The 60,948-nt window shown below is 42.8% G+C and overlaps 2 protein-coding genes across 3 annotated transcripts in view; both read right to left on the bottom strand.

Annotated features, from left to right (window-relative positions):
* Positions 1–6,965: 6,965 nt before the first annotated feature.
* Positions 6,966–30,352, bottom strand: EPYC (epiphycan). Its single transcript, XM_033952850.1, has 6 exons — positions 30,081–30,352; positions 24,239–24,419; positions 21,374–21,532; positions 17,659–17,861; positions 11,465–11,560; positions 6,966–7,481 (listed from the first exon to the last, which is right to left on the bottom strand). The coding sequence occupies exons 1-6, from the start codon at positions 30,240–30,242 to the stop codon at positions 7,311–7,313; spliced, it is 972 nt and encodes a 323-aa protein (XP_033808741.1). The 5' UTR covers positions 30,243–30,352; the 3' UTR covers positions 6,966–7,310.
* Positions 30,353–55,023: 24,671 nt separating this feature from the next.
* LUM (lumican) overlaps positions 55,024–60,948 on the bottom strand; it is an 18,507-nt gene continuing 12,582 nt past the window's right edge. For both annotated transcript variants that reach the window (XM_033951778.1, XM_033951779.1), the window contains 2 exons: positions 59,426–60,330; positions 55,024–55,238 (listed from right to left, as the gene is read on the bottom strand). In XM_033951778.1, coding sequence (XP_033807669.1) covers positions 55,084–55,238; positions 59,426–60,311 — 1,041 coding nt within the window. In that variant the 5' untranslated portion in view covers positions 60,312–60,330 and the 3' untranslated portion in view covers positions 55,024–55,083. The remainder of the gene's footprint in view (positions 55,239–59,425; positions 60,331–60,948) is intronic.

Raw genomic sequence — 60,948 nt, 5'->3', positions numbered from 1 at the left:
ATTACAACAGACATATACAGATTTAAAACCTAAGCAAATATGCATCTCAAATTTGGAACAAGCTGCCCGAATCCCTACGGTGGGCTCCGTCTCTGGCAGTGTTCAAGGCCCAGTTAAAAGCCCACCTCTTTGAGAGTGCTTTCGACTCCTAACTCCTCTCACCTTGGGTTCTGCATCCCCAACCCTATATGTCACGTCTGTCTGTCCAAGTTAGATTGTAAGCTCTTCCGAACAGGGACCGTCTAGAAACGTCAAAATGTACAGCACTGTGTACACCTTTCACCGCTATATAAGTGATAAGTAGTAACCCTTCTTCTACAGATCAGAAATAAGTAAATGTTGACTACTGCCAGCATATGTAAGTGAAATGTTAAAGCATTTCAATGATAGTCCACTGGAGGACGGAGGGATGGGTAAAGTGAAAGAAAAAAAATGGGGCTGGGTGGGTGAGAGACAGAAAAACCTGGGCAGGTGACAAGAAGGAGACAAAGTTGTAAAAATTCATGACCTATAATGTGATAGGAAGCCGCAGTCCTTGTTGGCAGTGGCAGACCTAGGGTATGTGACATCCAGGGGCCAATCATTTCCCCCCACCCAAATAAAAAAGAGGTGATATCCTGGTTGGCATTGCAGTTTTTAATATGATATCTGTGTAAATTAATCCTAGTTTTTATTATCTGACTTGTTTCTCAAATGTAGCACCCTTCTTTACACTTTCTGCATTTAAACAACTAGTACTACAGGATGCTGTGAAACTTAGATACAAGAAAGTGACGACCTTCAATTTATCCAAAGATGAGCGTCAAACTCTTCTGGATTTGCAGCAGGATCCTTCTATTATCATCTGTAGAGCCGACAATGGCGGTGCGACTGTTATTTGGAACGATAGTGGCTATAAATCCAAACTTGCCTTGCAATTATCTGACACCACCACATATTGCCTTTTGGACTATGATCCCACTTCTCAGATCAAATCACAGATCTTGTCTATGTCCCAGGTTGGTTTCGATGAAGGATTTTTGACCAAGAATGAATTTCTGTTTCTTAATAGAGAACATTACACCACTCCATGGATTTATTTGTTACCTAAAATCCATAAGAGACTAAACAACCCTCCGGGTCGTCCTATAATCTCCTCAAGAAATTCAATTCTGGAACCACTTTCCATTTATGTGGATTTTTACCTTAAACCTTTAGTGGAAACTAGTGCTTCATACATTAAAGACACCAGCCAGTTTCTTGTGTGGCTTCAGACAATAGAGAATTTAGATCAATCTTGTATTATGGTGACACTAGATATTGTCTCTTTATACACCTCACTCCTACAAGCTAAATGTTTAGAGGTGGTTGCCCAAGCTTTAAACTCTCAGATGGGCCCTCATCAGTGTCCTATTGAATTTATTCTATCATTATTGCAGTTGGTTCTAACTAAGAACTTTTTTACTGACGGGGCTAATCTGTACCTCCAAAAAAAAGGGATCGCTATGGGTGCTACTTGTGCTCCATCTGTAGCATGCCTATATATGAAGGACTTTGAGGACACATTTTTACAGAATCATCGGTAGTCTCAAAACGTAAAGGGGTGGAAGCGTTATGTTGACGACATATTTGTAATTTGGCGAGAGTCTAACCAAGATCTTTTTCAGATTGTTGATTGGCTGAACACGAGGGATAGTAATATCCACTTTACTATGAATCAGTCCTCGGTGGGCATTAATTTCTTGGACACCTGGATTACTATCTCCGACGGCCATTTTGAGTCCAAACTGTATGTTAAGCCCACTGATACTACTAGCCTATTACAATATGATAGCTGTCATTCTCCAGCTTTAAAGGATAGCCTCCCCCTTGCACAGTTTCTTAGGTTTAGGCGTATTTGTACACATTCGGCTGACTTTAAAATGTCAGCAAATAATTTTGCCAAAGCCTTGAAAAATCGTGGGTACCCCGGGGTGTCCTTAGGAAGTCAAACCGTAGGGCCAAACATAACCATCAGGAATGGCTTTTACAGCCTAGATCACAGCAGTCCAGTTTGGTTGATACTGTACAAGACCCCAAATATCTGACCTGTGTTCTCCGATATAATATGGAGTCCCAGGAAGTTTCAGATATTATTAGAAGTCATTGGAGGATTTTTCAAAGTCACCCTTGTTTTGAAAATGTTAAATTACATTTAGCCTACTCGAGAGCACGCAATTTGAAAGAATTGTTAAGCATTAAGCCTGACGGGTTTGTTGAGGGGTGTGGATATAATGGGGCTCACTCGATTTGTGGTAAATGTCAGGTATACTCCCTCACTATTCAGGGTCCCTCTTTTGTTAATCCCTTTAATAATAAAACGTATTTTTTACGTCATCGCACAACTTGTAAGTCTGACCATGTGGTGTATCTCATCCTGTGTCCTTGCTTGAAAATTTATGTAGGCAAGACGATAAGGCTTTTCCATATAGTTATGACCGAACAAAAGTCCTGTCTTCACTTGAAGAGGCAAGAGACCCCGTTGGTCTCACATTGCATTTCCTACGGTCATACCTTTGAGCAGCTACGCTGCATGGTCATTGATACAGTTGTTTCATCGGTACGAGGGGGAGACAGGGGTAAGAAACTACTTCAGTTAGAATTAAGATAGATAGATCGCTTACACTGTATTCATCCTAAGGGTCTTAGTCTTATTATGAACTGGCAGCCTTTTTTCAACTAGACTAATTTTTTAATTTAATAATTTTTCTATGATTCATGCAGTTTGTTCTTAATTTCTGACGTAACATCGTGGACACGACGTATTGCGTTCTACTAGATGTTATCATTTCCGGTCCCTCTGGGCCGGATGTGACCTAGAACGCCATTATATTTAGCGATTATGCCTGCGTTAGTTTGTTCCAGCACTTTAGTTTGGTGCTTTTGCGGCAATACGTTGCCGGTGCTGAGTTCCTTGTGCTAGCCATTGCTGTATGATTAGGTAATTTATGCGGTTTTCTGTAGCAACCTTTTGGCGGTTTTGTTCTGGAGACCGTTGTAATTAGTGATATCTGTGTGGTCTATGTTGCAGTGCCTTAAGGGTGGGTAGTATTCCATTCTAAATTTAAAATTAAATTCAAGTTTAAATCTAAATTTAACTTTTAACTGTAAATTTAAATTTGTTTTTAAATTTGATTTGATAGTTATAACCTAAAGTCTTGAGGATTTAACATTTTCGAACTGTTTATCAGTTAAGCTCGGTTAGACTTCTAAAATCTTCTAAAAATTTTCTGAAATCTTTTAAAATTCTGTAAAATTCTTTAATTCTTTAATATTTTTCTACATTTTATTCTGAATAATCAATAAATTCATGATTAACGACTAATTTTAGTGACTTATAATTAGTATGTCATGTGACATGTTTAATGTAGCTGTAGGTGTATCTTTTACTTAGGGTTTCCAGGGAAGTCTGTTTGGAACTGCCGTGGTTTGTTTAATGAGTCTAAGTGAGACATTAGCCTCTTATATAGATATTATAATGATAGTATATAGAATGAGTGCTTTTTAATGTTGGGGTCACTGAATGGTTTTATTCTATTTTTATAGTGATTAACTTCGTGAAGAAGCCTGATGCAATTTTTTGACTCGGGCGAAACAGAAATCTTCCGTCAAGTTAAGTACCACTATACTTCAATGATTAATATCAATATTTAGTACTGACAAAACTACTAAAAAGAGATATACACGATCAATGATAGTCTGCATTGAAGTTATGCTGAATGTTTTTCCCATGCAAGAGACTGTGAAATGTATTGGCAAAGTTTACAGGGATGTTCCATTCTCTTGTGAGTGTATTTTTCACCAGTTTTTGTTTTAGATTAGGAAGCTGTATGAAGGCCAGAATGGGTGGAGCTGAGAATATTTTTTTCATTAATTCTTCTTCCTGTAGTAATGGTTGTAGGTCTTTTATCATTTTTTCCAGCTCTGGGTTGTATGCCACCACCAGGGAGATTCTTTCTGGCTTTATTATTTTTTTATTATTTTATTTTTGTCTTTGTTCTGCAATAGGTTTCCTCTGGGTATTTCAAGAGAAGAGGCAATATTCTTGGAGATGATTTTGGAGTTGTATCCTATTTGTTTAAAAAAAATTATGTCAGGGTTTTGAGGTGTTTATCTCTGTCTCTTGGGTCAGAGCAGACACGGTGGTATCATGTGGCTTTCTTGACACCAGAGTTATATATATATATATACAGGAAACCTAAAGGCAGATCCACAACTCCAGCTTCCACCCCTCCCATACAAAAAGTCCATTTGGATGTAACATTTTTGTACAAATGTATTGTGTATTTATTTGTAGACTCCTGAAGAAGGTACTTTTTAGTACCGAAACGCTGACAATGTTGATTCATTTTCTACTATGTTGCAATAAAGATCCCTTATGAAAAAAAAGTCATGTTCTACTAAGTCACAATAAAGATCCCATACGGAAGCACTCTTTTTGTTTTTGCTCTGAGAATGCTAAAAGGAAATTTTAAAACAATCCTGGAGCATAAAACCTTTTAAATCAAAATGATAAAATATTTTGACACCACTAAAACAGGACTCAACAAGGACTGTGGCTTCCTATCACAGCCCGTAATTTTTTTATGAATTTGTCTCCTTGTCACCTGCCCATGTCTCTTTGGCCTAGGTTCACTAAACTTACCGATCTATAAACTATAAAGAGTTTTACCTCATGCAAAATTGTCATTTCTTTAATAAAACGTTAACTATTTTTTTCTGCGGCCCTCCAAGTGCCTACAAATCCAAAACATGGCCCTGCAAAGGGTTTGAGTTTGAGATCACTGATCTATAAGTACCATTTAAAACCAACCGTGTGAGGGAAAAACGTAGAAAAGCAACCCCTAAGGACATCTGTCTGACAGCATTCCTAGTTAACTGGTCACAGAGTGGCAGCCTAATGGTCAGTGGTTTAGACTTCACATAAAAGGACCCAGGTGCAAATCCCACCTAAACCCCTTCATATTGTATGGTGAGCCTTAAAGGTACAGAAGAAGGCAATGGCAAACCACTCTTGCATTACATTACATTACTGGCTTATATTCCGCCTGTACCTTTCAGTTCTAAGCGGATTACATCAGAACAATAACTGGACTTTTCCAGGAAGAGAAATACAAATTACAATTAAGGCGTAAGGTCTAAAGCAATTTTGATGAATAGATTCTAAGAGGGGGAGAGAGGGCAAAAGGAAGGGATTAGGACGTTTGGGTGAATTTCTTGAATAGTAGGGTCTTGATTTCTTTGCGGAAAGCCTTGAGGTCAGTTGATGCTGTCAGTAGGTTGGTGATGGAGGGGTCCAATTTAGCTGCATGTGTTGCAAGTAAGTTGTCATACATCTTTTTGCGTTTAGTTCCTTTAAAAGGGGGGAAGGAGAAAGGGGATTGGGTTCTCCTCTGTCTGGTTGAGAGGTTCCTGTTTAGACGGTTGTTTAGGTGGGTGGGTGCCGTTCCGTTTAAGGTTTTGAATAAAATACAGTATAGTTTGAATTGGATGCGGACTTGTATTGGAAGCCAGTGTGAGTCTAGGAAGGCGTTGGTGATGTGGTCAAATTTTCCAAGGGAATAGATCATTCTGAGGGCAGTGTTCTGCACAGTCTGTAGTTGTTTTATTAGGTAGGTAGGACAAGAAAGGTAGAGGATATTGCAGTAATCTTGCAGTGGTGTAGTGAGGGTGGGAGGCGCCCGGGCTGGTGGCACCCCTCCCTCACCCTCATCTCCGCCCCCGCTCCTTTCCCGATCCCCCCCCTCTGCACACCTGCCCCCTCCCTTCCCCACACCTCTAGTTGCTCACCGCCTTCAGCAACAAGAATTTCAACATGCTCCTCGCGACCGCGTCATCTCTCTCGACGTCATGCCCTATGCACGGCACCTAGAAGTGACGTCAGCGGGAGAGACGACGCAGTCGCGAGGAGCACGTTAAAGTTGTTGCTCGCGGCGGTGAACAACCACAGGTGCAGGAGAAGAGAAGGGGGAAGTGAGAGGAGGCAGAAGTGATGGCCCTCCTGCCCCCCCCCCCACCTCCTGTACTCTGCTATGAAACATCACGGGGTGGATTCTTCACTATGTATGTTGCCATGAGTCAGTAGCATAATTGATCCATGTTCATTTGCACTAACATTGCAAGTTTCTTTAACAATCTTAACAGCAGGTGTGAGGTACCATTTCATTTGCAATGTGAAATTTCCACCTTTTCTAAATGAGTCATAGTCTTACTTTTCATAAACTATATTTAATACTATACAAAGTTCTGTTTTTCCCCCAAAGATGGCATTGGACACGGTAAATCCTATAAAACACTGAAAATCATGTTTTTCATTTTATTTCCGTGAGTCTTGTGATTTCATCATAAGAACATAAGAATAGCCTCACTGGTTCAGACCAATGGTCCATCAAGCCCAGTAGCCCCTTCCCAAGGTGGCCAATCCAGGTCGCTAGTACCTGGCCAAAACCCAAGGTGTAGCAATATTCCATGCTACCGATATAGGGCAAGCAGTGGCTTCCCCCGTGTCTTTCTCATCGTTTATTGAGAGAAACTATTTATCATATTAGTGAGATTGGAAATAATACACACTGATCCTCCCCTTTTTCAGAGCCGATAGCATGGGCTAGCGCGGTAAAAACTCCGATGCCCATAAGAATCAAATGGGCGTCGGAGCATTTCCCGCGTGTCACTCAGCTGTGTGGCTTTGTAAAAAGGGGTTATTATGCTTTATCTAGATCAGGGGTAGGCAATTCAGGTCCTCGAGAGCCACAGGCAGGTCAGGTTTTCAGGATATCTACAATAAGTTTAAGTTTAACTAATTTTAATATACCGACCATCGACGTGCACCTGGCCGGTTTACAATGCTAAAAATGAAAGGTTAAAATAAATTTTTGTAGGGGGGGGAAATGTGAACATTAAATAGACAAATTACAAATACGAACATGAGCTTGAGGGTAAAGGGGGAGGGGAAAGTTAATAATTACATCATTAAAAACAAATTAATTAAAGGGAAGGGGGGGGAGGATAAAACACCAGGAATGGGGATCGCTTCTTTTTTTAATTATTATTTATTTCTATTATTCAACAAAATTTACAAGAGTACATCTTGTTACAATAAATATGTGTGAGCTAGATTTGCATCTCAAGGAGGCAGTGCATGCAGATCCATCTCATACGTATTCACTGTGGATATCCTGAAAACCTGACCTGCCTATGGCTCCCAAGGACCGGAATTGCCTACCCCTGATCTAGATGCAATAAGTATTCTTTTGTTATAAACATTATTTTGGCTCGGGAACTGTTTCCAAACTTTAGACGAGTCTGCCAATTGGCAAACGGGGTAGGCATGTGAAAGCTTGGGGGGTTTTGCTCAAATTAACAGGATTCCCATCCAGCCTGATGTCTTCCAGAGCACGGCGGGTGTAGGTAACATCTTTAGTATTGCAGAATGTGTCCTCATGAAGTTCTTGAATGTTGTTGTTCTGAAAGAGAGAGAACATGCATGGACTACTGCAACACACTACTAGTTGGACTATCTGAAACGAACATACAAAGATTTCAACATGTACAAAATGCAGCAGTTCGCCTTTTGAAGAACCTGCCCATTCGCGACTCAGTCTAGCTGCTGAACACTGGCTACCCATTCAGAAACATTACTTTGATCTAGCGTCGTTTAGGTTATTAGTTCAATCTTCAGTCTTGTATATCCTAGACTATTGTAATATAATTTACTTGGGATCTCATTAAAAAAAATTCTTACTAGATTAAGAATAATACAAAACTCAGCAGTTCGCTTGATCTTTGGTCTAAAAAAATACGACCATGTTAGCAAGAGTTCTGTTTAAATTTGGTTGTATCTGCTTTAAAGTATTATTTGAATTATCCCCAGCTTATCTTGTATCTCATTTTGAATTTCATAGAATGAACATGAATCCATGCAAATCTTACTGGTTTGCGTTTCCATCAGCAAGCTATGTTATCCTATTGCAGTTTTCGGAAATTAATTAAGGCCACTTTGTTCGATGTTTTTATTATTGAAATTCTATTTTACAAATATTTGTATTTTTTTTACTGTATTTTTGTATTTCGCTGATTGTCCAGCTTTTTTTTTTAGTGTAAACCGCCTAGAACCTTTGGTTATGGTGGTATAAAAGAATAAAGTTATTATTATTATCACCTAAATCTTGTCGTTATAGATTTTTTGATCAAACGTTTGCATTCCAGGCTAGTAAAATGAATACTTGGTGGAGTACTCTAATTTCTCAAGCTCAATCATATCATTCTTTTAGAAAAGTATTAAAAACCTATTTGTTTGATAAATTCATATCTTTCTTTTTTTTTTTATCATTTTTTAATAACATATCAAGTATCCACTTGTACAGAAAGGTAAAGTTAAACAGAAAATCTTAACTTTAACTCAAGCCTCAATATAGGTCCAAGATGTAAAATCAGCGAGAATTTAATAAAGAAATAGAAACTAACAATTATGTTGGCTGAGACAGGAGATCAAACATTCTAAGAGTACTTCATATTCCTCCTCCTATTTTCAGTCGTGCAGCTGACAAGAATGTTGTTAGTTGGCTAGGATCAAAGAAAACATATTTTTGCATTTGGTAGACTATCACGCATTTACATGGGTGAAGAAGAAAATAGGTTGCCCCAAGAGCTATAACACCTGGCTTTAACAACAAAAATTCACGATGACGATTTTGTGCATCTCGTGACAGATCCGGATACATTTGTATTTTATACCATAGAAATTCTTTGTCTATTTTTAAAGAAAAGTCTTAATAACCAATTCTTTAAGATAAATTCATATCTTATATGCTATGGGGCTTATAATCGAAAGAGAAAAACATCCAAAAACCGGCCTAAGTCGGCACTTGGATGATCATCAGTTAAAAACGTCCAAGTGCCGATAATAAAACCGGATTTTGGATGTATTTAAAAATGACCTAGGCCTTCACAGTGCCGCTGAACGACCATAGCTAAATGGGGTATTTCAGGAGGAGTGTCGAGGGCGGGATTTGGGCGGGACATGGGCAGGCTTAGACTTAGTTATACTGCATGTATAACCGAAAGTTATACAGCATAGGATCAACGGAACTCGGACGTTGTGACTTAGACCATTTAAAACATGGTCTAAGTCACAAAAACCCACCTAAAGTGACCAGATAAGCATTGCAAACACATAATACAGACCCCCCCTAAAAATATTAATCACAACTTGAAAATTGTGCCTCTAGAACATCATCACCTGGCAGCCTGGTATAGGAAAGCCTAGTTGTGCTGCACAGAGGTGTCTTAAGGCCATGGGACCCATGGAGAGGAGGACCCTTGGCCATAAGCCCCTGTAATCACTGCATTGACATAGAAACATGTGCACTCCCCTATACACCCCCAAAACCCATTTGTACTGGCATATAAGTGGCTCCTGCAGCCATAAGAGCTATTTGGGTGGTAGATAAGTGGGTCTAAGGGATTCTGGAGATGCTTTGGGGGGCTCACCATGACGTATAAGGGAGCTGTAGTGAGATGATGACACGGCACCCTTTTTGTGAAGTTCACAGCAGTGCCCTGTAAGGTACCCCACTATTTAGGTGGCATGTCTGGGTGTTCAGTCCATCAGTTTGCAGACCCCTCCCATGCCCAACAGGGCTTGTTCTAGGTGTTTTTGATTTGAACGAAAAGTTGGACAAAAATGTAGTATAAAGATGGACGATTTAGTGACTTGGACGATCAGATCGGCAGGATGTATACTTAGATGATTTTCAAAATGAAAAAAATTTTGGACGTATTTTTCGAAAATGTGTCCTAAGGTGTTTTTTACTTTGGACGACTTGCGACTTGGACGAAAATGGACTTAGACGTTCCTTTCGATTATGCCCCTCCACGTATTTATATGATTCGCTGACTGTTCAGCTTTTCTTGATGTGAACCGCCTAGAACTCAAGGGTATGGCGGTATACAAAAATAAAGTATTATTATCTTTAAAGATCTTACATTAGCTTTCAGATTCTTCAACAGAATGGTCCCATCCTACATGGTAATGAAACTAACAATATACATCCCCAACCGATCCCTGGGATCACAAGCTGAGAGAAGATTGTCCACCCCACCGGCACGAACCCTCCTACTAGAAAGTGCCCGCAAACACTCCTACCCAAATTATGGAACGCAATCCCACTAACCATTAGATCACTGGCAGGCTTACTAAACTTCGGGAAAGCAGTAAAAACCCACCTTTTTACCTGACTCTTGCAAACACGCCCCTAACCTCTATTTCTGCCTCTGCGACATTATTCTGCCACACTGCCCAACCCACAGAATCCTAGGACCTGATTGGTCCAAGCGCCTTACTGGGTCAGACCAATGCTCCATCTAGTCCAGTAGCCCGTCCTCACGGTGGCCAATCCAAGTCACTAGTACTTGGCAAAAACCCAAATAGTAGCAACATTCCATACAAAATCCCAAAGAATAGCAAGATTCCGGAATCCCAGAGACTAACAAGATTCTAGAATCCCAAAGAGTAGCAACATTCTATGCTACCGATCCAGGGCAAGCAGTGGCTTCCCCCATGTCTGTCTCAATAAGAGAGTATGGACTTTTCCTCCAGGAAATTGTCCAAACCTCTCTGTCAGATCACAAGATGGACTCTGGATCTTCAGGAAGGCCGTGAAAACCTTCCTCTTTACTAACCCAGCGCCTTAAAGTCATTCACCCTGAATTGCCACCCAGTCAACACACCTATGCCACTTAATCTCACCAGATGCTATTTAGTGCATATGTTTTAGAGTCACGTCTATATTGTAAATTATTGTCATGTCTATATTGTAATTTATGTAAACTATGTCATCTCTGCTCTGTCTGGATTATTATGGATGTACTTTGTAACCCGTTCTGCGCTCCTTTGGGAGGACGGGCTAAAAATTGAATAAATAAAATTAAAACCAGCTACATTAACAGCTCTTACCACAAACTCTGGCAAAGCGTTCTAGAGCTTAACTATACTCTCTGTGAAAAAATAATTCCTCCTATTGGTTTTAAAAGTATTTCCCTATAACTCCATTGAGTGTCCCCTAATCTTTGTAATTTTTGATGGGATAAAAAAAAAAAAAATCAATTCACTTGTACCCGTTCTACACCACTCAGGATTTTGTACACTCTCTCTTCCAAGCTGAAAAGCTCTAGCCTTTTTAGTCTTTCTTCATATGAGAGGAGTTCCACTCCCTGAATCATCTTGGTTGCAGAGTTGTCATCTCTGAGAGAATACCTCAGCACTTTCGTTTATGGCTGGTAGGCATGATACTGGCAGCTATCTTCCTTCCCTTCCTAGGATTCAGCATTTCAGCTCTGCCCCATGTTCGCATCAAATCAGCCTGAAAACACAGCCGACTAAAGCCCAAATCTGCTAATCAGTACAGGCCTAATGATCTTTGTTTTCTTTCCCTATCATTTTGATTACCTGGAGATGAAGAGCTTGAAGGTTCTGAGGAAGTGGAATTGGGATGTGGTCCAGGTTATTATCAGTTAGATAGAGATGGTGAAGATTTTTCATATCCTAGAAAAAATAGCAGTTTTAATATGAATTCATTGTTAGTATGTATCTCTGGATGTCCAGCAGCTTCATAACATGTGACCATCTCTGGGAAAAGATGACTAATATAATCTGATACAAAAAATGAGGTTTTAAGGAATTCTGCTAGAGCAAACAATTTATAATACAACAAAGGAGGTATTGATGCCCTGTATAAGACTTTGGTGAGACCTCATTTAGAATATTGTGTACAATTCTGGAGGCCGCACCTTCAAAAAGATATAAAAAGAATGGAGTTGGTTCAGAAGAAGGCTACTAAAATGGTATGTGGTCTTCATCATAAGGCATATGGGAACAGACTTAAAGATCTCAATCTGTATACTTTGGAGGAAAAGCAGGAGAGGGAAGATATGATAGAGACGTTTAAATACCTATGTGATGTATAAGTTGAATCTGTTTCATTTGAAAGGAAACTCTGCAATGAGAGGGCATAGAATGAAATTAAGAGGTGACAGGCTCCGGAGTAATCTAAGGAAATACTTTTTTACAGAAAGGGTGGTAGATGCATGGAACAGTCTCCCGGAAGAGGTGGTGGAGACAGAGACTGTGTCTGAATTCAAAAAGGCCTGGGATAGGCACGTGGGATCTCTCAGAGAGAGAAAGAGATAATGGTTACTGCAGATGGGCAGACTAGATAGGCCATATGGCTTTTATTTGCTATCATATTACAATGTTTCTATAACCTTAAAGTTCTATGATATCACAATGCAGGTGTAAAGAGCCTTAGCCTATAGAAAGAGGAGATGCAAATGTTAAGAGTCTTAGACAATAGGGAGAGGAGGAGATAATGGTTACTGTGGATGGGAAGACTAGAAGGGCCATTTGGCTTTTAACTGCCGTGTAATATAACCCCCATCATTTTATGTTAAAAAAAAAAAAAAGCTACAGAAATTAAAATATGAAAATTTTGATGATTGTTTATGAACCCATAAAATTAAAAATTGACCATTTTCGACATTTTGATTCCTCTACTATAGTCACTATTCCCCAGAGATGGTCACATATTATTTGTTCAGGGGAAGGATGAATGAAATATGATTTATGAACAGAAATGAGGTTTTTCAAAAACTGGCAGTTGCATATGCAGGTACATTTATATTGTATACTAGTCTTTAAGCCCGTTACATTAACGGGTACTAGAATAGATGTGTCTGTCTGTCTTTCTTTGTTTCAAGTTTCAAGTTTATTTCACTTTTGATGAATCGCCTATTTCAAATTTCTAGGCGATGTACATAATATAATAAAGAAACTATAACATAATAACAATAAATTTCAATAATAACTAACATGAAGGATAGGAAAGAGGGTAAAGTTACATTAAAGGGTATAGAAAAGGGCCGCTGTCTTTCTGTCTCTCTCTCTCTCTTTGGCTGCTGTCTGTCTGTCTTTCTTTCTTTCTGTGTCTCTCCTTGACCACTGTCTGTGTGTCTTTCTGTCTCTCTCTCCTTGGCCGCTGCTTGCCTGTCTTTCTGTCTCTCCCTCTCTCCTTGACCGCTGTCTTTCTGTGTGTCTCCCTCTGTCGCTCTGTGTGTGTGTCTGTCTTTCTGTCTCTCTCTCTCTCCTTGGCCACTGTCTGCCTGTCTTTCTGTCTCTCCCTCTCTCCTTGGCCGCTGTCTGTCTTTCTGTGTGTCTGTCTGTCTTTCTGTCTCTCTCTCTCTCTCTCTCCTTGGTCGCTGTCTGTCTCTCTCCTTGGCCGCTGTCTGTGTGTCTGTCTGTCTTTCTGTCTCTCTCTTTCTCGTTGGCAGCTGTGTATCTGTCTGTCTTTCTGTCTCTTTCTTTCTCTCTTTCTCTCTCCTTGGCCACTCTCTGTGTATGTTTCTGTCTCTTTCTCTCTCTTTCTCCTTGGCCGCTGTTTATGTGCCTTTCTGTCTCTTTCTCTCTCTCATTGACCGCTGAGTGTCTGTCTTTCTGTCTCTTTCTCTCTCTCTCTCTCCTTGGCCGCTGTCTGTGTATGTTTCTGCCTTTCTTGCTCTTTCTCCTTGGCCACTGTTTATGTGCCTTTCTATCTCTTTCTCTCTCTCTCATTGGCTGCTGTCTGTCTCTCTATCTCCTTGGCCACTGTTTAGGTATCTGTCTGTCTTTATGTCTCTCTTTCTCTCTCCTTGGCCGCTCTCTGTGTATGTTTCTGTCTCTTTCTCTCTCTTTCTCCTTGGCCGCTGTTTATGTGCCTTTCTGTCTCTTTCTCTCTCTCATTGGCCGCTGCGTGTCTGTCTTTCTGTCTCTTTCTTTCTCTCTCTCTCTCCTTGACAGCTGTCTGTGTATGTTTCTGTCTCTTTCTCCTTGGCCACTGTTTATGTGCCTTTCTGTCTCTTTCTCTCTCTCTCATTGGCCGCTGTGTGTCTGTCTGTCTTTCTGTCTCTTTCTCTCTCGTTGGCTGCTGCCTCTCTCTCTATCTCCTTGGCCGCTGTCTGTGTGTTTGTCTGTCTTTCTATCTCTTTCTCTCCTTGGCTGCTGTCTGTGTATGTTTCTGTCTTTTCCTCTCTCTCTTTCCTTGGCCGCTTTTTATGTGCCTTTCTGTCTCTTTCTCTCTCTCTCTTTCCTTGGCCGCTGCCTGTGTGTCTTTCTGTCTCTCTCATTCTTTGGCCGCTGTCTGTCTTTCTATCTCTTTCTCTCTCTCTCTCATTGGCCGCTGTCTTGTCTGTCTCTTTCCTTCCCTCTCTCCCGTTCCCTGCCTGCACCCCGCTCCCCTTCCTTTGACCGCCCCCCCAGCCCATCCCACCCCCTCTGCGGCAGCGCCACCAGTCTCCAACAAATCCTCATCCTCGACCCAGAAATTCACCCAGAGGGGAGAGTGGAGGCAGAGGAGAAGGCTGTTTGACCACGGAGCGGCAGTAATTGTAGCCTTCCCTCCCCTAGCTCCGTAGCTCGGTTGCCGCCACCGCCTCCTTCTCTCCCCAATGTCGGCTCCCAATGTGCGCATGCGCCGCACACGTGCCACACTCTGCAACATTTCTCTGCCGACCACAGAGCGACGGACGCATGGAGCCACAAAAATTGAAGTGCGCATGTGCGCTAAGGGTATTATTATCTTAGATAGTCAATATGCACCTAATTATATCTCCATATAAGGGAGGTGCTCCTAAGGATAAGAATAGGACAGAGAGTATACTTACACAGTTTCATCTGAATTCTATAAAAAATACTAAAAATTGCAAGTGAAAATTTAATTCCTTAATGAGCAGTAATAAGTGGGATCTTAATGAGCAATTATTGGTGCTAATTAGTTTTAATTAAACATTATGGCCCTGATTCTATAAATGGTGCCCAATTCCTAGGCACCACTGAGCGCGATTGTCAATCATCCTCTAGGCACCATTTGTAGGATCACACCTAGCAGTTCTTAAGCTGTCTTAGGCACCAGTAGGCATTGAATCCTTAGGAACACTGCCATTTAGACAATTAAGACTCATCAGACCATACTTTCACCACCACCATTTCGCCCTCATCGTACAGATGATGATTCTACTCCAGCTGGATTACTGCAACTCTATCTATATGGGAATCAATGCCAACCTAGTCCACAAAATGTAGCTTATCACACGGCTATAAGACTCATATTCAAACTGAAAAATACGACTCAATTTCCGCCTACCTTAAGCAACTTCACTGGCTGCCCATCTCATCTCGGATAAAATGCAAAATATCTTGTATTATACACCACATACTCTTATCCAACTCCTCTCTGAGACATGGTCAGCCTCTCACAGAACTCTCAATAAGATACAACTAAACCTACCCTCAACAAAAAAACCCTCAAGTATTGTCGTATATTCCATTCCATACAGGAGTCAAAACATGGAATAACCTCACAGAGTCAATCAGAATGGAACCCAACCACACCTCATTTTGGAAGAAATTGAGGACCCTTCTATTTGATCACTGAATTCTCATCAAATTAACTCTACATGAACACTCAGTATTCTCTTGATATTGACCAGGCTTCTCTCTCTATATTTCCTATCTTTTCTCACCTTCTTCCCCCATTTCCCCATCATATCATATGCATCCTTTTCTCTCGCCTTGAGCCTGTACAGGTATGCATGACGCACAAATATTAGATTAGATTGGATTTAGGCCAGGATTTTTCTTGGCCTAAATGAATATGCTTAAGTTAGGTGCCTACTGGTGTCTAAGTCAAACCGTGCCCAAAATTTGCCTCTAACCATGACAACTTGCTGATGAAAAATTCAAAGAGACTGTACTTAACCTCCGTTTTCCTTTTACTATTTTATTTTATTGTAACTTTATTTCCCTTCCCCAGCTTCCCTATGTTTCTGTTCATCAAGTCTGTTTTCTCCCCCTCTAAAATTTTAGATCATATCTTTCTTCTTTTAACTTTTATTATATTTACCTATTGTAAACCATCTAGATACTTGGGATAGACGGTATAAGAAGAAATGATTAAACTTGGAAACCTACCCCCAGGAATACCTCCCCAATATGAAAGGATACTTATACACGCAGACACTGTAGACAAGATTCTATAAATGGCACCTAAAAAATCAGCACTGACAAAATAGCTAAAAGTCAGGCACAGTTTATAAAATAGTTCTTATGCCATGACCCACGACTAATTTTAAGTGCAAGCATTTATACCAGCTGAAATGTGGTGTGAATCCTCACTCCTAAATTACACAAAGAGCCCCCTTATTCTATAGCTCTGTAGATAAATTGCAGGAACGCCTCTGATCCACCCAAGACTCTCCCTTGGTCATGCCCCCTTTATGGAGCCAAAAACAAACAAAACTGTGGAAAACAATGTTCTTGACACACTTTTTATTCCTTCAGATAATCCTAAAAAACATAGTCCACATTTGTATAATAGAAATAAGCATGGCAAACATTGTCTGACAGAGACAGCACAACAGTTAACAAAGCATGGTAAAACATAATATGACAAAATGTGGTATGGCGAGCCAAGTATTTCAAAGCATGGCTAACATAGTATAGCACAACCTGGCAAAAAGGGTAAGGCCAATGTGCATGCCAAATCAGCATGAGAGACATGGAGTGGCAAATATTGTGTGGTAAATGTGGCATGAGAGATCGTAGCGTGGCAGACAATAAGGAAGCCATAGTATGGTAAATGCGTATCGTCTAGTACAGGGGTGGGCAACTCCGGTCCTCGAGGGCCGGAATCCAGTCGGGTTTTCAGGATTTCCCTAATGAGTATGCATGAGATCTATTTGCATGCGCTGCTTTCAATGCATACTCATCGGGGAAATCCTGAAAACCCGACTGGATTCCGGCCCTCGAGGACCGGAGTTGCCCACCCCTGGTCTAGTAGGACAAAGATGGCGAACAGTATGACGGAGTGGGGAAGAACACTGTGTGAGAAAACATGTCCTGGTCAGACATAGGACAAAGCACACGAGTGTTTGGGACTCCAGACGGTGGAGGATCAGGGCATGTTGTCAGAAGGTTCCGGGAATTTGGATTGGCACACTCTCAAAGAGGGTCGGGGGAAGAGGAGAGTTTTTATTGCCTTCCGAAGCTCTTAGTTCCTTCTAATTCTTCTACCCCCTGTTTTACTAAGGTGCGCTAACTAATTAGCACTCGCTAATTGAATTAGCGCACACTAAACGCTAACGCGTCCATAGATTAACATGCACGTGTTAGCGTTTAGCGCATGCTAAATCAGTTAGCGCAGTGGTTCCCAACCCTGTCCTGGAGGACCACCAGGCCAATCGGGTTTTCAGGCTAGTCCTAATGAATATGCATGAGAGAGATTTACACATAATGGAAGTGGCAGGCATGCAAATCTGTTCCATGCATATTCATTAGGGCTATCTCGAAAACTCAATTGGCCTGATGGTCCTCCAGGACAGGGTTGAGAACCACTGGGTTTGCGCACCTTAGTAAAACAGGGCCCTAGTTTTTAATTCCTTCTAACTCAAAAAAACAAACAAACCCTGAAGGCTGCCAAGTACTTGTGACCTGGATTATACATTGTAAGAGACAGGATGCTGGGCCTAGTGGACCTTACGTCTAACCTAGTCTGGAACATCGTATGCTTATAACCATCGAGTTATCTTAATTTTGTTATATGGATTCAACCTTACTTTAAATGCCTCTTGCTTTATTCCTTTTCTGCCCAGCCTGTTGTGACTGACATCAATGAATGTCATGGTGTCAGGTAATTCCGGGAGCTGCCTTATCCGGTTGTCCCGAAGCACCAGTTCTTCAAGTCGGGGTAACTCCCGAAAAGCATCTTCATCTATTTCAGAGATTAAATTTGATGTCAAATCAATCTTCTTTAAGTGGCCTGGCAAGATAAAATGAACAGAAAATTTCAAGTTCCAGAACTTATTCATTACATTTTCTTTAAAACAACTCAGGTCAAAAATGCGTAGGATCTGCTTTAGTCTGTCAATCATGGAGGGATGAAAACTGAAAGTTCACCAATTCATGGTGAAATAGAATAAGGGCCTGTCACCTACCCTCCTTTAAATAAATTTGATTTGATAAGGGTCGGGGGCGTAGCTGCCATTAAGAAAACCCGGCAAAATGCCTAGGGCTTCCCAATGGTAGGGGCTGCCTGCAGCTGAACCCTCCCTTCCGTGCACTGGGGTTTGGCACCTCCCCACCCCCACAATCATTAAAGCTGAGTGACCCCGAGGGCAGTTCTGTCAGTGCCTAGTTGTGGGAGCTGTATTGGAATGAACATAAGAACATAAAAATTGCTGCTGCTGGGTCAGACCTCTGGTCCATCGTACCCAGCAGTCCGCTCCTGCGGCGGCCCTTAGGTCAAAGACCAGTGCCCTAACTGAGACTAGCCGTACCTGCGTACGTTCTTGTTCAGCAGGAACTTGTCTAACTTTGTCTTGAATCCCTGGAGGGTGTTTTCCCCTATAACAGCCTCCGGAAGAGCGATCTAGTTTTCCACCACTCTCTGGGTGAAGAAGAGCTTCCTTACGTTTGTACGGAATCTATCCCCTTTTAACTTTAGAGAGTGCCTTCTTGTTCTTCCTACCTTGGAGAGAGTGAACAACCTGTCTTTATCTACTAGTCTATTCCCTTCAGTATCTTGAATGTTTCAATCATGTCCCCTCTTAGTCTCCTCTTTTCAAGGTAGAAGAGGCCCAGTTTCTCTAATCTCTCACTGTACGGCAACTCCTCCAGCCCCTTAATCATTTTAGTCGCTCTTCTCTGGATCCTTTTGAGTAGTACATTGTCCTTCTTCATGTGCGGTGACCAGTGCTGGATGCCGTATTCCAGGTGAGGGCGTACCATGTTCCAGTACAGCTCTGGTGTGAGGGTGCTGCTATTTGTTCCCAAATGGCCAGTTACCCCTGACACAGGCATTGTGCCAAAGACTAAAGCGCGGCTGTTTCGGGTCAGCTAATAATGATCTTGCATTTTTGACTTGTTATCATGTTCTTTGCCATCTCTGCTTTGTGTTTTTGTGGATTTCTGTGGAAATTACAATTAATTCAGAATACTGCTGCGAAGCTGATCTTTGAAAAATGTAAATTTGACCATTTGACCTCTTTGCTTCAGAATCTTCATTGGCTCCCGGTTTATTTTAGAATTCAATTTAAATGCGCTTGTATTTCTTTTAAAATTCTCCATGGTATCTTTAATCCTCTTATTCCTTTATTTTGGAATGTTTACCGATTCTCCTTTGCAAGAGGTATCCAACAATTTAAACTCTCCCTTCCTTCTAAAAATGGGATTAAAGGAGTCAAGATCTTCAGTCAATCTTTGGTCTTTAAATTCTCTCAACTCTGGAATGATCTCCCCTTTTTTAAGGAGTTCCAGTTCATTTCAATTTTTCCGTAAATCTTTAAAAACTACTCTATTTGCCAAACATTTTGAAAACTAATTCTTTTGAAATTTTGCTATTATCTTCTATTTATCATTTGTAAATCATTCCCTGTTTATTTAATTGCTGTAAACCGAGTCGAGCCTTCTCAGAATGATGACTCGGTATACAAAGTTAAGCTTTAGTTTAATTTAGGTCATTTTTTTCTCCATTTTTCTGCTGGTGTTATGGGAAACTTTGGGCTGACCAAAGGTCCCTAGTTTGATTCTTCCTTTTTTGCACTTCTCATCTCTTCCCTCCTTGCTGATTCCTATCTTCCCTCCTTGCTGATTCCTATCTTTTCTCCTTGCTGATTCCTCTCTCTTATTCATTGCCCTCTTCTCTCCTTTTCTTCCAACCTGCTCCTAGGAGTGATGACTCTTGAGTGCTGGTCACGGAGGTGTTCGATGGTCTGGCTTGTTTTATTTGGTCTATTGATGTCTGTTATTGAGGCATCTTGTATGCCTTATGGAATTTTATATTTTCATGTATGTGTGGGTCTTTGTCGTTGATGCAACGTGTATGTTATATGTAATTTGATTTGATGTGTAAGTATGTAATTTGTTATAGTGTGTCTCTGAAGTGTTTTGTACAATAAATGTAAATCTTGGCTTTTTAAGTCCCTGTCCTGCACACGGATCAGTTTATTTCCGACTGGCATTTTTATTCACATATCTTTACCATAGGACTTCATAGGGACCCCTGAAGAAGCCATTCTGTTGAAACACAGACCGTGTTGGGTCCAGGGTCCAAAGCTTTTCAGTGGACTGCGTCCTAGAGGTTTTTATGTGGTTTGCCAAGTTTTAATATTAATAAAGTCCATCTCAGGAACATCATTCTCCACATTGTTTTTTGTTTCTTCTTGGATTTGTCTGTGGAGATCATTGGGTCAATTCTCTTGTTTTCGTGTGTTAATATGTAACTCGCTCTGGATAAGGGCAGGTGAGACATAATCAAACAAACAAACTAGGTCAGGCACCTCCTCACCCTTTAATTGGCATATAATCGTAATGATAGAAGTTTTCTCCACACGAGGACTATTTTTCAACATGGCATCGCATGGTGTTTTGCTGCATCATAAATAGCAATGTTTTGAGCTCTTTGGAGGAGCAACGCTGATCACTATCCCCTGAGGAAGATCTGTTTGTTGCAGATTGAAATGTCCGTTCTTTTTTCGGGAGGGCATCTAACCAGTACGAGTTCGTGGATCACACCATCTAAGATAAGTGTTGCTTTCTCTTTTTTGAGTATTTTTTTGGCGTTTTGATTATCATTTTTTTCTTTGGTTATTTTTGGAATTGCGTATTTTGAAAGGTACACATTTGTATATGTATTTTTATAAAAGTTCACCTAAATTAGGTGAGGTAGGTGAGGTGGGACAGGCGTATGGGATTAAAATCTGGAGTCAGGATGCGGACCTGAAATAATATAAAGATTATAGGAGGTCCTATGATCTGATTACCCTCAGTTATGATATGCCTGTCCTGTACTTAAATTGGTGGTTTAGGAAAGACAGATACATATAAAAATCCCAAATAAACACACATAATTTAGGATAGAAATGTTTTGAGCTAACCTGTGCCAGGTACTTTAAGGTTTTTTCAAAATTTTTTGGAACATCCATGTTACACCCTTTTAGTTCTATATAACATTTTTGTCTGGGTAGGATGGCTATACATTGAAGAAGCCATTTTCCTTCCTTATATCTTTATACAGGCTCTGAAGCCAAGACATTTATTCTGTTTCCTTTTCCCTAGGCTGTGTTATATCTCCAAAACTCCACTTGCTCTAGGCAAGTTGATAACTGCAATTTTGAAATCCTGCTCATCTATGCAAAAGGAAATCAACAAAAACTGACTTAGATAAGGTACAGGTAGGAATAACTGGGCAGACTGAATGGTTTTCTTCTGGCTTCATCTACTGTGCTATTATGGTTAAAATGCAAGCTACATTGTCAGCACTGGAATGCATACTTTGATTAGCAAAGTCACTTTTGTTGATCTTTTCGATTTTGTTATAACGGGAGTAGAAGTATGTGGTCTGCTTTGGAAGTGGAGGGATGCCATCCAGCTCATGGTCATCACAGTAGATTGTGCTTCCCAAACAGGTACAAAGAAGGCAAGTTGGAAGCCCTAGAAAAATAAAACAACACAGAATTATCATACTGTTATTGTAAATTTAAAATACAGGCCGTCCCCGAGTTGCAGATGCCCGACGTACGTACAACATACTTAAGAACGTGGTTGCGACTTCATTTGATTTCACTGAGCAGTCTTTCCAGAGGCATAGACTCCTGCTCTTCTCCTACAGCAGATTCAAGAACGATGCATGGCCACATTAAGAACAGTATGTGGTTGTACATGATAAATCTTAGAGGGAACACTGGTAGGAATAGTTGCTCCTTTTGTCAGCTGGGAGCAGAGGTAAGCAGTAAGAATCTTAAAATTTATAAGTTCTGAGTTACATACAAATCCGACTTAACAACAGCTTTAAAAGCGCAACTCGTACTTAACCCGGGGACAGCCTGCAATGTTTTATTGAAGAAAATATTTGAAGCTCAGTGTATATTGATAGATGCAGACCGGTCAGCCCATTGAACACCTAAGGCTAATTCATTAGGTGCTAGCCTCCAGGACTTATACGGATTGCTGACAAGATCCAGCCCATATCTGCATAAATGTCTTATTTGGGACACATCTGAATGTTGTTCTAGATCCACATAAAATTATCAGCCCTGATCTCGACCCCACTCCCACAGAGCAGTATTCCCATCCCAAACCCTAGACCTTATTAATCCATTCTCATCCCAATCTTCTCTCCCTCCTGAAGAATATCTAAACTGTCCCAAGCTCCCTACCTCACCCTATAGTCCCCTTCCCCTCCATGGGCCTATCATGCTGGTTCATGGTGGTCTAAGGGAAACAAGCAGAAACAATGGCCACTTGTTTCTGCCTGGCACAGTTAACTATTCAAAATGGCTCCCACAACCTCTAGCAGCATCAAGTTTTATTTAAAATTTGTTAAACTACCTATACAGGGTTTCTAGCAGGAATACAATTAAAAAATAATAATAGGTATTTACAAAAAAATACATTCTAGACCACAATTTAGTCTGGCAAGCTCACAGATACAAGAGGCAAAGGTAAGAACTGCAATATCAATAAAGAAAGAGACATGACAGGTAAAAACATGGGGAAAGGAATTTTCATGTGGTTATATATTATAGGCATCCCTAAATAAAAAAAAGCCTTTAGTTTTGATTTAAAATGTAACAATGATGTTTCTTCTCATAAGTGAACAGGGGTAGCATTCCAAAGCGATGGAGCGGTGACAGAAAAATGTAATTGCAGTAATTGAAGCACTGTAGGGCAGCTACTAGAGGTTGTGGCAGCCATTTTGAATAGCCAGGTCACCAAGCAGAGGTAAGTGGGCATTGCTCCTGCTCTTTTCCCCCCTAGACCATCATGGGTCATCAAAGTAGACTCAAGGGGCCTAAGGAGGTAGGGTGGGGTAAGCTCGGGTCAGCTTAGATATTCTTTGGGAGGGAAGGTCAGAATGGGGAAGGGTGAGCAGCAGGAACATGCCTGCTGCTAAACAGATGTTAACTGAGCATTAGCCAGTATTCAGACAAGTGCCCGGTTAACCTTATAGCATAAAGTTAGGACAATATCTTTGCCTTCCTAACTTTATGTGGTTACCTAGCAAGTTAGCAGACTGAATATCTCTGGTTACTGGATAGGTCACCACTCTGCCTCTGGTCTGTCTCTAACCTAATCAGTTAGGGAAATACTAGTTAGCAGAGATATTCAGCAGCATGATCCAGTTAAGTGCCACTGATTATCCCCTGAGTAACAGTGGAATCTTAAAGAGGAAAATATGGCATTGTTGTACTGAAGTTATTATGGTGAAGATACTTAGGATTAGCAGCTAAAACTTGTCCAGCTACAGTCTATTATTATTCACGCGTTCACAATGCACAATTTTGCCTATCCATGGTTGCATCAATTGCAACCAATATTCGACATCTGCAGTCATTCTTTACTTCCAGGTATGACCCCCAAGCATCTGAAGAGTGAATTACAGGTACTTCAAGTGATGTCGCAATCAGGAACACAACCCTATTTTCCCAATAGGATCCACTGTTCACTTTCCATGGTTTTGAGGAGCAATGTGTACTTCTGGAACCTAACCTCTATTTTCCCATAGACTCAAAGTTTCGTTGTTCATGACTTCACAGTTTCTGAACATTTTCAGGAACCGTACTGCCGCGAATAACGAGAGCGGACTGTATATCACATGATTGCCGCGGATTTTAAGCAATGACCTAACAAGTTTACCGGCCATATCGGACCACGCAAATAGCAGGTCTATTTTTGACTGCTAGAACTTAGCCAGCCAATACTGAAAATTGACTTTACCAGCTAAGGTTAAGCCAGCCAAAAATAAACTAGACATTCTATATTGGTCACTAGAAACAGCTCGGCATGGGAGTTAGCCACTCTGCTTCCCACCATCTGAATATCAGCCCCAGTATTGTTTTCTATTAATTGACTAGAAGCTACAAATGATTGTGTGTGGAGTGTGTGGCGCAGTGGTTGGATCTACAGCCTCAGCACCCTGGGGTTGTGGGTTCAAACCCCGCGCTGCTCCTTGTGACCCTGGGCAAGTCACTTAATCCTCCATAGCCTCAGGTACGTTAGATAGATTGTGAGCCCACCTGGACAGAGAGGGAAAAATGCTTGAGTACCTGATTGTAAAAACTGCTTAGATAACCTTGATAGGTGGTATATAAAATCCTAATAAAACTTGAAACTTGAAACTTGATTGAGCATATTTACCTGCATTTGTTTGAGGTCCAAGTACCCCAGGCAATGCAGACCCTTGTGTTGTAGAAGCATCAATGAATTTTGGCATCAATTCTTCTTCAACTGGGTCTTCTGGCAGCTGTTGTGAAGAATGAATCTGTCTATGTGTAGTAGGTAACACAGTACCAATCTTAACCTGAGGACCAACCTTAACCTGAGGAAATGCAATTAGATAACATTTGATTATTTGTATTAGCACTACTTTATAAATGTGAACGTATACTCTGCCTTTCTTTGACTATGCTAAATTTGTATTACATTTTACAAAATATTATTTGCATCTCAATCGCAAACTATATTTCATAAAGTGTTTGCATATTTTCTCCTGGATTCTGTAAAGGTTGTCCAAATTTGCGTGCTGAAATGTGGGCGTGTGCTTGAGATGCACATGCAACGTCATTGGTTAATGGGCCAATTAATGACAATAACTGGGCACAAACAATTATTGATGTTAATTGCCACCAGCTAGAATTAATGTGTGCATCTGGCTGTGCGCTATTCTATAGCACTGGGCGCCCAAATTACATAGCGTGCAACCCCAAAGGGGACATGGCCAAGGTAGGGGGCATGGGCAGGTCAGGGGTGTTCCAAAAATTTGCACGCAGTACTATAGAATACTGGAGATGCGCATCAAAATTGGGCACCAGGCACTGACACTAAATATTTGGATTTATGTGGTTTTCTGTCTCATATATGGTTAAGTGCATTATTCAAATAACCGCACCTTTTGCTTAAATATTCTTGAGGTATAATATATTCAACATGTACCATGAATGACCTATCCATAGAGCATTCATCATATACCCCTTATAAACAGATCCTCAGCGACACCACTTTTGGCTCAGGAAGTGACATCGGAGGGAGAGCCGAGGCTGGTGTGGCAGCAGGTTGGAGATGCTGCCCCTACCGGCAAATTTAAAGAGGTACAGGGGAAAGAGTCGGGGTGGGGGGAGGAGCAGGGGATGGAAACGTGGACAGGGGGGGGTCACCACCGCCCCAGGTGTCTCTCACCCTCGCTCCACCACTACGCCCGACCACCTACAAAATAGCTAGCTTTCACTTTAGCAGTTAGTACTGTCGTTCAGTAGCATTAACCAGTTAACTGCAGATGTATATCAGTGGATAGCCTTGCACAAGTGATTTACGTGGCCAGGAGCCTCTCCTTTCCAGCTAAATTGCTTTGAATATTGATTCAACAGTGCTTTCTAAAATGCATATAAGGACATGTGGAAAAATATTTGCTTAGCAGGAACAACCATTTCAGTAAGACATACTCCTTGTGAACCTGGTCAAGTCACTTAACCCTTCATTGATCCAGGTATGAAAACATAAATTGTGAGACCGAGAAAGTAGCTGTGTGTAATATGTAAACTACTTTGGTTGTACCACAAAAAGGTATATATCAAATGCATGACCCATTATCCCCCTCGTTCTATAAAAAGTGCTGAAAATTGTACATGCAAAATTGGGTACGCACCCAATTAATAATAATAATAATAATAATAACTTTATTTTTCTATACTGCCATAATCTTGCGACTTCTAGGCGGTTCAGAGTGAAGAGAGCTGTACAATCAGCGAATTACAGCGTACAAATAGAGAAGGTGTCACTGAGCAGTCAGTGATTATAGAGTACAAATTAGTAAGAAAAAGATATTAATGGGTTACAGTATAATCTTAACATGTTACATTAAAGGGGCTGGATAGCCAGCGAATTACAGAATACAATTGGTGAAGAAGACACCAATTGGCATTTTAACACGCAATCATTGGCACTAATTAGAATTAATTACAAGTTACACGTGTAATTTTAGGCACAGGATTTGCCCCTAAATTTTACATGTTAGTCAAAAAAGGGGGCACAGAATTAGGCAGGACATAGGCTGAATGGGGGCATTCCTTTAAGTTGCATGCGTGGTTATAGAACAGGGATGGGCAACTCCAGTCCTCGAAGGCCAGAATCCAGTCGGGTTTTCAGGATTTCCCCAATGAATATGCATAGAAAGCAGTGCATGCAAACAGATCTCATGCATATTCATTGGGGAAATCCTGAAAACCCGACTGGATTCTGGCCCTTGAGGACCGGAGTTGCCCACCCCTGTTATAGAATAAGGGCATCCACACCTAAATTTAGGCAAAGGCATTTGCATCTCATTCTTGTTGGTGAAAATGGCCATGCCTAAAGTTAGCTGTGGTTCCCAGGTGTAAGTGCTTTTCTGTTAACCCTATCTAACATTATGTGTGGTTTATAGAATAGTGCTTTACTCGGCATCGATTTTTTTTTTTAGGCATCATATATAAAACTAGTGTTTAAGCCCGTTACATTAACGGGTGCTAGAATATATGTCTGTCTGTGTTTCTTTCTTTCTGTGTCTCTCCCTGCCTCTGTCTCTCTCTTCCTTTCTTTCTGTCTTTCTCCCTCCCGCTGTCTGTCCTTCTTTCTGGTTCTCTCTCTGGCACCCTGTCTGTCTGTCTTTCTTTCTTTCTGTCTCTCTCCCTGCCCGCTGTCTTTCTGTGTGTCTGTCTTTCATTCTAATGCGCTGCCTGCCTGCCTGTCTTTCTGTTTCTCCATGGCCCCCTTCTCCACATGGCATCTCCTCCTTCCTTTCCTCCTTCCTTTTCCCTTGGTCTGGCATACCTTCCTCCTTCCCTCCATGCCCTGCCATGTCTTTTTCCCTCCAAGCCTTCTCCCCCTCTGCTCCCTTTCCTCCTTGAACTTCATCGGGCAGCAGCAGCATTCACAATTCATTGCTTTTGCCGGCTTCAGGTCTTCCTCTCTGGCGGGTCCTTAGGCAGGACCCGCCAGAGAGGAAGGCCTGAAGCCGGCAACAGCAGCGAATTGTAAACGCTGCTGCTGCCTGAAGCACCCGAGACAGACGCTTCTCTACCCTCCCAGCCCAACCCCCGGTGACTCTCTTATGTCTCCCTCCCATGCGACATGACCTTAACAAACCTCCCTCCAGCGTTGGCAGCCGCAGCACGCAAAACAGGCTGCTTCGCAGCTTTCTCCTGCAGTTGAGTCCCTCTGTCGCGTCACTGATGATGTCACCAGCAGGAGACTCACCAGCAGGAGAAAGCCGCGAAGCAGCCTGTTTAGCATGCTGCGGCTGCCAACGCTGGAGGGAGGTTTGTGCCGGTATGTGGCTGTGAGTTCGGGCAATTTCGGGCCTCCTACGACCCCCATCTTTGTAGAGCAGGGAATCCAGCGCTGGCGGTGAGTCCTGCTGGCGAGTGTAGGTAGGTGTAAGGCTGGGAACTCGCGCATGCGCACTCCTGCGGCCACAGACCTACGGATCTTGGAAGCACGCAGATAGGAGTGCGCATGTGCGGCTAGGGTTTTATTATATAGGGTGTGATATTGAGGGTCATTTTCAACATGCATTAATCTGAGTTTAGATGTTACGTGGAATGCGCAGAAAAATCAGTGCCAAACATTTCCATTTTCAAAACTGCATAACAACTATCTTGTGTGTTTGTTTTTAAATGGGTGTGTTTGTGTTCAGTGCGTCTAACCTTTTGAACCATTTTTGAAAAAACATGTTCAAAAGAAAAACACACAGAACAAGCCATTGGAGGGGCCAGCATTCTTAGCAGACTGTTTATATAAACATCCCAGCAGAGCAGTGGGGCACCTTAAAGCAGTGGTCCCCAACCCTGTCCTAGAGGGCCACTTGCCAGTCAGGTTTTCGGGATAGCCCTAATGAACACGCATGGGGCAGACCTGCATTTCTATCATCTTCATTACATGCAAATTTCTTTCATGCATATTCATTAGGGTTATCCCGAAAACCTGACTGGCTGGTGGTCCTCCAGGACAGAGCTGGGAACCACTGCCCTAGAGGGCACTGCAGAGTACCTCACATAAAAAGATCTATGTACACATCTCACCATAGCCCTCTTTTATTGTATGGTGAGCCCTCAAAAACCCACCCAAATCCTGCTGTATCTAACTGTACCCCACAACAATAGCCCTTATTAGGGTTACAAGATGTCTTGGAAAACCCAAACATGTCCTCTTTTTAGAAGATTGACTAGGTGCCCGGCTGGACTTTTCAAATCCCGGCAGTTGTTCCAGATTTTGAAAAGCCCCGATGAGCTCCGGCCACATTTGGAGGGCCTCTGACCATGCGCAGATGATGTCACATGCTCCGGGCCCTCCAGACACGACCAGAGCTCATTGAGGAAATGAGAGGAGGCTTTGTGGGGGGCAGGGCTGTGGGCAGAATAGGGAGGGACTGAGGCAGAATGGGGCGGAACTTGAGGCAGAGCGGAGCAAGGCCAGGTGTCCGAGCTTTTACCACTGAAACTATGGTAACCCTAGTCCTTATGTCTGCAGATGTCACCTATACGTGGGTACAGTGGGATTAGGGATGGAGTTTGTAAGGCTCACAAATTCCACTATAAGTGTAGTGGCTAGAGTGGAATATGGGCCTGAGTCTCCATCTCTATGGTTCATTACACTGCCCACTAGGCTGCTCCACGATCCTGCTTGCTGCTCTGCTAGTACTCCCCATAATGATCTGAAGTTGTCATATAGTCAGGTATATACTGTTTCATTCACATCTTTAGGGGGGGGTGGAAGGGAGTCAGTTACCACTAGAGAAGTATAAGGGGGTCATGCCTACATCCCTCCAGTATAGGGTTGCCAGATTTTACGATTGTAAAATCCAGGCACCCTAGACTTGCTCCCCCCCCCCCCCCAGCCCGCTCATCTCTGCCCCAGTCCCGCCCTAGCTCCACCCCCGCTACCTGCTTTGGTCGGGCAGGAGGCAATCTGCGCATGCGCAGATAGCTGGTTCATAGACATAATCGCGGAAGACAAAGGCACGCGCCGACAACTGAGCGCAAGACGGAGGCGCGCGCCGAAAAAAATTACTGTTTTTAGGGGCTCCGACGGGGGTTTTGTTGGGGAGCCCCCCCACTTTACTTAATACAGATTGCGGCGGCGTTGTGGGGGGTTTGGAGGGATGTAACCCCCCACATTTTACTGGAAACTTAACTTTTTCCCAAAAAACAGGGAAAAAGTGAAGTTTTCAGTAAAATATGGGGGTTTACAACCCCCAAACCCCCCACAACGCCCCCACAACGCGGCGCGATCTGTTTTAAGTAAAGTGGGGGGTTCCCCCCCCACGCCCCCCGTTGGAGCCCCTAAAAACAGTAATTTTCTTCGGTGCGCACCTTCGCGCTGCGCTCAATTGTCTGCTCACGCCTTTGTCCCAGCGCGCTTTTGACCTGACACCCAGATAGCCTCCTGCCCAACGCAATTGAGAGGAGATTTTTCAAAACCCGGACAAAGTGTTGGGTTTTGAAAAGCTATCTTGACCTCCGGACATGTCCTCAAAAGGAGGACATGTCCGGAGAAATCCGGCGTCTGGTTACCCTACTCCAGTGGTCATGTGCTCACTTTGAGCACCTATTTGGCACATATAGTATTTGCTGCTAAAACAGATCTAGTCCCAGACATCCAAACTGTGTCCTGGACATATTCATAAATGTTCGATTATGACAGAAAAATGTCTAAGTCATAAGCCTACCCTAGCCCCTCCCACACCATGCATTTAACACACCCCTTTGAGATTTAGATGAACTGCAGATGATCAGCATAGAAATTCATCCAGAAAATAGATTTTGAAAATAGCAAAATGTCCATATGCCCCTGAATGCCACTTTTTAGATGGTTTTCATTTTGGAAAATGAGCTTCATTATAGCATAATCCTTTATGAAACATATCTGTCAGACATATAAGCCTGTTAGCACAATTCTTGAAATAATCTAATATAGTTAGTGAATTGAAAATGTGAGAAAATCTGATTACCTCTTCTTGGTCAATTGTGAGATTCTCATCGTAGTCATAAAGGTTAAAGTCTTCTAAACTGACATCATATGTTCGAGAGTCATAGTTTATGGAGTTTGATGGAGGAGCAGCCAGAATTGCCCTAAAGCTAAGTCCCAGAAGAAAAGCTGCAAAATTCCTCATTCTTCAATCCTTTTGCTAACAAATGAAATATAAACAGTATAAAGAATTTGGCCCAATCTCATTCAGTTCCTAATACAATAAGATTTCAAATTTCAGGCAGAAAGAATGCTTGGACAGTTCTGAAACACTGCATTTGGTTCCCAAGGTTGGAACTCACTGCAGCTTCAGGAAATGAAAACATCCTTGGGGGGTGAGGAGGGGGGGGAACCCATTCTGCAAGGTCCTTCTGCCTTGCAAGCTCGTGATCTAATATCAGGCCTAACTCTTACATCCTTGCATGCAAATATCCTGTGTTCTTATTCTGCATTTTCTGTTGCTTTTCTGGCCTCTCAGCAACAGAGAAGATGAAGAAACATATAACTAGGCATTCCGGCAAATGGATTTCTTAATGCAAAATGTCGACTCAACACTTGGGTTGCCAGATGTCTTTCCTCTTTAAAAAAAAAAAAAAAGTGGACACCTGATCCCACCCTGTTCTGCTTCCAGCTCTGTCCTTTTCCACCTTCCAACTCCATAAGAACATAAGAATAGCTTTACTGGGTCAGACCAATGGTCCATTTAGCCCAGTATCCCGTCTTTGCAGAGTCCAATTCAAGTCACAAGTACCTTACAAAAACCCAAATAGTAGTAGCGTTCTGGGAACCCCAGAGTATCAAGATTCCATGCAGAATCTCAAAGAGTGCCAAGATTCTGGAACCCCAAATAGGAGCAGCATTTCATTGGACCGTCCCATGTCTGTCTCATCAGCAGACTATAGACTTTTCCTCCAGGAACTTGTCCAAACCTTTTTTAAAACCAGCTACATTAACTGTTCTTATCACATCCTCTGGCAACGCATTCCGGAGCTTAACTATTCTCTGAGCTTGGGGCCACGCCTGGAGGATCTCTGCGCAGGCGTGGATATTAACGCGATGACATCATGTGCATGCATGCGTGCATGTGATGTCATGGCATTAATGTCAGCGCTTGCGCAAAGGCTCTCTAGCTGCGGCCCCGAGCTCAGGGACTTCCAAAATCCGGACAAATGCCAGGTTTTGGAACTCCCTCTGGGCATCCGGACAGTCGTTTAAAAATAGGACATGTTCAGGTTTTCTTGGACGGCTGGTAACCCTACTCAACACGATTCATGTTTTGGCCATGAGGCCTGCCTCAGGAGTCTGAACAGTTGATGGAAACCTCTATCAAAGAGATATGAGGAGAGTGTGGCATAGTGGTTAGAGCTACAACCTCAGCACCCTGAGGTTGTGGGTTCAAACCCCGCCTTGCTCCTTGTGACCCTGGGCAAGTCACGTAATCCTCCACTGCCCCAGGTACATTAAATAGACTACATTAGGAAAAATGCTTGAAGTACCTACACTTCCCCCTCCCCATTTGCAGTTTCTGCACTCGCAATTTCACATAATCGTGATTTTTTTCTGGGGAGGGGGAAAATTAAAAAAAACACATATTTTTTACCTCCCTGCCACCTTCTCGGCCTTACCTGGTGGTCTAGCGGGCTTTCGGGGCAGGAGCGATCTTCCTACGCTCCTGCCCCATGCAGATCGCCATGAGGAAATGGCTGTAGGGAGTTCCCGTCGTAGTCTCGAGAGACTACGGGAACTCACAGCAGCCATTTCCTCATGGCGATCTGCACAAGGCAGGAGCGTAGGAAGATCGCTCCTGCCCCGAAAGCCCTCTAGACCACCAGGTGAGGCCGGGAAGGTGGCAGGGAGGTGGGGGTGGGTCAGAGCCGGATAATCATGGTTTTTCGCCATTCGCGGTCCGGCTCTGCCCGTATCCCCAGCGAATAACGAGGGAGAAGTGTATATGCAAACCGCTTTCAGTGTGGTTGTAAAACTACAAAAATGTGGTACACAAGTCCCAAGCCCTATATGAGAAGTTTTATTTTGCTTCAGTTTGCTGGCACACAGGTCCAAATTCTATAAACCGCGCCTAATGTTAGGCATCAATTTTGGAGGCGCCCAACTAGATAGGCGCCTATCTAAATTGAATAACAAGCTCAATTAAGCACTAATTGAAACTTAGGCGCCTATCAAGAAAGAACGATTCTGTAACAAGGCGCCTCTAAAAATTTAGGCGGCCTTCAAAAAAGCAAGTGCTATGCACGTTTGGCATGGGTGTTGCTTCATGTTGGGCGCCTTGTTACAGAATCGCTGCTTTTAAGTGTGCTTAAGTGCTCATATGGGCGCCTAAGTTTTAGTTGTGCCTAGAGCTGGCCTATTTATTGGGCGCCTCCAAATTAGGTGGCGCTTATAATTCACTAAACAGCACCCAATTGTGCTTGAATCGCGCTGAACAGTGCCTATACCGGCGCCCAACTTTTGGGCGCTTCTTATAGAATTTGCCCCACAATGTACTAGATTGATGCACAGTTTCTTTTCACATTTTTTGACACAGGATTGACTCATATGTCTTTGTTAGAGGTTTCCATCAATATTTCAAACTCCTGAGGCACACCTCACAGCCGAAACAAAAATCATGTTGAGTCAACATTATGCATTAATAAATTAATTTGTTGGAATGCCGTAAGTATACGTTTCTTCGTCTTCACTGTTGTTTTGTTTGTCCTTGGAAAAATTAAGAGGGGATAGATTCAGAACCAATGCTAGGAAGTTCTTCTTCACCCAAAGGGTGGTGGATGCCTGGAATGCGCTTCCAGAGGGTGTGATAGGACAGAGTACGGTTTTGGGGTTCAAGAAGGGATTGGATGAATTCCTGAAGAAAAAAGGGATCGAAGGGTATAGATAGAGATTACTATACAGGTCCTGGACCTGATGGGCCACTGCGTGAGCGGACTGCTGGGCAAGATGGACCCTTGGTCTGACCCAGCAGAGGCACTGCTTATGTTCTGGCCTCCACCACCTACACCGAGAAGCTGTTTCTTTTATGAATTCCTCTTCTGTGAAGAACTTTTGTTACATGCTGAAATGTTATCAGAAATTAGGGAGGCTAATAATTTGGGGGAATACAGTAATAATGGGTGATTTCAACTACCTCGATATTGACTGGGTAAATGTATCATCAGGGTATGCTAGGGAAATAAAATTATTTGATGAAATCAAGGACTGCTTTATGGAGCAGCTGGTTCAGGAAGAGGTGAAGCAATTCTAGATCCAGTTCTTAGTGGAGTGGGAGGTAATTATGCTGGGGCCGCTTGAGAACAGTGATCATAACTTGATCAGATTTGATATAATCCCTGGAATAAGTTTACACAGGAAATCCAATATAACAGCACTTAACTTTAAAAAAGGAGACTATAATAGCATGAGGAGAATGGTAAAAAAAGAAACTCAAAAATGCAGCTGCAAACCAGAGAAAATATTTCTTCACACAACATTTAATTAAACTTTGGAATTCATTGCCGGAGAATGTGTAAAATCAGTTAGCTTAGCGGGGTTTAAAAAAGGTTTGGATAATTTCCTAAAAGAGAAGTCCATAAGCCATTATTGGGATGGGTTGGGGATATCCACTGCTTATTCCTAGGATAAGCGGCATAAAATCTGTTTTACTACTTGGGATCTAATTAGGTACTTGGGACCTGGGCTGGCCACTGTTGGAAACAGGATACTGGACTTGATCGACCTTCGGTCTGTCCCAGAAGGGCAATTCTTATGTTCTTAAAGGGCAGCATGGAGAAGGTGAAGAACCACATTCTTGATGGACAAGGCATTTCTCAGTAGACGAAAGAAAATGCGCTTGGAAATGCTCACAACCTTGAGGATGCTCCCCCCCCCCCCATTAATTTTGAAGATGGGCTAATGGGGATGTCATTGAAACACAGTGGTCAGCAGTGTCTTGGCCCCACATGAGAAGATATTTAATAGCTGAGCTTCAGGTCATTGGAATCCAAAGTGACCCCAGCCTAAAAATTAATGAAAGCCCCTCCCCCTCAGCTACTCAGTTTAATTATGAGCCTCCTGCGTGGAATTATATCCTTTCTAGTAAATGGGAACAAAAAGACAAGTGCGCATTTTGAAAATTGAATTGATACTACTGATTTAAGCTCTCTCTATTTCAGAGGCGATGCCTTTGGAATATTTGCAGAACAGTCGTGTAGGATAGCCCAGTGACTCTGCTGCATTTTTCTTATCCAAGCATTAATTTGTACTTCCTACAGCCAGTTTCATGGATTCAAGAGAAACTTTTCTTTTGGAGCAGGACTTCACCGGTAGGCGATCACATTTTCAAGCGTCTGAAAGAAGCTCTTTATGGAGATTTAAGCAGGGGGATATGAAATTCCTTCGGGGCCGTGGGAACAGAAAAGAGCCCCCGTTTGCTTCTCTACTTCCTTCGAACAAAGATGCAGTATTAGCTGCTGCAGCAGCTAAGGTTCACCTCTGCTTATTTTCCATCTTTGTTGCTAAATTCCAGTCTAGCTCTTGAATTTCTTCACAGAAATTAATTCAGCGCATTCTAGTTACTTTGTTGAATTCCTTGCAACACCTTATTGGCTTTAAAAGGGAAAGACGGGAGTAACATTAGGGGTCCTTTTATAAAGGCGTGCTGATTTAGCAGGCGCTCAATTCCAAGGCATCCATTATATTCTACGGGCGCCTTAGCATTTAGTGCGTGCTAAATCGGTTAGTGAACTTTAATAAAAGGACCCCTAAGGGCTCCTTTCGCTAAGCTGCGATAGCGGTTTTAGTGCGTGCTTAGCGCATGCTAAATTGCCACGTGCATTAGACGCTAACGCCAGCATTCAGCTGGCATCAGTTCTAGCCGCGTCGCGCGAGCTTAGTGCGCGGCAATTCTGCGCCCGCCAGAACCACTATCGCATCTCAGTAAAAGGAGCCCGAAATTTTGTACCAAGTACATATTCCTTTTGTCAGTTATTAATGGATGGTTAGCAGTTTTTCAGAATAAATACAGCAAGAATTTTCTTTCTGTTTCTACTTTTCTGTTTCTGCTGTACCTTCTTTTCAGATTGTTCTAATGCTGTCATTCTTCACACAGTATTGTATGCATGAACTTATTTTTAAAGGCCCCGTCTAAATTTAGAATTATGATATCAGCATCATCATGCAAGCAGGGCAGGATTAACCAAGGCCTAGGGCCTGAAATGATCAGAGGGGCCCGATGAAGGAGGACATCAACATTGTTTTTTCCAAACGGCGATGGGCCATCGATTGGCAACACGGTCCCCCCCCCCCCCCAATCAGCAACGTGGGCCCCACCCCGATCGGCAATGCACCCCCACCTCCCATCAACGGAAAGTAAGACAAGCAAGCAACGCGGGTAAGAAAGGCAATGGGAACTGTAATTGTGCAAGCGGTGCTGCTTGCCCAAAGCTTCCCTCTGATGCAGCTTCCTGTTTCCGCCTGGGCGCATGGTGGGGTGGGGTGGGGCAGTGTACTTGTGTGCCTAGGGGCCCTCGATGAATTAATCCTGCCCTGCATGCAAGTAGAATAATTTTCCAGTAATAGCATATAATATATACAATTATTCTTGCTATTACAGTTTATTCCTATTCACTTTTACCTTTATTTATGTTTCCTTTCATCTTTTTTTTTTTTTTTCATAGTATTTACATTGAAATTAAGGGCTGCTTTTACTAACGGCCTCTTTTACAAGCCCATAGAGAATTAAAGGGCTTTGGGGCTGTTTCCACGCGGCTTTATAAAAGAGGCAGTATGCGCGCTAAATTGCCGCGCACGGTAGACGCTAATGCCTCCGTTGAGCTAGCGTTAGTTTCTCTGCATAGCATGGGGGATTAGCGCGTGCCAATCTCCAGCGTGCACTAAAAACGCTAGCGCAGCTTAGTAAAATGAGCCCAAAGACAATCTATGAGGGGGGTGCTGAAAAATTCTCAGCCCAACCAACCGACTTCCTAAATTCTGAGGTTATTTGTAGATGACGAGTGCTATCTTATTTCATTCAGTGCCAATTTGCAGAAACAAAATTCTATGTTTTATGACATCGTGTCAGATCACTGACTGAGCCATAGCCGCGTCACTCTCTTCATGCTCGGACTGAGAATTTTTCAGCACCCCCTCGTACACGGTCATTTTTCTATAATATAAAGGTCTTCTCTAATATGTGAGCAATTATTAAGCTGTCTTACCTAATGATGCATGTATATATGCTAATATTCTTCTTGAATTCTTAATCTCACTGTATTATCAAAACAGAATTAATGCATTTCAGTGTATCTGCAGTAACTATGTAAACAAATATTTTATTTTCCTGTGTGCTTTCAGCTAATTTTTTAGTAACAAAAAACTTCGCCAAAAAAGTAGCCTCTCTTAGATTGAAATATTTCTTCCCTCTTGACACAATAACTAGAACCCCTGTTGGAAGATGACAACATCTTTAAAATCGATTACAAGCCAAAGTAGGATCTACAGGGAAACTTACCTCTGGCTTCTCCGTTCTCAAATGGCATTCCGTTGGAAGGCAGAACCAGAGGTATTTCACCCTGCACCAATGGCAGTAAGGGTGGGGGGATGGTACACTTTTAGCACAATGTCTACTTGTAGAGTTCCAAAACCTTAGAAAACACTGGTTTGTGAACACTTTAGGTTTATATATTTTACTAGGAAAATCAATTAGGGCTCCTTTTACGAAGGCGCGCTATTGTTTTTAGTGCACGCACCGGATTAGTGTGCACTATAGCGCACGCTAGCCGAAAAACTACCGCCTGCTCAAGAGGAGGCGGTAGCGGCTAGCGCGCACTATTCCGTGCGTTAAGGCCCTAACGCGCCTTCGTAAAAGGAGCCCTTAGATTATCAGAATATGTATCATAGCATTGATATGGTACTCTATAAAATTTATTTTTACAGTTCATGTAGGATTTATCATATATACAAAGACATATAGATAGAGAGAGATGATTAAGAACTCTTTACTAAACTACAGTAGGTACTAGCATGTTTATTTATTAATTCAATTTTCTATACCATTCTCCCAGGGGAGTTCAGAATGGTTTACATGAATTTATTCAGGCACTCAAGCATTTTTCCCTATCTGTCCCGGTGGGCTCACAATCCATCTAATGTACCTGAGGCAAGGGGGGATTAAGTGACTTGCCCAGGGTCACAAGGAGCAGCATGGGTTTGAACCCACAACCGCAGGGTGCTGAGGCTGTAGCTTTAACCACCGCACCACTCTAGAATGTAGCAAAAGTGATCAAAGTGTAGGACAGTCCAGCCATTGTGACATCACTGATGAGGTTGGCTCTTAGACATTGGTGGAATAAAGCATTATGATGTCACAGTACCAGCTCTGGTTATTACAGGCTGAAGCTTTTCACGCTATTTATTTATTCAATTTTCTATACTGTTCTCCCAAGGGAGCTTAGAACAGTTTTACATGAATTTATTCCGGTACTCAAGCATTTTTCCCTATCTGTCCCAGTGGGCTCACAATCCATCTAATGTACTTGAGGCAAGGGGGGATTAAGTGACTTGGCCAGGGTCACAAGGAGCAGTATGGGTTTGAACCCACAGCCTCAGAGTGATGAACCTGTAGCTTTAACCACTGCGCCACACTCTCCCACCTGAGGGCTTGCTGCAGGATGTGCTCAGGTGTCCTGTGGCAAATTCCTAATCCGCGTCGTGTCGGCTCTCCCTCTGATGTCACTTCCTAGGTATGGGACCCAGAAGTGATGTCAGAGAGAGAGAGCTGACAGCAACGCAGGCAGTATGTTCGTGATACTGCTCATGCCGGGAAAATTAAAGAGGTACGAGGGAAGGGACGGGGCACACATGTGCAGCAGGGGGGGTCAGGAAGGAGTGGGGGCAGAGAGGAGGACGGGTGCCAGCACCCCTATCAAGACAGTGCCTGGGGTGGACTTCCCCCCCCCTCCCTCCCCTTACTACGCCACTGATTATATATTTTTGTATGGAGGGGATGTGTCTGGGGCAGAGAGTGGTCATTTCTGCACTAATCAGTTAGCAAAGTACATTACCACATGTTAACAGTGCAGGATTACCGCATGTGCCCTTACCGCCTTCAAAACAGGTTTCAGTAAGTGCTATCACGGTAATATTTTTTAATGTCTCAGAGGTGCCTACTATATCTATCTTTTCATTTGGTGCAAAATATTCTAACTCGCCCATCTTGTTTCTTAAGCTTCTGACATTTCCATGTAGATTTTTCAATGTTTGTGGTTCCTATTTACAACTTGCTGAGGAGTTGGCATAGATAATTTGCAATCTTTAAAATGTATTTATTTATTTATTTATTCAATTTTCTATACCGTTCTCCCAAGGGAGCTTAGAATGGTTTACATGAATTTATTCAGGTACTCAAGCATTTTTCCCTGTCTGTCCCAGTGGGCTCACAATCTATCTAGTGTACCTGGGGCAATGGGGGGATTAAGTGACTTGCCCAGGGTCACAAGGTGAACCCACAACCCCAGGGTGCTGAGGCTGTAGCTTTAACCACTGCGCCACACTCTCATAGACATTCCTCACATAATACTAGATTGACTCTTCATATGTTGACCTTAACAAAATCCATGGAGGATCCAGCCTTCTCTGTATTTTTGGATGCGGAGAAGGCATTTGATCGTGTAGAATGGACTTTTATGTACCAAGCTATGGACTGGTTTGGGGTGGGTTCTGGATTTATACAAATGATCAAAGCTTTGTATAACTCCCCTTTGGCTAGATTGTATATAAATAATTCTTTTTCAGACGATTTTCATCTGGAGAGGGGAGTTAGGCAGGGATGTCCCTTATCTCCTCTGTTTGATATTGTATTGGAACCCTTATTATTAGCTATTCAACAAACAGAGGAGATTCAAGGTAGATAATTTGCAATCTTTAAAATGTATTTATTTATTTATTCAATTTTCTATACCGTTCTCCCAAGGGAGCTTAGAATGGTTTATATGAATTTATTCAGGTACTCAAGCATTTTTCCCTGTCTGTCCCGGTGGGCTCACAATCTATCTAATGGACCTGGGGCAACGGGGGGATTAAGTGGCTTGCCCAGGGTCACAAGGAGCAGCGTATTTAAGGACCACCCGGTCTACTGTGGTCTCTATTGCAACCTCGCTATCGGTATCCCTATTGTGATGATAACTCTTAAAGATACCTTGTTCTGAACCATGCTCTTTTGAGCAACTGTCGGCCTTCCCCCAGTTTCTAGTTTAAAATCTGCTCTTTCTCCTTTTTAAATGTTGATGCCCGAAGCCTGGTTCCTCCCTAGTTAAGGTGGAGCTCATCCTTGTGGAATAGACTCCCCCTTCCTCAAAATGTCACCCAGTTCCTAAAAAATCTAAAATCCTCTTCTCTACACCATTGCCTCAGCTCTGCCTGTCTCTTGGGTCCTGCATGTGAAACTGGGAGCACTTCTGAAACTACTACCCTGGAGGTTCTGGGCTTTAGCTTCCTACCCAAGAGGCTAAGTTTTGCTTCCCAAACCTCCCTACCACACTTCCCTATGTCATTAGTACCCATGGGAGGCTGTTACCTAGCACTGTCTAAAATCTTATCTAGGTGGCACATGAGGTCCGTCATCTTTGCACTAGTCAGGCGAGTGACCAAGTTATCTTCACATCCATCAGCCACCCAGCTATCTACGTTCCTAATGATTGAATCTCCCACCCACTACAATGGCCATCCTAACCCTTCCTTCCTGGGCAGAAGCCCATGTAGACACATCCTTAATGTGAGAGGATATTGCATCCCCTGGAGGGCAAGTCCAGGCTACAGGATTACTTCTTACTTCACCAGGGTGATGCTCTTCTTTATGAAGACCTCCCTCCTCCAAGGCAGAACTGAGGTTGCCAAACTGGAGGTGGGCCTGTCCCTATAGGTCTCCTTTATGTATCTCTCTGTCTCCCTTAGCTCCTCTGCATTTGCTGCTCTAGCCTCAAGAGATTGGACCAATTCTAGGAGTGCTAGGAGCTTCTTGCACCAAGTACACACATACAATCTCTCACCAACTGGGAAATAAACATGTGACACTCAGTGTTAAAGACTGGCTAGCCTCCATCTTGCTGCTGAACTGCTGCCTGAATCTTAATATTGGTGATGACTTTGTTAAGTTGCTAAGAGAGTGAGAATATAAGGTTTCCTAATATTGCTAGGTATATGTTAGGTTATGGTAATATTCAATTTATTATTATTATTATTTTATAATGTTATTGGTAGGTTCCACTCTAAGGATCTGGTAGACTCTATTTTTAAGAACGAATTACTTTCTAATAGAAATGCCTTGTAAGGATATCTCTACATCTCCTTTTGGAGGCTTGAGACCTTGCTAGGCCATAAACCATCTTTTCTGAACAAAGACATCATGGATCCTGCCCTATTACTTGGAAACAAAATGTTTTTGCTTGCAGCCAAGGTCAGCCACTTCAGACTAGCCTGAGAGAGTGTGAAGGAGCAAGCTTCTCATGCATTGCCATGATGTCTGTCTTACTTTCTTATCATCTTGGCAGGACATTCTGTATCAACCTTGATAAAGAGGGTCCATCTAGAAGCCTATTCCCTCTCCTAATGTGTGACCGACCATAACCTGCTGGATGAATCCTGACTGGCCCATGTTGGTCATCTGGTTCAAGAATGAAGAGAATTGGCATCAGGCAGAACAAGAACTTTGGGGGATTTAGGGAGAAGGAAGGAAGAAAAGAAAGGCAGAGAAGACATCCTGGTTGCCGTGAACACCTCTGTGAAGAAAAGAACTAAAATGTCTGTGAATCTTATGTGCTAAGATCTGCACCAGGAAGAATTCTGAAGCTGATTATTCTAGACTAGTCTTTAAGCCTGTTACATTAACGGGTGCTAGAATAGATGTGTGTGTCTATCTTTCTTTCTGTCTCTCTCTTTCATTGGCTGTCCACCACCACCCCTTGCCTGCTACCCCTGTCCAGCAGTAGCCCTTCTCCCTTCCTTTTACCTCCCCCGTGTCCAGCAGCACCCATTCCTTGCTCCCCCCCTGTCCATCAGCAGCCCTTCTCCCTTCCTTTTACCTCCCTCCTATCCAGCAGCACCTCTTCCCTGCCCCCCCTATCCAGCAGTAAGCCTTCTCCCTCTCCCCCCCCATCCAGCAGCACCTCTTCCCTGCACCTGTCTCTCTCTCTGGCCCCCTGCCTGCCTGTATTTTTCTGTTGTGCCATGCCTGACTGTCTCTCCGTGGCCCCCTGCTGTCTCCCCCCAGAGCAAAGCATGATTGCTGTCTGCCCCCCAGCACACCCCTCCCCCCAAAGCAGCCCCCTTTCCCTCTCCCCCTCCACTTCCCTGAGCATTTGAGAATGTTTACCAGCATGGGACATCTCACAGCTCCCGCATGACACCCTCTAGCCATTCCTCTTGAAACCACCTACGCTGCTCCAATGCCTGGTGCAACCAGTGCACATGTCGCTGCGCGAGCCTCAAGCCACCATGCGCTGTAAATAGAATATGGCCACGGAAGGACAAAGCACGCTGTCAGGGATCACAAAACCCTAAGTGCGCATGCGCACTAAAGGTTTTATTATAGAGGATGTTATTAGACTGAGAACCTTACTATTGTGGCAGTGGGTTCGCTAGAAAGCTTGTAGCCTAGAAAGGAATTGTTTCAGCACCATCATACGTTAATTCAGCTGAAGAAGGGTGAGAATGTGATAGCTCGTACAGTTCCAGGGGGTTAGATAGTCGCACTTTGCTGGCTAAGGGTTGGTTACCTCTAGGATTTTTGGTAATTAACCTGAAGTTAGGGCCCAAAGTGGTGAACTGGATTAAAACTGGTTGACAGACATACAGATGCCAGAAGGTAGTGGTTAAAGGAATTTGCTCAGGGAAGGGACAGGTGAGTACCTCAAGGATTGGTGCTGGGACTGATTCTGTTCAATATGTTTGTGAGCGAGGGAGTGGAAAACATGAAAAAGGATCTGCAAAAGTTAGAATGATCTAGCATCTGTTAACTAAAATTCATTGTGAAGAAGTGCAGAGTGAACTGTGTGTGCTGGGAGGTGAGAGGCTGATAAGTACAGATGGAGAGAGGGACCTTGGGGTGATGGTGGCTTAGGATCTAAAGCCAGAAGGATACTAGGCTGCATAGAAAGAGGAGTAACCAGCAGAGCATGGGAGGTGTTGATGCCCCAAAATAGGTCATTGGTGAGACTGCACTTGGTGTATTGTGTGAAGGATGGTGAAGGATAGAAAGAGATTTGAAGTGGTCCAGAGGAAGGCAACAAAAATGGTAAGGGGTTTGAACAAAAAAGAAGTATTAGAAGAGACTGGAAGACCTAAATATGTATACTCTGGAGGAGAGGAGGGTCAGGGGAGATATGATATAGACATTTAAATACTTGAAAGGTATTAATATAGAACCAAATCTTTTCCAGAGAAGAAAAAATGGTAAAACTAGAGGGCATAATTTGAGGTTGCAGGGAGGAAGACTTAGGAGCAATGTTAGGAAATTCTTCTTCACAGAGAGGGTGGCAGATGCCTGGAATGCCCTCCCGAGGGAAGTGGTGGAGAGGAAAACGGTAATAGAATTCAAAAAAGCGTCAGATAAACATAGAAGATCTCTAATTAGAAAACAAAGGATGTAAATTAAAGAACCAAGGCATTGGACAGACTTGCATGGTCTGTGTCCCATATATGGTAATTTGGTGTAGGATGGCCTGGGGGGCCATCAATGGGAACTCCACTAACTTGGAACATAAGGATGTTACTGGCCAGACTTTACGGTAGATATCCTGCAAACAACGGGATAGTTGGATAGGCTGGAGTGAGCTTGGACGGCAAATTCAGCATTTGGAACCTAGAACAATACCAGGTGGACTTTACAGTCTATGATCCAGAAATACCAAAGAAGAGACAAGTCAATTTAATCATGTATTTCTAATGAGTATAACTAATGGGCAGACTGGATGGACCATTCAGGTCTTTTACCATGTTACGTTACTATGTCAATATACATTGCTGCTTTGTGATATCTTCTCAGGAAATTTCTGCAATACACCAAACATATTTTCTAGTGTTATTTTGTAAATATTTGCAGTGTTACCAGATATATCTACATATACATTTTTGTGTAATCATTAGTATATTTTTATAACCTGCTTGCCATATTGTAAAGAAATTATATCCCCTTTTATGAAGCCACGTTAGGGTTTCTATTTTATCGCCGGCCAATGCTTATAGAATAAAAAACCCTAATGCTGCTTCATAAAAGAGGGGTAATATTATCTAATAAATAATATATAATCGCACATTGGCATTATTCTTCTAATAAGGCAGCCATCACAGGGTTATAAGAGATGCACTCATATCCCTAGCCACAAGTCCTGAAGTCATAATGCCACTCTACAGAACCATGGTGAGACCTTATCTGGAATACTGTGTGCAATTCTGGAGGCCACATTACCGGAAAGATGTGCTTCGAGCTGAGTCGGTCCAGCGGATGGCCATTAGGATGGTCGCCGGACTCAAGGGTCTCTCATACGAAGAAAGACTGGGCAAACTGCAGCTCTATACCCTAGAGGAGCGCAGGGAAAGGGGTGACATGATTGAGACGTTTAAGTACGTCACAGGTCGTGTCGAGGTGGAAAACGATATATTCTTTCCCAAGGGACCCTCGGTCACAAGGGGGCACCCGCTCAAACTCAGAGGAGGGAAATTTAGTGGTGACACCAGGAAGTATTTCTTCACAGAAAGGGTGGTAGATCACTGGAACAAACTACCAGTGCAGGTGATCAAGGCCACCAGCGTGCTCGACTTTAAGAAAAAATGGGACACCCACGTGGGATCCCTTCGAGGGTCGAGTTAAGGAACCAGGTCACTAGCACTCAGACTTAATGGGGTGGGTCAATACAGTGGGCAGACTTGATGGGCTGTGGCCCTTTTCTGCCGTCATCTTTCTATGTTTCTAGAATAATTACATTCTGAGTGATTTTCTGTTTTTGTGATTTGCACTTACAGTCTTAATTATTTTTTAGCCTTCTAATTGGTTCAGGAGACTATAAATCAGAGATCAGGCCAGGGTAGGCAGGAGTTGGGATGGAAAGGACTTAAAATCTAAACTGAGGCTTCCTGTGCCTAGGGTTACCAGATTTTAATTTGAGAAAATCCAGACCCGTGGCCACGCCCCTAGGACCGCTCAGTTCTGTCTCTTTCCTGTCCTGTTCTGCCCCCCCAGCCCCGCCCCCAGGCGGCATATGCGCATGTGCAGACATGACGCAATGATGTCACACACACACCCGTGTGCGCGTGATGTCACTGCGTTGCGGTCTGCGCATGTGCCAATGCCCCTTCCCAACGCGATTATGTTGGGAAGCTTTTCAAAACCCGGACAAAGTGCCGGGTTTTGAAAAGCCGTCTGGACCCCCGGACATGTCCTCAAAAGGAGGACATGTCCGGGGAAATCCGGACATCTGGTAACCCTACCTGTGCCTATTAGCGGTGCTTTATGCTGATACTATAGCAATTTTAAAAAGCCCCTTAAAATGCTAGCCTATGAACTATAACAAAGATTTTCTATGCTAAACTCATTTGCTAAGTGAGCAGAGTACTTAAAATAAAATAAAATCCCTGAGGTTTACATATTAAATACATGTACTTATTTTGAACTTATCTAGAGAATGACATGGTGACAAAATTCATCACCGTTCCCGTCCCCGCGGATAACCGCGGGAAACTATCTTCATGTCATTCTTTAAGGAGAGAGGGAAGAATCAGAGTATGAATGGCCACAACCACTGACCCGTAAGCTTTGCTTTGAAGAATGCTGGTGTAGAAGGACTGAGGTTGAAACAGACACTACAGAATGACAGTCTCTGGTATCCAGAGCAGATATTGTGATGTCATAATGCCTCATTCCACCAGTGCCTAAGAGCCAATCACATCAGTGATGTCACAATGGCTTCATTATCCTTGGCTCACATAAGCACAGCCACTGACCCGCAAGCTTTGCTTTGAAGAATGCTGGTGTAGAAGGACTGAGGCTGAAATAGACACTAGAAAATGACATGGGATTATTTCCCGCGGTTATCCGCGGGGACGGGAACGGTGATGAATTTTGTCACCATGTCATTCTCTACTTGGGGCAATGGGGGGGGGGGGTGTTAAATGACTTGCTCAGTGTCACAAGGAGCTACAGTGAGAATCAACCCCAGTTCCCCAGGTTTTCAGGCCACTGTACCTACTAGGCTCCTCCTCCACTCCCTAATTAGCCCTGAAAAAGTGATTTACCTGGTAAGGCGCTGTTTCTGGCTGATTAAATCACGCTGAATAAGAACATAAGAACTGCCATCTCCGGATCAGACCCATGGTCCATCGAGTCCGGCGATCCGCACACAGGAGGCCCAGTCAGGTATACACGTGATGTAGTTTTAGTCACCCATATCCCTCTATGCCTCTCGTAAGGAGTTGTGCATCTAATTTGCCTTTGAATCCTAGCACAGTGGATTCCTTAATAACCTCCTATGGGAGAGCATTCCAGGCGTCTACCACTCGCTGCGTGAAGCAGAACTTCCTGACATTTGTCCTGGACTTGTCCCCCCTTAGCTTCAAACCATGTCCTCTTGTCCGTGTCACGTTGGACAATGTAAATAATTTATTTTCCTGCTCTATTTTATCGATGCCTTTCAGTATTTTGAACGTCTCGATCATGTCCCCTTGCAGCCTCCTCTTCTCAAGGGAAAACATTCCCAGTTTCTTGAGTCGTTCCTCATATTCCAAGTTCTCCATACCTCTTATTAGCTTTGTTGCTCGTCTCTGCACCCTCTCTAGCAGTTTTATATCCTTCTTTAGGTTGGGAGACCAATGTTGGACACAGTATTCCAAGTGTGGTCTGACCATTGCTCTATAAAGCGGCATTATGACTTTCTTCGATCTACTCGTGATTCCTTTCTTTATCATGCCTAACATTCTGTTTGCTTTCTTTGCCGCTGCCGCGCATTGTGCCGATGGCTTCAGGGTCCTATCTATCAGTACACCCAGGTCCTTTTCTTGTTCGCTCTTACCCAGAGTTGCGCCTGACATTCTATACTCGTGTTCCTTATTCTTACTATCTAAATGCATTACTTTGCATTTCTCCATGTTGAACTTCATCTGCCATTGCTCTGCCCATTTCTCTAACTGATACAAGTCGCTCTGGAGTTCCTCGCTATCCTCCTGCGATCTGATTGCCCGGCATAGCTTTGTGTCGTCTGCAAACTTAATGATCTCACTGGATATTCTGTCTTCCAGGTCATTGATATAAATATTAAATAGGATCGGCCCAAGTACCGAGCCCTGGGGCACACCACTAGTCACTTTCTCCCAGTCTGAGAACTTCCCATTTATGCCCACTCTCTGCTTTCTGTTTTCCAGCCATTTGCCTATCCACCTTTGTATATCTCCCTCTATTCCATGGCTTTGTAGTTTTCTGAGAAGTCTTTCATGTGGAACTTTGTCAAACGCTTTCTGGAAGTCCAAATATATTATGTCCACCGGCATTCCACTATCAATTTGACCTGGTGAATTTTACTGCAGCTTAATATTTGCTTTAAAGTGTACACTTTAAGAAATTTTCAAAACAGAACCTACCTGCGTTATTTCTCTTTGAAAATTAGAACGTGCAAAGTGCTTTGAATAAGAATGTTTGTATATTCTACCGCTATTTGTGTGGATGGAGCGAAATGGCATATATAGATTTGAAAATTGAATTTACGTGAACTGTTTTCTTCCCTTAACATGAACATGCTCACAGGAGCAACTTTTTTTCCCCACACTAAGGGGCTGATTCAATAAACGGGCCTGCTTTTCTTAATTATGACAGGAATAGCCATGCAGATGATAACACGCAATTGGAAGAACTATGATCGACTTAACTTTCATTTCTGGTGGGCGAACTTATGCTCCAGCTACAAATATGAAAAAATGAATGCTGAGAAATTGGGGCTTAGTAATGTATTTAACTTGGTGTGGGGCCCATTGGCATCTTTTATTGTTTCTATATAGTTGTCATTTCTCTTTTTAATTTTTGTCTGATTTCCTTACACATCCAGGGTGGGAATGTATTACTACTTTAAATAAGAGTGGGTTATTGGAAGGTTAATTGCATTTATATTATTGATTAGGTAAAGGGGGTGGGGGAAAAGATTACTTTCGAATATTTGTAAGTTCAAAGTGCTTTTCTTGATTTGTTATACGTTCAGATTCATATGTATTGCACTGTTACTACTTGAAAATCAATAAAGATTTATTTAAAAAACTGACCTAAACTAGGCACCTGAGGACACACGTACACTATAAAATCACCTTCATAAAGTTAAGTGCCTGGACCAGAGCTCAGGTTGACGCTGTGGGCAGAGCATGATTGCTGCCAGTTTGGAAGATGACAGACTATGACGAAGAACGGAAGAGGGCACATGAGTATGTTAATTAACAAGGAAGAGGGACTGTATTCAAATACTGTTTGGGTGTTCATGTTGCTTTTACAAACACCATTTGTTAGTATAATGATTATAGCATTTTGCTGTAATGTTTAATGTTATAGCAATAATTGCTAGTGGGACACGAGGAAGCTAGTCATTTCTTTTCAAAATAAATTACTAGTGGCAGAAGAGACAGCTAGTTATTTCTCTTCAGAATAATTGATTGGACTGGGCTTTTACAGGCCAGATTGCACTATTATATAATTTGGCATTTTCAATGTCAAACTTTGCACAATTAGAGGCAGATTCAGGAAAGTGCACCAAAAATTAGGTGCAGAAAATACGGGTATTAAGGGCCAGATTCTAGAAAGGATGCCTATATTAGAGGCCGCTAGGAGCCCTAAATGCAGATGCCTGGTGACGCCCAACTAAACTCTGCATGCAACCCAAATTGTTTTAATTAGCTTAATTGGTGTGGTAATTGACCACGCCCTAAGGGCCAGATTTTAGAAAGGATGCCTAGATTAGGCACTAGGAGCCCTAATCACAGATGCTTAGTGATGCCTAACTAAAATCCGTGAGAAGCCCAAATTGTTTTAATTAGCTTAATTGGTGTGGTAATTGGCTGCATCATTGAAGTTAATTGATAATGGACTCTCCGATGCCTAATGATACCTAAAGTAAGCATGGTTAGGGGCGGAGACTAGGTGTGGTTGACTTAGGCATCCGAGTTAGGCACCGGTAAATTAGACCAACTAAAACCTGCTGTAATGTAAAAATATCTTCTGAGCTCTCTCTCCCAGCCCAAAGCAGCTCCCTCCTTTCCTTTCCCCTCCCCTTCCACCTGGAAATCACAACACTCCCCCCCATCCCCACAATTCTCCTCCCAATCTAGATAGTCCCTCTCCCCCTGGGCCTACCTTATCCTTGGGGGTCCAAGTAGGGGTGATGGGGGCAGGAGCATAGCCCACTCAAATCTTTCCCCTTGTGGTTGCTTTAAGAAAACGGCATTGTTTAGAGAAATTTTTTTAATAAATGGGAAATATGATCATATCAGCCAATCTGATGACGATGTTTTAGAGGGTTTGAAGTTTTTTTTAATATGAAAAATTGAGGGAGATCAGTATATACAATATTGCAATAATCTAACCTTGTGATAACCAAAGAAAGAATGAGGGCATAAAAATGATCAAAGCTGTGTTATTCATAGTGCCTGGGAACCACAGACCAATTATCTGTGGCTTAATGCTCCTGGATGCATATTTAAGGAGCTGTGGATAGCAAATTATTATTGAGATGGCTTGGGGAAATCCACTACTTATTCATAGTATAAGAAGCATAAAATCTGTTTTACTACTTGGGATCTAGCTAGGTACTTGGGGGCTGGGTTGGTCACTGTTTGAAATAGGATGCTGCGATTGATGGACCTTTGGTCTGTCCCAGTATGGCAGCCGTTAAGTTCTTATGCTCTAATGTAAGACAAGTATAGGACAATCAAGCCATTGTGACATCACTGATGAGGTTGGCTCTTAGGCATTGGTGGAATGAGGCATTATGACAATCCCAGCTCTGGAATGTTGCTACTCTTTGGGTTTCTGCCTGGTACTTGGGACCTGGGTTGGTCACTATTGGAAACAGGATACTGGGATTGATGGACCTTCGGTCTGTCCCAGAATGGTAATTCTTATATCCTTATATTTTTATGTACTTAATCCCTCCAGTGGTCCTCTACTTAGTTTGGGTACCTTTTTGGCTCTTAGATGCTTTTAACATCCAATTTCTGTCCAGGACTTCTTGGAAAATGCTTGATTATTATCGCCACAAGATGTCCAAACGCTAAACCTGCCCAAATCCCACCTCTTACATGCCCCCTTAACATTTAGATGTCCTGGAGGGAGAATGCCCTCTAAAAAGTTAGTTTAAAAAATCAGAACTTGGCGATTAAAACGTCCAAGTGCCGATTTATGTTGTTGGTTTTTTTTAAATGTCTTTCTTTTTTGAAAATGAGCCCCTTTTCCTCTGAAGTCCAAATTTTCTTCAGAAGTCTGAATTTTGCAGAACACTCATTGCATTAATTTAACACTGGATGGCTGTAGCAATTTTCTTTTTACTTAAAATGTAGTAATTACATTAATCAATCAGGATTACCATAAAAGAAGCAAATTTAGTTTGGCTTTCTCCACCTCCCACCTTACAGGATCTTTTTTTTGTGTGTGTGCGTGTGTGTGTGTGTGAGGACAAGAGGTTTTTGGTTTTTTTTTTACTAAAGACAGATGTTCCTGTGGTGGGATACTTATATCATTGCAAAGTGAATGACTGAACAGAAGAAAATGCAAAAATAAATTGCACCCATGGGAAAAAAGATATTTAATACTTTAAAAAGAAGAACACATCTGTGCTCGCACTATTCCACAGAATCATTAATATTTTGTAGTAGGCGTAAGCAGTGGTTATAGGGGGAGGGTGGATGGGGGTTGCACCATCTGGCGATGTTGTGTTGAAGTTTCTGAGCTGATTTGTGCTTAAGTAAGACATTTTCAGACTTGATCTTTGCATTAATCCCCGGACTTTATAAAGGTCACCCAAATTTGGGCACCCAGAATTGGATGCAGATCCCAGATCAGTGCCCCAAATAATTAGTTAATAGGCTGCAATGATGTAATTATAGGAGCTAGCAAGAACTTAATTGCCAGTAATTATGATTTCAGTGCCAATTTGACTACATACGTAAATTGGTTTACATGCAACTGAAAAGAGGGCTTGGGAGTGGGGTCAGTGGGGTCAGAGTACTCTTTATAGCAGTATCTCGCAAACTTTCCGGCCGGCGGCACACTAAATCCAGCGCCCCTGTCCGGAAGGCATCTGGAAGTGCGCAGACGTCAGCACGACGCTGTCATGCGCATGGGTGACCCGCTTCGGTGGAGGTGCGGGGAGAGGAGGAGAGACGCCGGCCAGGAGGAGAGTCGCCCCCACCGGCTGACTTCCTACAGGGCGTGCCTGTCGCCGCGAGAGGCATGTCCTGTAAGCAGTCAGCCGGCATGGGCGACTCTCCTCCTCGCCAGTGTGTTGTGGCGCGCTTGAAATCTCAGGAGGCACACCGGTGTGCCGCGGCACACAGTTTGCGATACACTGCTTTCTAGAATAACACCGAGCTCTGAATTTTATCGGGGCTGAATTTTCGGCACCATTTATATAATCTGGCCCTAAGGGGATAGATCTCCAGTCATTGTAATGGGCTTGTCGTGCCACTGGGGCTTGCGTGCATCTGTGAAGCTGACAGCTATGCCGTCGGTAGTTTCACTACCAGCAGGGTCTCCCAAGGCAGACAGGTTTCAGCGGCGATGTCGGACTAATGACCTGGGCAGCAGGAGACGGGCAGTGTTGGGGGAGGACGATCGCATTCGATGTGACCACATTGAATTTTATACAGTGCAGAAGAAAGGTCTAGCAATCTACTCCTGTATCCCACCACGGAACCTTGATATCATTATCTGAATCACGGAACCTTGATATCGCTGGGACTCGAACACATAGGATTACCAGATTTTCCAGAACTAAAATCCGGACCCATGGACCTGGCCTTGCCCCCAATTCCGCCCATCCCTGCCCAGTTCCACCCAAGCCACGCCCTGTTCTGCACCCTCAGCCCTGCCCTCCCCCCAACCTGTTTACTTGTCGGGAGGGTATCTGTGCATGCGCCGATGTGACTTGATGCCATCACACATGTGCTTGTGATGTCACCATGTTGGACCCGCGCATGGGCAGAGGCCGTCCCGATGTCGCTCCTGGCTGGAAGCTTTGTGAAACCCGGACAAAGTGCCGGGTTTTGAAAAGCCATCTGGATGCCCGGACATGTCCTCTAAAAGGAGGACATTTCCGGGGAAATCCGGACGTCTGGTACCTAACAACAAGGGAATAGTTATTGTGGTGGGTTATGGCCCTAACCACATTATTTACCCCATAACAAATAAAGACTCCCTTTTACTAAAGCTTGGTGCATGCCAATGCATTTTAGCTTGCGCTCAGCACCACATGACCCATAGATATAAAATGGCACATGATGTTTAATATGAACAAGCGCAAAGTCATGCATGGGAGAAAGCAGAACTTGAACTGTAGATATATGATGCAGGGTTTCACGTTAGGAGTCGCTGCCTAGGAAAAGGATCTAATTGCCATCATTGAGGATATGCTGAAGCCCTCAGATCAGAATGCAGGAGCAGGCTAAGAAAGCCAATAAATGCTAGGAATTATAAGGAAAGGAATGGAAAACAAAGCTGAAAATGTTATAATGCCCTCACGCTATGGTGGAGATGCACCTCAAATACTGTGCGTAATTCCGGTCGCCGTATCTCAAAAAAGTATATAGCGGAATTAGAAAAGGTACAGAGAAGGGTGACGAAAATGATAAAAGGGATGGCTATGAGGAAAGACTAAAGCAGCGAGGCTTCTTTAGCCTTGTGAAGGGGGGAGATATCATAGAGGTCTATAAAATACTGAGCGGCATGGATATAAATCGCTTGTTTACTCTTTCTAAAAATACTAGGACTAGGGGGCATGCAATGACGCTACTAAGTAGTAGATTTAAAACAAACCGGAAAAAAATATTTCATCACACAACATGTAATTAAACTCTGGAATTCATTGCCAGAGAATGTGGTGAAATCAGTTAGCTTAGCAGGGTTTAAAAAAGGTTTGAATAATTTCCTAAAAGAGAAGTCCTTAGGTCATTATTGAGATGGCTTGGGGAAATCCACTGCTTATTCCTAGGATAAGCAGCATAAATTATGTTTTACTCTTTGGAATATTGCTAGGTATTTGTGACTGGGTTGACCACTGTTGGAAACAGGATACTGGGTTTGATGGACCTTCAGTCTTATGTTATGTTATGGACCTATTCTTGTGTTATGTTCTTATATCAATTAGTGCTTACTAAGCTTTAGAAAAAGAGCCCTAAAATGCATTAAAATGGGTTATATTACTAAAACACATGTTAATATGAGGTTCCAGGGGTTACATAACAAAGAGATACAAAACATGCAAATTGAAGCTCTTCTGGGGAAGGGAACATGTGTTTGTGGGAGGTTTCATGTGCATGGGGACTTTCTATTCTGGGGGCAGTTTCAGTGGAAGGGGGAACCAGGGTCTTCTAAGGCCCCTTTAAGTTGCAACCTGGGAGCATCAGCCTACTGCTTAGCCAGGAGGCATGAAGCACATAGCTTGCAAGGTTTGTTACAAAGGGGTCAATATTCAGGCACTGGATGGTGATCATTTTGCTCAGTGCCAATAGTGTTATCCCTAGATATTCAAACCTGAGAATTGTGCAGGCTCCGGCTTTCAATATCCAGTTCTTTTTAAGCTGGTTAAAACACATAGCCACTAAAGACGATATTCAGCACTTAAGCCATCATGGGTTATCACATAAAAATAGGACATTTATGGGGTCCCATTTAAGCAGTAAACCTGGCTGCTTAAGGGCTGAATATCATCTCTTAAGTAGCTGGTTTTAAAAAAGGTTTGGACAAGTTCCTGGAGGAAAAGTCCATAGCCTGTTATTGACAAAGACAGGGGGGAAGCCACTGCTTGCCCTGGATCGGTAGCATGGAATGTTGCTACTCTTTGGAGTTCCGGAATCTTATGTTGCTCTTTGGGATTCCAGAATCTTGCTTACTCTGAGATAATAGAATGTTGCTACTCCTTGGGTTTTGGCCAGGTACTGGGGACCTGGATTGGCCACCGTGAGAATGGGCTATTGGGCTTGATGGACTATTGGTCTGACCCAGTGAGGCTATTCTTATGTAAATGCTGACTCCACCACTGGAATGTCCCCAACATAGTAGGTTTTGATTTAGATGCTAACTGTGATATTCAGCAGTAGCTTGTTAAGTGCGGCTGAATATTAGCAGCTAGTCCTGACCAGGCAATTTAACCAGTCAGCAGCTGGCTAAATCACTTTGAATATCATCCCCAAGGTGTGTTTTTCATATACTGTGGGAGTTAGTAATGTACAATACCAACATACCGCAGGTTGTTGATTCTCATGATAGATAAAATGGCCGCCTTTTGCTGCTCCTTAATAACTTCTCCCCCGTAAAATAGTTACCTTAAAGCACTGAAGCTAATTTTGAAATCTATTTCACAAGAGGAGGGTGAAGTTCTGTGTAGAGTTATGAAGAGAACAGGTAGACAAGTATTCAAAAATAATCACAATATTTGTTGTGTAACTGGCTTTCTCCCAGTAACAGTTATTTTAAGGAGAATCCGAGAGATGATTTTGAAAACTGTATTTTGATAGAGTTCAGAAATTGTAATTGACATTTGCTTCTGTTGGATGTTGGCGCCATCGCCAAGTGGTTTAGAAGTTATTATGCATAGATCGAACTGTGATTCCACCTTGCAAACAAATATAAAATAGTACATCGAAAAATAGGAAACCATAAGTTTCAGAAAACTATTTATTTATTGCATAAACATACAGTAGATGTTGCTAGCACAGATTTTTTTTTTTTAACAGAACCCATTTTGAAGCATGACATTGTAATAGAAAATTAAACCTCTCACAAGCATTTGAGCGCAACCATGTGACTATTATGGTTTATTTTCTGCAAATAAAATGGTTAAACATAGCATGCAGGTAATTAGTGATATTTGTATACGTAACTTATAGCAAGAATGAAAATTTAGCGGGAAAAAAATTAAGTTTAAGGGCAAAAGCTACAAAAAAAAAATGTTCGTATAGAACAAAAACACACACAAAAAATGAATAAAGCCCCTTGTATCAAACTGCGGTCGAACGTTTTAGCACGGGCCGGCGAGGTCAATGCTCCTACGCTCATTGGACTTGAACGAGTGTTGAAGCATTGACCTCGCTGCCCCGCGCTAAAACGCCATACTGCAGCTTGATAAAAGAGAGCCTAAAAGCTCTTAATAAACTGTATTAAGACATAACAATGCCACACTTTAGCTGAATTTGAAACTACTGTGTTTAAAGTCAGTATTTTTGTTGCTTTATAATTTTGTACTTATTAGATGCATAACACATAGCCATTTGCAAGGTACAAAAAAATCAATGAGGTTCAAGAAGCTGCATAATTTAGAATAAGGACGACAGCCTTCCAGGGGTGGGCAACTCCGGTCCTCGAGAGCCGGAATCCAGTCGGGTTTTCAGGATTTCCCCAATGAATATGCATGAGATCTATTTGCATGCACTGCTTTCAATGCATATTTATTGGGGAAATCCTGAAAACCTGACTGGATTCCGGCCCTCGAGGACTGGAGTTGCCCACCCCTGACCTATACACTTTATGTTCCTAAATTGTGGACTGTACCCCTTGTAAACAAAGAAAATCCAATGGAATGGGGATGGGGGGGGGACTCTATGCTTGCAAAATATTTTTCTAAGGCCCTCAAATTCTTATTAGGTCTTAAACTAAAGAGTTAAACTGCGTTAATGAACTCACACCATTCTTCATAACTTGGTTTTATTAGTAAATACATCTTAATAAAGTGTTGCTCATTGATGGAGTTGGAAGATGTGGAATGCCATCACACCAGGTCTATTTCGCTCGCTTGGCGGAGGCAGCTGTGAATTTCCTGTGGAACGTCAGCCTGAGTGAAATTATTGCCGTCCAAACGCAGATGTTGAATCCTTGAGTACTCGAGTGGCCCGACAGATCTGCAAAAACTGGACATTGTGATCCCTGTAAACGCAAACGTTTCAAGCGATAAATATGTTGATTGAACACTGACGTAAGTCATATGTGCAGCTGTTACTACAGTCAGTTGTGAAAACAATATTAAATAATGACATGATGGGTAGAACACAGAAAGAGAAGAGGGATTCAGAATACAAACCACGAAGGAACACAAAAAAGGTCAAAGGCCGAGAATATAGAAATGGTGCCAGTAGGAAGGCACCGGTAGGTGCTCTACTGCCCAAATTAATTGTTTTAATTGGCTATTAGCAGTGTGGTAATTGCTGGTGCCATTAAAAGCCAATTAAAAAAAAAAAAAAGTAGGCATCGCGCGGCACACAAAACATGGCACCGGAATTGCATCTGTGCAGATGTTCAGCAGCACTGAATGTCACAAGAAGCGTGGTTATAGGCAGGATTGACATTCAGTGCCGCTAAGTATGATTGTACTTCGAAGGTAGGTGCCTGAAAAGTAGGCCTATATTTCCGGCGCCTATCTTCAATGCAATCCGTGATTCTGAAAACAGCGCCCTGATCTGAGTGATACGACTGGCGCCATTTTTTTTTTTTTCAGGTGCCTGCCCGATTATGGCACTGCTTTCAGAATCAGGGCCAAAGGGCCTTCAGGTTCTGCGTAATTCTGCTTTACTCATAATTACGGACCCATCATGGAAACAGAATTACCCAGAACTTAAAAGCCCTTTGTGGGTTCCATATCTGGGCGGGGGTTCTCAGAATATTTTTAGGTCTGTATACTTTTCAGAAAAAAAAACCCATGAAATGTTTGCACACCATTCTTTAAAAATAAAATATAAATATCTATTCTTGAGTTCACTCTTTAGCTGTTTATGAAATAATCATATTTCCCATATAATAGAGTAATACATATACTTGTTATATCTTATGAACTTTTGTTTTAGAAGGTCAGAAAACGCACAAGTAGGCCAAACTCTAAAACCAATCCATGCAAATATAAAAGGAGCATAGAAACATAGAAACAGAGAGCATGACGGCAGAAAAGGGCCGACGGCCCAACAAGTCTTCCCACTCAAGAACCCTCCCTCCCTCGAGAATCCATCTATTAAGCATTCCTCTTAAGCGACCCCACCAGTCTGTCCCATCGTCCCTTGAAGTCGAGCGTGTTACTGGCCTCGACTACCTGTCGTGGAAGACCATTCCATCGATCAATTACCCTTTCAGTGAAGAAGTATTTCCTGGTGTCCCCATGAAATCTTCCCCCTCTGAGCTTTAGCGGATGTCCTCTTGTCGCTGTGGGACCGGTAAGAAAAAAGATTTCTTCCCGGTCCCACGGCGACAAGAGGACATCCGCTAAAGCTCAGAGGGGGAAGATTTCATGGGGACACCAGGAAATACTTCTTCACCGAAAGGATAATTGATCGATGGAATGGTCTTCCACGACATATCATACATATCATGATACTTGTTAGTCAAAATTAGATTTCATTTAAAATTCATCATCCACCCTTTTAGGGCTCCTTTTACAAAGGTGCGCTAGCGTTTTTAACCCATGCACCGGATTAGTGCGCGTTATAGCTCGTGCTAGCTGAAAATCTACTGCCTGCTCAAAAGGAGGCGGTAGCATCTAGTGCATGTGGCAATTTAGCGCGCCCTATTCTTTGCGTTAAGGCCCTAGTGTGGCTTTGTAAAAGGTGCCCTTAGTCAGACTGCACAAAGTGATGAGCAAATATCAGTAGATTTCAAAAGCATGCATAAAATATCCCTAAAACATAAAACACAAACCAAAAATTAAAAAAAAATAAGAAGATCATTAACCCCCTCCCCCCTTTTTTTACAAAACCATAGCATGGCGGTAACAGCACCAACACTCATAGGCTGTCCTCAGCTCCATCCCTGTAATGCCCATGACCCACTCCTAGTCAAACTAGAGTCAAAGTACAAAACAACCAAGAAGCACCCAAAAGAAGCACAAGGGGCCTTCAAGTTCTGAGCAGTCAAACGCCCATTTATTAAAGGGCCCGATACAGTCCGTGTTTCGGCGTATCCGCCTGTGTCAGGGGCTCATTCAATGTAATCCATACAAAAAACAATGGATAGCCAAAGGGATAGCATCAAATACTGACTCGCTCAAAAGACAGTATCCAAGGTATAGCAAGAGTGAATTTACTCCTGATAATGCATAACCCATCCCTACCATCATTAAAAGCTAGCCTGGCGTTAGCAGCTAGCGTGGCAGGCGGTTTAACACGCGGTATTACGTGCGTTAAACCCCTACCGCAGCTTGATAAAAGGACCCCACAGACACACTGAGGACAAGCACATCTGGAGAAATGACTATTTTCAAAACAAAAAGATAGTCGTCTTTCAGTTTTCAAAAATGGTCATGTTTGCTACTAGATTTTTGTGGGTGTTCTACAAAACATCCAACCTCGGATTTTGATGTCATATTGAAAATGCCCCTCCATATGAATAAGATTTGAAAGATTCCTGGCTTGGTAGGCATCAAGAATATCGTTCAGGTCTTCATGACTATGTTGATGTTTTAATGATCAATTTCTGATTATTATTTTTTTTTTAGCTTTTTCCAATGAATATAGTACATTTATTTACCCCTGAAGCTCAGGTTTAAGTTGTCTTATATTCAACATTATCTACAGTATAATGTGATGAATGTAATTATAATACACTAGTGTTTAAGCCCGTTACATTAACGGGTGCTAGAAAGCAGCCCCCTTTCCCTCTCCCCCTCCAGTTCCTCCCTAACTATCTCTCCGTGACCCCACTTCTGTCTTCCCCCCTAAGCAAAACGATCTGCCTCCCAGCACACCCCTTCCCCCGAAGCAGCCCCCTTTCCCTCTACCCCTCCAATTCCTCCCTGACAGTGTCTCTGTGGACCCCTTCTGTCTCCCCTCCCAAGCAAAGCTGTTTGCCTCCCAGCACACCCCTCCCCCAAAGCAGACCCCTTTCCCTCTACCCCTCCAATTCCTACCTGACTGTCTCTCCGTGGCCCCCCATTTTGTCTCCCCCCCAAGCAAAGCTATCTACCTCCAGCACACCCCTCCCCCAAAGCAGACCCCTTTCCCTCTGCCCCTCCAGTTCCTCCCTGACTGTCTCTCCTTGGCCCCCCTTCTGTCTCCCCCCCCCCAAGCAAAGCTGTCTGCCTCCAAGCACACCCCTCCCCCCGAAGCAGCCCCCTTTCCCCTCCTGTGAGAATGTTTACCTGCATGGGCCACCTGCAGCACCCTCCAGCCGTTCATCTGAGCTGAAACTCCTTTACTCGCCTCCCGCCTACACTTTTTTGAAGATGCGCGCCATCCCCGCGGTCTGGCCAGCTCCCCTAGTCCCTTGCCGCTGCCGCAGCCACCCCCTTCCCGCGTTCGACAAACCTCTTGGCTCCAGCAGCGGCCGCAGCACTGTAAACACGCTGCTTCGCGGCCTCTACTGCCCCGATTTGCTCTGCCGCATCTCTGATGATGTCATCAGGGACACGGAAGAGCAAATCAAGGCAGTAGAGGCCGCGAAGCAGCGTGTTTACAGTGCTGCGGCCGCTGCTGGAGCCAAGAGGTTTGTCAAACGCGGGAAGGGAAGGGGGTGGCGGCGGCGGCAAGGGACTAAGGGAGCCGGCCAAACCACGAGAAGGGAAAATCGGGTGGGAGGCTCAACGGGGATGGGGGGGGAGGGGTGAAGATGAACTGAAAAGAACCCTAGGCGCGCATGCGCACTCCTGCAATGCCACAGACCTACATCTCACAGATCAGGGAAAACAGAAGCACACAGTTGAGTGCGCATGCGTGGCTAGCGTTTTATTATATAGGATTTTAGAATAATTTAGTACTTTAAGATATTAGTTTAAGTTTAAGTTTTATTAGTTTAAGTTTTAAGTTTAAGTTTATTAGGATTTTATATACCGCCTATCAAGGATTTCTAAGCGGTTTTACAATCAGGTACTCAAGCATTTTCCCTATCTGTCCCGGTGGGCTCACAATCTATCTAACGTACCTGCACTGAGTGCATGAAGTTAATTAGATTTGTGACAGTATGTAATGTACAGCGCTGCTTACGTCTGGTAGCGCTATAGAAATTATAAATTGCTGTTGTATCATACTACGCTACAAGCATTGTTGTTTAAGGTCATTTCAAGCAGTATAACCATGCAATGTATCATGATTGCATTCTCTTGTAAATTAATATATAAATAGGAAAATATAACTTACTATTGATTCTGTTGGCCTGTAAGTAGAAATTTTCTAGGTCTTCATTGACAGTTGGAATACTGTTTAATTCATTAAAGGAGAGATCCAGTTCTCGAAGGCTAGAGATGTTAAATAGGTTTCCTGGCACACCAGCATCTGCCAGTTTATTGTGAGATAAACGGAAATATTTTAGACTTTGAAAATCTTTGAAGTAGTCGTTGGGAATGCTGCTGATCTTGTTGTTGTCAAGATATAAAATCTGTAAGGCGGAAGGAAGGCCAGGAGGTACTTTGGTAAGTTCATTGAAGCTTAAATCAAGGTGTTCGAGCGACTTTAGACCTTTAAAAGTGCCACCGACAGAATCATCTTTCAGTGCATTGTACTGCAGATCGACTACAGTCAGGTTCACTAGACCTTCTAAGAGGCTAGGTGCCATTTTTGTAATTTTATTGTGAGTCAGATACAGATCAGTCAAAGTTTTCGGAAGCGGCCCGACAGCTTCAGTCAGGTTGTTGTAGCTGATATGCAGCTTGAGCAGTTGTTTAAGTTTAGAGAACGCACTTTTACCTATCTTGGCATTGGACAAGTGGTTATGGTCTAGAATTAGCCATTGAAGGTCAGTTACATTATCAAATGCATTATCCTCAATGCTCTCAATCTGATTGTATTGAAGGTACAAATACCTGATTCCATTTGGTATAATTGGTATACTCTTCAGTTTGAGTTCATTGCAGTACATTGCTGTAGGATAATTTGAAGGACAGTTGCACTCGGGTGCACAGTTTGCAGTTGATGCGCTGAAAAATGCATGCGCATAGCCGTAATCGTCTTCTGGAGCATAATAGTCATATGTACATAAGATGCCACTAATCGATACCAGAAAGAAAGGAAGGTGGTACAGATGCATGTCTGCAATACGTATTCACCTAAAAATAAAAAAAAACAAGAAATGATATAAGCATTGCTGTAGACATCAAAAGGCTATTTCTGATCATGAAAGCACAATGGCCCAGATTCTATAAACGACACCTGATGTTCGTGGCCCAACAAATGAGTGCAGGACAATCGCGCCTTTGTCATTCGCACCCCGTCAAATGCGCACACTGACAAGTGCATGCAAGACAATGGTGCCCCGTCAATTGCACTCCAACAGTGGATACTATTTTGTCTTTTTGAGAGTTACAAAGTAACCCTCTTTTTTGAGGGGGGCGGGGGGAACTCCCCCCCCCCTCACTACACTTAAAATATTTACTTGGTATCTATGCTAGGGTAAGGTTTAGATGAGGATTTAATCCTCATCTAAACCTTACCCTAACACTAGTGCAATTGACGGGGCGCCATTGTCCTGTGCGCAGTTGTCGGGGCGCGCATTTGACGAGGCGCAATTGACAGGGCAAAATTGTCCTGTGCTTATTTGTTGGCGTACCCCTAAAGTTAGATGCCTAGATCGGCATACCTAGCCAATGTAGGGGCCTAACTTAATTTTCTTAATTAGCTCAATTGGCACTACTGTTTGAAAACAATTTAAGCAGTTAATAAGCTGG

Source organism: Geotrypetes seraphini, chromosome 7 (assembly GCF_902459505.1).
Source record: "Geotrypetes seraphini chromosome 7, aGeoSer1.1, whole genome shotgun sequence".
Classification (NCBI taxonomy): Eukaryota; Metazoa; Chordata; class Amphibia; order Gymnophiona; family Dermophiidae; genus Geotrypetes; species Geotrypetes seraphini.
The sequence above is the reverse complement of the archived record's forward strand: the minus strand, read 5'-3'. Positions and strand labels throughout refer to the sequence as shown.

What these genes read in the sequence shown, in the direction of transcription:
- EPYC (XM_033952850.1), bottom strand. Translation starts at nt 30,242, where the DNA reads ATGAGGAATTTTGCAGCTTTTCTTCTGGGACTTAGCTTTAGGGCAATT. An exon ending in TGGACCTCAAACAAATGCAG is followed by an intron (nt 21,533 to 24,238) that starts GTAAATATGCTC and finishes TTATTTTTCTAG; the next exon opens with GGCTTCCAACTTGCCTTCTT. An exon ending in AAGTGACTTTGCTAATCAAA is followed by an intron (nt 17,862 to 21,373) that starts GTATGCATTCCA and finishes TTATCTTGCCAG; the next exon opens with GCCACTTAAAGAAGATTGAT.